This window comes from Rhamphochromis sp. 'chilingali' (assembly GCF_963969265.1).
Source record: "Rhamphochromis sp. 'chilingali' genome assembly, chromosome: 7".
Classification (NCBI taxonomy): Eukaryota; Metazoa; Chordata; class Actinopteri; order Cichliformes; family Cichlidae; genus Rhamphochromis; species Rhamphochromis sp. 'chilingali'.
The window spans coordinates 5,812,465-5,884,105 of record NC_137934.1 but is presented as its reverse complement, the minus strand read 5'-3'; the positions used below and the strand labels follow the sequence as shown (position 1 = coordinate 5,884,105).

Here is a 71,641-nt window from a genome sequence, read left to right as displayed (position 1 = left end):
CTTCAGTTAGGCCACATCAGACTCCTTACGTGTGCCTCTTTAAACGAGCACAAACTCAAGGCTTATCCAACTCAAGATCATTACCCCAAGGGCATGTTCTAACACAAGAGAACATAACAGGAAGTCATGGTGTTCTTGGTGTCCTTTACCAGCGTGTTGTAAACTAAAAAATTCAGGTCCTCAGGCAAAGAAGCTCGTGCAGGCAGCAACACAGAGCAGTAAAGCTGGATGATTTCTGTCTACAGCTGTGTCCAGCCTTTGAATTGCACGTGTGTCCAGATGTTCCCAGCTATTAACTCTGGGCCACAGTGGGACAGCGGACAGTCTGCGTCTTCCAAAAAGGTTGCCCCCTAGTGGTCAGCTCTACAAAGACAGGGGTATTCGGAAAGCACCCTGAGGAAAATCTGCCATTCTCCATTAAAGCAGCGCTCCCCTGATTTTGCACATAAAATTAATTTCGCTCAGTGTACACTCAAATCATGTGTTTTGTGATTCTGATCTATAAGATCATTACACTTGGAACATTTAAAGCTGCTGTGGCTTAGGTGGAAGAGCAGCTTTCCCAGAAATCATCAGGGGTTTGGTCCAAATGTACAATATCAGCAATCAAGAGATAAAAATGAGGCAGTTAACATACCTACCATGGGAATTGGACACACTTTGTTAGATTTTATAAGTAATTGCATAATTTCAATATTTTTTCTGTAATCTTTTTTTAAAAGAAATAACAAAAAAGAAACAAATAATTCATTTAAGTGAAGTAGGTGCTTCAGCTGATTTAAAGTTAAGGTGTCTTATCTTCTTCTCCAGTCAGTACCCAATTAGCATCATTATGTCCAATAAGTAACATTGCCCTCCATAATAAAGAAAAACTGTAGAGATAGCAGAGTTATCATCAGAGCGATGCGGGAAGTAAGAGGCTTTAGCAGAGCAGGCCTAAGTGGGGAATGAGTGGCATGTCGCTGGACCTGCGGCTCTATGTGGCAGATATACGTCTAAAAGTGCTGAGCTGACAGAGAGGTGACAGCCAGCGCTTAGCTGACCCAGCAGTGCTGCCCTGTCTCCGCCTCACTCTGTCTAACTGCAGACTCATCAAGCATAGCCCTCAATACAAAATGCACAAAAGTTAGGTTTCCTGCAAACTGTCTGAGCCACACTTCATAATAAAAAAAAAAGACTGAGTGTGATTGGTATTAATAAACCATCAAACCTTCAGCCTAAAGCAGGCACCGTTTCCTTCACAAGAGCTGTAGTCACAAAGCGAGGATTTTTGCTTTTACCCTGAGGTTGTTGACCTGAACGTGAATCACCCATTGCGCTGACCGAAAGTAGCCCTGCCGGTTGCATAACTGCCATCAGTGGGGTGGTCAGCGTGGCTAAGCTGCCTAGCCCTCCTGTGATCGCTGCTCTCTCTTTTCTAGGGTTCCCATCCAGAAAAAACAAAACCATATGAACCGATAACAGCCAGGAAATGAGTTTCATACAGAACGACACAGAAGCCGGGCCTGTTTCATATCCAGGCGATTATAATAAGGGGAAAATGGAATTGATGGCTGTTGCTTGCTTTCATGTGGCCACGTGGCTTTGAAGATTCATAAGAGACTCTTGTCCTCTCTTATTATGTCGCAATGAGACAAATCCACTAAACTGACCAATAAAACATGGATCAACTTGAGTCACGTTTAGGAAGCTGGATGAAGATGTGACAGTGATTTGGGGACCGACCAGAAGCAGAAGGCCATATTTTGACTCTGCAGCTGTCTGGGGAATTGAGTCCATTTCTGACATTTAAAAAAACTCCACTAATTAGACTTATAAGTGAAGTTATATATACATATGGTCATTCAGCAACCTATTCATCAGCCAAAAAGCCTGCCTCCAGATCAACATGCAAGTCCATCACAGTTTGCAACAAGGAGCCAAGGGTGTTTTCTCACCCTTATATGATTTCTTTAAATCAGCGGTCTCCAACCTTTTTTGCGCCACGCACCGGTTTATGCCCGACAATATTTTCACGGACCGGCCTTTAAGGTGTCGCGGATAAATACAACAAAATAAAACTAGTACCGGTACCGAAAAAAAGAAGATTTATTCATAACACACATGAAAAGACCCAGGGAAACCGAGTTAACGATAAAAACGATAACAAAATGATGCTGAAAACCGATAAAAACCCTGAAAACCATACATTTCACACCTCAACTCTCGCGGCCCGGTACCAAACGACTCACGGACCGGTACCGGTCCGAGGCCCGGGGGTTGGGGACCGCTGCTTTAAATGACACAAATGTCAAAGCTGCATGAATCTAAATATTTTTGAGTAAATCGATCAAACAGCTGCATATGCTATGAGAAGGGTTGCTCATTGGTGGAGGTTCTGGGTCAGTCGCACTGGTCCCATCCTCCTTGTTCCCAGCTTCCTGCCAACTGTCTCTTCACTTCCCTTGTTCTTCCTCCTTGAGTCGTGCTGGCCTGGCAGTGCGTGCCTAAGGTCCTACTGCCTGGCCCCTGTAGGTTGAGTGTGTCCTTTCTGCTTCATCGGGGGCTGGGTGGATGCCCTGTGGTGCCACCAGGGCTGTGCCAGCTGGTGTCCTTCCTGGGTTCTGGTGCTGTGGGATCTGTTTCCTGGTTGTCTGTGCTGCCAGTATGGGTCCAGGATGAGCTGTCTCGCCTCTGCTAGATCTTGGTAGGTGTGTGTTTGGCTCTTGGGGAGGCTTTTCTGCATGATATCTGGTTCTAGATGATGATCTCCATTGCAACTAGATCTTGATCTTCACTGTACGTTAAAGCTGCTTGGGATCTTTGGGTTCATGTGATGTTTGTTTGTTTTCATTTTTTAGATGTCATTGTGGTATATTTTTCCTTTGTAGATAATAGATGGTTGCAGATGTATTTGGTGATGTTGGGATTGGAATAATGGTGAAGCACACTCTTCCACGTCCAAATGAGACATGTTAATGTCACCTTTTCAGTCACGTGTTTCCAAAACCTCAACAACTATCTCCTTAGTATTGTAGTATAATGGGGCGTGCCCACTGGATTTATGACCTTAGTTATGGTCTCAAACTCATTTAGCAAAACATGATGTTCAAGCAAAAAATAGTTGATAAAGCTGTTAGTTGTTATCATATGTTATCTATAGTCAGACTCACAACTTGATTGTGATACACAGTCAATACACACAAGTGAATGGTTCAAAAAGTAAAGCATTTAGCTTAAAATGCAACATAACTCTCTATGGAAATGGTGGAGATAACAACATGATCAAAAGCACAGTGTATGTTAGTTGTTTTATCGAGCCACGTTTTTACCCAAAAGTACCAAGAAATCTTTGTAAAAGGGACTTTTTGCAAGGATCTAAAAGACCCACGAAACTGTCATCATGCAACTATACAACAGATTGCTCCAGTTTAATAAGTCCACATGGCGGAGATTCAAGCCATGCTGTTGCTGATCCTGATTTAATGATCCACAAATGTGGACATTTAAGTCAATGCTGGAAAAGGAACCAGCAGAAATGGCCCAGTTGAGTAATTTTATGAGCTGAATATTGTGTTTAATGCTTGGTGTACTAAATAAAAGCTGGAACTGGTGACTCAGATGATTCGTCTATGAACTCATCAGCAAAATGTTTACAGAGGTCATAACTCATTTTTGAAACCAGAGGTGTTGCTCTCTGTTGGTCATCAGAAAGAAAATAAGGTATTTCAATGATGGCCATCTTTTGTATACATGCTCACCGATTATCAAAGTACAGAAGTATTCACTGTGTATGCTGTTAGAGTTTAACCATAAATCAGTTACATAAGAAAAAATATGCTTGAAGCTAAACACAGAATCAAACCTGTGACCTTCCAGCCTCGCCCCTCCACCTTAGCGCCCAGACTGTATCGTCTTTTTGACGCCTCCTTACACACCACCACCTTGTTCCTTCTCCTCCCTGTTTACACCCTCCAGTGTCAACACCGGCTCAGCACCATGGCAACACACACCAGTGTGAGGAGAAAGGAACACCAGCCTCCGCCGGTTAAAAAAAAAAAGAAACAACTTTGAAGTCGGGTCCAACAGCAAGAGAGAAAAATGCCTTTGATGTGGCTTGCTAGCTCATGTTTTATGTTACTGCAGGTGTTAAAATGGTTAACAGTGCAAAATTCTGCCTACTCATAGCAAAAAGTTTTACAGCCTCAGTGTGAAGCAGGTCGTGCTATCACAGGTGAGTGACATGCCTATTGTCAGGCTTAGGTTTTACCTTTAAACTGATCATTTTGATCAACTAACGGGGAAAGAGCATTCAAATGGTATGCAGCTCCCAGCAATAAGCACATGCCTCACTGTGGAGTCCTGCGTTTATCTAACCAACCAGGTGCTGAACATCTGCTTGGAACTGTCAGCTGGGTTTACTTATGCGAGCTTCTTGTTAGGCTCTGGAGATATCCAAGCACGAGTCATCTTTTCAGCATCAAAATCTGTTCGATTAGTTATGAAGTGATATGGTGGACTTCAACAGAGGGGCCATATGGCTCAGCAAATGCACGATGTCGTTACATTTTAATTTGCTATATTTGCATGCTATGTATTTCATTTTTAAAATAATAGATCTAAACACAGCATTATAACATTAGATTCTTCACCGCGGTCTCCTGGATGATAAACTACAATCCTGATAGGAAATCTAAAATGGATGCAGCGAGACCCGTGGTTATCACTGTGATAACCAATGAATGCTTCAAACAGGACATGTTTATCTTTTAGCCATTCGTCTTTAATGAAGTGAAAGTACATATTTGAACCAAAACTGTGAGTTCCCTCTTAAACCTAGCCATCACATAACCTAATCCCATGCACATCTTTGAAGTGTGGAAGACAACAATGGTCACACCTGAATTTGAACCCAGACTATTCTGGGCATGAGGTTATCGTGCTAACTACTGCACCACTGTGTTTCTATTGTTATAGCCTACATGCATAATTGAATGTCCCTAGTGCCCATACCTAACCAAACGGGGGGGGGAGAGAATGAGTGACAAGTGGAAGTGCAAAGAAAACATTGGTACATGATAGGAATTGAGTGTTTTAAGGCTAATATTAAGTGACACTTTAAAATGAAACAAAGCAGCCGTTTCAGACCAAGCATCAGAATATGGCAAGGTGGGAGCGAGAATGTGTCGCACGTGCACATCTGGCCAGCCACTAATCTGAATGTTTGATTTGAGTCAGTGTGAAAAACGAGACAACACACTGCAGGGAGGAGATTCATTCAAGTGCTCGTTCTCTCTTGACTTCTCCGTCTCAGCGATCTCTTTAAAACGAGATCAAAGTCGCCCTTCTGTCTCCTCTCATTCCTGACGGGCGCGAGAGATCAGAGGCCAGACGACCGAGTCGCACGGTGGTGCTGCGCACATACGCACGCAAGCCAAATCTCATCATACTGCTATATGCAGGCGCAGAATACACACAGATACCTGCATGCGCACAAAGACACAAACAGACATGGGCGCTGGCTTCAAGATCAAACAAAGGTGGGTAGTGTCAGTCTGTTCAACCTGTCTGTGAAATCTCTGCATGGCACAGAGTGTTCCTGCTACTGCAGCTCCACTCCCTGTCTTCTCCCACCCTCCCCTCCTCCTCATCCTCCTCCTGCTCGGCTGATAAACGCAGCTCTGAGATGTAGTGAGAAAATGATGAGTCCTAAACTCGTGCTATCATTGTGCTTTTAATAAAAGAAAACAGCAAAACACCTAGTGTCACTTTTACTACTCATACTCTATATCAGCAGGTAAAAAAGAAGCTGGGGTTACATTTTAAAAAAGAAAAATACAAAAGTGACCATTTTCTCATTGACTTCCTGTTCCCAGCCCGATGAACCAACACAGCCAAATAACATGTTGAATAATTAAAAATGTTTGGATTTCTCTTATTGAACCAAGCAGTCCCAGGTAGAGTATCGTTTTTACACATGAAAGGAAAAGTGCAGTGTTATTGAATGCTTGGCTAATGCATCAGATACCGGCACATGTTGTGGGGGAAAGGGGAAAAAAAGTCATCAACCTAAATAATTCAGATTTACATCTTGTTTCCCTGTTTGTTTTCATCAGAAGTGAACTGAATCTGCTAAAGAAAAACATGTTTATCAGTCCAAAAACACAGAAGTCAGCAGACTGTGCAGCTGTGCTTGATTCCAGATGTCTTACATATTAACTTTTAGCATCAGCAGCTGAATATTCTAAGCAAAACTAACCTTTGATCACTTAGATTTTCATTTGATTCATATAAAAAACTGAAATACTAACAGTATTTCTAACGGTCCTCATTTTAGTTTTGACAGGATTATAGTCAGGGGTGCACATAAGTGGTCTGCAGGTGCGCATTCGCTGTCAAAATAAAAGACATAAAAGGCACTGTTTTTGTCAGCTAGAGTGGGATTTTCACAGCACATTCTGCACCACATCTGTGCGTTCATCATTTGTTTGAAGCCAGCTCACTGCAACCACTTTTCTGAGAATACGCGCTTCTTTTGCGGTTCGGACTCCTGACATTTCTGTGGAGGTGGAGGAACACCAAAGTAATTGCTTAAAGGAGCTTCTTCGACATCTTTAAGAGTTCTAAACAAATGTCTGTCCTCCTCCAGAAAATCTTATGTACGCAAACGCGCGTCTTTTATTTTGACAGCGCACCTGCGGACCACTTATGTGCAGCCCTGATTATAGTAGATAAAGGTGAATGGCTTGGACATGAATTGAGCTGTGGTTTGGGGAAGGCCTCGAAGGGGACTGGCGCCAGCGCTTGGGCCTGGCAGATCCCCACGTACTAAACAGAAGAATTGAAAAGGGGAGGGACGGTGGGGCACGTAAATGAAAGCGAACAGCTTGTAGAACTGGGGGAACATATATAGATGAGAACCGGAAGGAGCTTGTTTGGAGGCGTGGTCCCACTCCTGAAATTCAGATACATCTCCAATTACTTTGTCATTCTTTGTTTGCTTAGGTTTAAGAAATAAAACTACATGGCTTGGGTTAGAAAAAGACAGCGTTTTAGATTAAAAATGAGAGTTGCCACTTATTTCGTGTTTTCTTGGTTGCCAGGACAGCAAGGCCCCAGTAATGCTGAAGTCCCATTGGTTGACCGCTCACCGTCAGTTACTGTCTTCAGACCAACTTTTGTTTGTCTTTTTGGCATTTTATTGCAAAAAACAGAAAGAATGGAATCAGTCTCGTGTGCATGGGGTCAAAATGACAGTTATATGTAATCTGTGATAATAATGTCACGGCTGGCGGAGGGAGCCGTGTGGTGTGGAGGAAAAGGAGGACCCAAGATGCAGCAAACTGATGACAGAGTGATGTTTATTTACAAGGTGGTGGTGGCAAAAACAGGCAACTCAACATGAGCAATTACAAACCTAAACTGGGAGAAACTAAAGACAAACCTGAGACCATACAAAAGGGGTGCGGGGCAGAGAGACGCAGAGACAGGAACGAAACACCATAGAATGCAGAGCTACATAAATAAATATAAATACACACACCAGGTAATGAGGAAATGGCACACAGGAGGGGACACAGCTGGAACTTAATGGGCATAACGAGACACAGACCTACAAAGTAAAACAGGAAATCTAGAACCCGAACCGGACACAAGGGGGGAGGACACAGAATAACTAGAACAGAGGGAAATGGTCACAAAACGCTGGGTCAACGACCCAGGACCATGACAGTACCCCCCCCTCCAAGGGCTGGCTCCAGACAGCCCAAAACAAAAACAGATGACCAACCCAGGGCGGGCGGCGGGGGCCCAGGACGGAGGGACCAACACCGAACAAAACAAGCTCCAGCGGACCGAGGGAATTGTCCAAAACAAAAACACACATGCTGGAGTACCAGGACAAAACACAGTTCAGGAGGCCGGCCCAGAGGCTCACAGCTCAGAAGTCCAGGACAGTTTATCTTCTGAGGCCGGCCACGTCGGCGACACAGCTCCGAAAGCCGACCGAGTGGAAGGCAGCGGTGGCGGAGCGGAGGCAGTTCAGGGGGCCGACCGTGCACACGGCAGCGGCGGCGACGAGGAACCCGTTCAGGTGGCCGACCGTGCGGACAGCAACGGCGGCGTCTAGGAGGTCGTCCATAGTGACGATGACGCTCCACCAGCGGCCTGGCAGATGACCGCCGATGTCGAGGCGGCAGTTTGGGACCCGAAGGTGGCGTGGCCGTCGCAGCACCAGACGAGACCGAAGCAGAGGCTGGACCAGACGAGGCAGCTGATGAGGATGCTGAAGCAGAGGCCGGACCAGGCGATGCTGACGAGGATGCTGGAGCCGGGCCAGGCGATGCTGAAGACACGAAGGCTGGAGCCGGACCAGGCGAGGATGAAGCAGAAGCAGAGGCTGGACCAGACGAGACTGAAGCAGAAGCGGGACCAGACGAGACTGAAGCAGAAGCAGAGGCTGAAGCCGGGCCAGGCGTGGGTGAAGCAGTGGCTGGACCAGGCGACGGCGTGGGTGAAGACACAGAGGCCGCAGCTGGCGAGGATGGAGACACAGAGGCTGCAGCTGGTGGAGATGATGGGTCTTGGGGCTGGACGGGCTCCTCGGGCCCCCCAGCTGACGAGACAGGAGGCTGGCCGGGCTCCTCGTGCCCCCCAGCAGGCGAAGCAGGAGGCTGGCCGGGCTCCTCGTGCCCCCCAGCGAAAACAGTCTCTGGACCAGTGGGCACCGGGGCCCCTGGAACACACAGGTCAGAACCAGCAGGCACACGGGCCTCTGGCAGGCACGGGTCAGAACCAGCAGGCACACGGGCCTCTGGCAAACACAAGGCAGACTGCAGCTGCACAGAGCATTGACCCAGCTCGGGCAGCGACAGCTGGATACAGTCCTCAGCTGGCTTCTTAATCTCCAGGGGTCCAGAGTCGGCCGGGGGCTGGGACCCAGCCTCTGGGGAGGCCCTGGAGTGCGTCACAGTCTCTGGGCTGGCCAGCTGTTGCGGACTGACAACTGCGTTATGTGGTGTGTCTCTCTGCTTGACATGAACAGGTGAAATACAGTGCTTTTCCGGTTGGATGGACTCGACTTGTAATACAGGCGGAGCTGGTGAAGATGGTGGCTGAATAGGTGGCTGAGCTGATAATAAAGCTGATGAGTCTCTTGCCAACAGAGCTATTGACTGAGCTATGGATTGTAACCAAGTGTCTAATAGGTCTGGCTGTGACTGTAATGGAGGTGGCGATTGAGTGGCTAACAGAGCTAGTGGCTGCTGGGCGGCTAACTGGGCAGCTGGCTCAACAAACACAGCCCCGGAATAAACAGTCATTCGAGCTGGCGAAACAGACGGAGTGTCTTTTCCACTCACCACAGCCGGCAGTTCCGAAGTCCTACTCTCCGGCTGTGGGGCGACGCGCCGACGGCGCGATCGTCGCTTCCTCCCGGGCAAAATCTTCTCCGGCGGGCCGGGCAAAATCTTCACCGCCGGGCCGGGCAAAATCTTCACCGCCGGGCCGGGCAAAATCTTCACCGCCGGGCCGGGCAAAATCTTCACCGCCGGGCCGGGCAAAATCTTCACCGCCGGGCCGGGCAAAATCTTCACCGCCGGGCCGGGCAAAATCTTCACCGCCGGGCCGGGCAAAATCTTCACCGCCGGGCCGGGCAAAATCTTCACCGCCGGGCTGGGTTGGGAAGCGGTAGCGGCTGGAGGGCGAAGGTGCAGCTCATGAAGGAGGAAGTCCCGTGCCAGCGGGTGAAGCGAGTCTAGCAGCCAGGAGTGTGCAGAGAGTAGCTGCTGTAGCCTGGCTTCTACAGCGCGGTGGAACTCTTCTTCCTCCTGCTCGAGCCACAGGTTTACCAACCTTGCGACCGTGTCGGTTACCTCCTCCCGAAACTCCTGGGTAGGTGCGAATGCTGCTGGGTCCATGTTGGTCGGCTCGTACTGTCACGGCTGGCGGAGGGAGCCGTGTGGTGTGGAGGAAAAGGAGGACCCAAGATGCAGCGAACTGATGACAGAGTGATGTTTATTTACAAGGTGGTGGTGGCAAAAACAGGCAACTCAACATGAGCAATTACAAACCTAAACTGGGAGAAACTAAAGACAAACCTGAGACCATACAAAAGGGGTGCGGGGCAGAGAGACGCAGAGACAGGAACGAAACACCATAGAATGCAGAGCTACACGGAGGAACGCAGTGATACATGGATGAACGCAGACGAGCCGACGAGGAGCACAGGCAGACACCAACTATAAATACACACACCAGGTAATGAGGAAATGGCACACAGGAGGGGACACAGCTGGAACTTAATGGGCATAACGAGACACAGACCTACAAAGTAAAACAGGAAATCCAGAACCCGAACCGGACACAAGGGGGGAGGACACAGAATAACTAGAACAGAGGGAAATAGTCACAAAACACAAAACGCTGGGTCAACGACCCAGGACCATGACAAATAAAGCAATTAACTGTGATAAATCAGTGAAAATCGCAAATCTGTTGCCATCTGCTGCAAATCTGCTGTCAGCTACATTCGAAAAAATTCATTTTAACTACTTACAATTGGAGACCAGACAGAACCTGATAGATTTGAAAGAGAAATTCTGAAATTCCTTCACAAATATTGACTTGGTTGATATTCAACTGCAGAAAGATTCACACGCTCTTCAACCTTGGTTTTATACTATTTTAACTAGAAGAAACCTGGGTGGCAATCAACTGAGTTGCAAGGAGGTACGCACTCATCGGTCCAGACTGACTCATATTGATTGTAACATGTTGGAAATCTGTCTGCGTTTATAAATTAGGTTTCTAAATATGAAAAATTGCAATGCATTCAAAGTCAAACACTAATTTTTCCTCATTACAGGGCATTTTCATACTAGTGTGACAGCGCTATAAGGAGTCTCAAGAACATCCATCACCACACGAACATGAAACATCCTGCCAACTGAAACATTCACTTCAAAGCTGAGCTGTCTGTTAAAATAAAAACAAAAAACAAAAACTGATGATTCGTGATGGTAGGGATGATTCATTCATGGCCGTGCCCTGCAGCAGATTGGCGATCTGTCCAGAGGGTACCAAGCCTCTCGCTGTACGACAGCTGGGATAGACTCCAGCCCCAGAATTGGATAAGTGGGAAAAAAATGGATGTACAGATGGATGGATGGGATGATTCATGTCCATGCACATGTATAAACCCTACAAGAAACAGATAACCTGTCCAGGGTTGACCCCTTTTTCCCTATGGCAGCTGGGACACGCCCCAGCAACCCCGAAATCCTGAATTGGAAAAGCAGGAAATGAAAGGATGGCTTTTTGGTACACAAACAAAAGTATTTTGGGGGTGACATTTCAACATTCATCTTTAGACTGGGCTGCAAACGTACCACTAAAATAAATTTAGTGGTAATTTCCCACTTTTTCTCCCTGATATAAACAGATTTTACATTTTTATCATCAGCATTTTAGCGTCTTCCAGTTTAGTGTTTTTGTGTAACGATACAACTTTACACTTCCACACAGGCTCCTCTTAACAGGCAGTTGTAGTAGATGCTATGGATGGCATAGGATGTGCAGTTACAAAGCCCACTGAGCATTTGCACTGGTGCATCTAAGATGAATCTCATTGGAACTCATCCATTCTCAAAATGGTGGGTGTTTTAATTGCATTTTGAGGATTAAGACAAGGTTGTTTCTTACCTGATGCACCACATTCATGTTTGGATGCTTTGAATTCTTTACCAAAATTGCTCCCATGAGCAGTGCGATTAGTGTGACACAGAAGCTGAGGCTAGAGTCTAACTGATTTATCGGCACACTCATGTTATGGACAGACGTCAACTATTTACTGATGTACTGATATCAGCATTTCTAACAGTTGATAAATGAAAATTTTAAAGAGTAAAGAAGAAACACGCTTCAGCCATGTTACAAGTGTTGATGTTGTCTAGTTCGTCCCTGATGACAACACATATTTGGAACAACACAAACACACCAAGCAGCTGATCAGAGCACAGTCACGCAGTGTACATGAGTCAAAAAACAAAGGTTAGGTAAATATTTTTACAGTTCATATGTCTAGAAATAAAAATTGGCCAATGTATTGGAACATTGGAAAGGAACAAATATCGGGTGTTGGTCTTACAAACCATATATTCATCAGGCTCTAGTTTAGGCACACAGTGAAAATCCAATGGTAAATGGTAAATGGTCTGTATTTGTATAGCGCTTTACTAGTCCCTAAGGACCCCAAAGCGCTTTACATATCCAGTCATCCACCCATTCACACACACATTCACACACTGGTGATGGCAAGCTACACACTGGTGATGGCAATCATCAAGGTGAACAAAAAAGGCAAACTTGAAGGGGAGATTAACCAAAGTATATGAAACAAATAAACATATTCAAATGGGAGCTGTTTAAACTGACTGCTAAATATCACTGTGTGCTGGATTGGTATTGTTGTGTAATATGATAGTCTGCTCCCTACAAATAAGTACATACGAGTGAAAACTAAGTTAATTTCAGATTTATATATTTCATATCAGATGAGCTATCCCAGGAGTCTTTCATGTTGCAGTCTAGATCACCAATATACTTTAAACCATTAAACCTTCTCATCTAAAGCCTTTATTTGGTTACAAAAGTGCACACACTTCCCTGTTTGGAGCCTCGGATACAGACTTTATAATAAACTGCCAAACTGGATTTTTGGTCATTTGTGTTTCAAGGGTCATACAGACTGCAAGTCAGTGCGTTATTTCTCTGTTTCACACAGACCAAATTTCTAATTTCCCCCTCCTTCACCTGAAGCAAACAGCTATAGCTAGGCCCCAGCTGCTTCTCTGTAATCTATCCCATGCTTTCACTTCTCTCCAAAGCCTACATTTTATGAAGCATACTAAAGCAGGAGTGCTGGTTTCTTTCACTCAGGCTCATTGCACATCTTTTGAAGGGTCCTCAAAGTGACCAACCAAGCGGCACCTTGAGGAGTCCTGCATCCAGTTTGGGTCAGCCCTGCAGAGTTTCCACTTTGTCAGGCTTAATTGTTGGCGGCTGAGCATCCAGCTGGGTAAAAGGAAGGCAAACCCAACCGCATCAGAGAGGGAACCAAGTTTAAGGAGTGCCTCACATCAGAGGCGGCGCAGACCACTAACAGACAACAAAAACACATGGTGCCACATCTGGCTTCTAGTTAAGCATGCAGTTTCCCTCAGTGTACCTCAGGACTGTGATTATCGCTGTCCCACTGCCTTACAATGGAACAATGAAGATTGTTGTCTAAGGATAGCTTTTAGAAACAGCAGCCCTGCGATCTAACCGCTGATGAATGAGCAGGAGGAGGAGAATCAGAGATGCCAGGAAATAGAGGGCACAGTGTCCTGGCAGGCTAAAACAAAAAAAGAAAAAGAAAAGGCATTTCTGAGTGTAGAAGATCCTGGTGCCATCAGCTTACTGTCAGTGTATTTTCCTGCTCTGCTTGATGCTAGGCTTTCTCGGTAACCCCGTCAGCGTCCTCGCAGTCACCCCGCTACAGCCGGACCATGTGTTTCACAGCTGAGTTTACTGGCAGGAGAAAAAACCACCACAAAGTCGAGAGAAAATTGAGCAGGGTGCCCCTCCAACCACAGAGGATTGGTCCACATGCATGAGTAGACACATAAACACATCTTGATGCACGTTTTAGTTCTTTTTTTTTCTTGCGTGTGTGTGTGGAGACTGACCAGGGATTCACTACACTGCACGAAAATGAAGGCCAGCATCAGGAATAAACAATACCCTCATTTAAACAGCAGACAAGTGGGCGAGTCCTGTGATCAGAAGGCCTGTATCTGAAAGATCACAAGTGCAAAACACTGAAATGTTGCTCCAATCAAAAAAGTGTTTGGAACAGGTGCTCCTGCCACCAGGTACCAGGTAAAAGTTGAGTGTGAGATTCTGCACACTCCTTAATGTCCGGCTTAGTCAGCTGAGACCGAAGAAGTCACTTGGATGAGTGACGAAACGTTTCTCCCACTGAAAAAGATATGGATTTACTTACCTGGATGATTGAGCATGCATCAAGACCTGAAGTGTTATGTATTATCAGAGGCAGGATCACCTTTATTCTTCAACACAGTCTGAACTCTCTTTTTGCATTTCTTTAAGTAGTTGTGAGCAGGCTTCTTGAAGGACATTCTGAGTTCTTTTTGATGTTGTCTGACTTTTGTTCTGTTCTCCATCAAGATGATCACACACTGATTCAATAATGTTGACTTCAGGGCTCTGGGGAGGCCAATCCATGACTGATAGTGGTTCATTTTATGGTTTTCTATGGTTTTACCACATTGGCAGTGTGTTTGACAGCATTGTCACTCTGAAAAATGAAGCCACTGCCAATCAGGTGTTTTCCAGGTATTATTTTTCTGTGTTTAGAATTCTATCAATTTTGACAAATCCCAACACCACAGGCTGAACTGCAGTACCAAACCATCACAAGCCTTCACTGTGCTTTACAGATGGCCATAGACACTGTTCTACATCACTCTGGACCTCCTACATACATACTGGTGACAATTTGGCAGTGACAACAGGTCTTCACTGAGGCAGTGTTCCTCAGTGTTTTCTTCCCTTTCACCGAAACTATTTCTGATGAGGCTTCGGTGAACAGTAGATTTATCAACCGAACTAATGTTCTATTACTGTACTAGTGTACAAACCTTTTCATAGATTCAACTAAAGAAGTGACAAGAAAACAATGATTTTTTGTAACAGGTTGCTAGTAATAAAGTGCCTAGAGACACTTCTTTTAGCTGCTCCCTTTAGGGGTCACCATAGCGATATATCTGCCTCACCTTATCCCCAATATCTTCCTGTATCATGCCAATCCCGCCTCACTACATCGCACGACCTGATATCGTCGTGTTGGTGTTGTTCCCAGATCATCATACTAAATGGTGTTCCAGGATCAACATTGCAAGTGACCAATCAGAATGTTGTGACGTCAGACTTTTGCAACTTCGAGAAAAACCACCGTAAAACAAAAAAAATGTTCCTAAAATTGCGAGAAACCGCCTCTGTTCGCCGATCAACGGACCCTGACCCTAACCCTTTAATAAACGGTAAGCAGAATTGATATTGTCCTTGCAACATTGGAATTTCATAAATGCACGAATAGCTTGGTGCGCAAAAGAATAACGTCACAACAATGTGATTGGTCACTTGCAATGTTGAACCTGGAACAACATTTTCATGATGATCTGGGAACAACACCAACACGATGATATCAGATCATCCCACTACATCCATTAACCTTCTCTGTGGTCTTCCCTTTGCTTGGCATCTCCACCTTCAGCATCCTTTGTCCAACATATCCACTATCTCTCCTCTCATTCCAAACCATCTCATCCTTGTCTATGCAACTTTGTCTCCAAATTGCTCGACCTGAGCTGACCCTCTGATGTACTCATTTCTCATCCTGTCTGTCATGCCCACTCCTAACTAAAACCATAACATCTTCAATTGTGCCACCTCAGTCTTTCAATCTGACCAACATCTCAAAACCATGCATCATAGCAGCTCTCACTACCGTCTTTGTAAATCTGCTATCCTTCAAGCAGTCACCACCCTCCTGGCACTCTCTTACAAAGCCAATCCCTGATATAGTCCCACCCCCAACTCGAATCCATCCATCACTCCTACTGCACACCTTACCACTGTCCTCAAAAATGCCCTGCACTACAGTACTACAGATCCAGAAAGACACAGTGCAACTCGTCACCTCTTCTTAACCTGGAAAACTCTTTCCCATGTCTTCATGGTACAGCTCATCAAAACCTTCTGTAGTCACTACAGCTTTTCAAATCACTCTTGTTCCTGAGACAAGAATGATGCTCACACACCAGTACACTTCTTCTCCATTCCTCAGGTGTCCTCAGACCCTCAACCTAACGTCACTCACTTTGATTTCCAAAGCCCTAAAAACGCAAAGTTCCTGACCATAAGTGAAAAACTAACCAATGGACAAAGAAAACTTTGAAAGACCTTCAGACACCTTTGGAGAGCTATTGCTCAAAGCCACTTTTAAAGTGAGAAGAAGGTCTGGCTCTTTGGAAACAAAATATTTTAAGAAATGATAGGCGGGTTGAGACTTTTGCACAGTATTTAACATGACGTGTAAAACCTACTACAGGAAAGGGTACTAAGAATCTGAAATGAGTCTACAGATGTAATACAAGATAGCCTCAGACCTGTGAAACTTGCTTCTCTGACTTTGTTGAGACACTGATGATTAACTTCCAGGGGAAGTAAAGTGAGCATGAACCACAGAACATTCACAAACTGTGACAACAAGAACCACATTGATAATCGCAGAAAATTATCTCACATTTTGGCATTCAGCTTCAAGAAATACCCCCGACTCCAGAAAGTCAGCAGTCCAAACAGAGTGACTGTGCATCTTAGATAAGTGAAATGAATCCCACTTTGTGCCACAGCCTGATAAGACGGGCGCTGTGAGTGAATCACAAAATCTCTGCTGCGCCACTGCCTCGGAGTGCAATAAATAAGAAAAGCCCTGTGCGTCAGAGAAAAAAAAAAAAAACAGGTGAATTTACAGTGATTACTCATGGTGCCTGGTCACTCTGCATCAGCTCGCCGCGACATGATGATCCCCGCTTGAGCTGGTCTGCGGCTGAGGCGGCGGTGGAAGCATCATAACAAATACAGTGTACATCTCATAACAGCTAAACTCACCTAGATGGGTGTTGTAGCATCAATAATAGGTACACTGACTCATGTATTAGTCAGTACGCTGACTCATACTGGTGCTCTCCTAAAGAAAAAACAGTCTTGCTAGAGCTATAAGTCATGAATTTTAAAGAAGGACAAGTTTGCTCATTTTTTTCCTTCTACTAATTTTCTGCTTTGGCAATTATCTATCTATCTATCTATCTATCTATCTATCTATCTATCTATATATATATATATATATATATATATATATATATATATATGTTTGGTGAACCCCATATTCCTATGCCTCCAGAAAACCCTTATGGTGGAGTTAACAGTAGGCAGAGAGGTGGGCTCTCTGCTGCCTCACTGCTAGATTAGACAGGCCTTTACTTGCCCTTTCTTATGTCTTAGAGGGCCTTGCAGTCAAAACAGCTGACATCATCACAGAGGAAGCTGGGAAGATTTACCGCAAGGTGAGACTTAGGTTAGAAAAATGTGTTTTGATCCCCACAGGGCCAGAGGAAGGGCCTTTCCAAAAAGCATGCCAATCAAGGGTAGGTGATGGTTCGGGTTTGCAAGACCAAGCAGACGTCATGTAGAACCGGGCCGTGTGGTATAAGTGAGGGTTAATGTTGGTGGAAATAAGAATGATGTTGATATTGAATATAATGGACAATACACAGCTGTGATCTGGCCTAGCTTCAAAATATTTATGCGATATCAGGGCAAGAGAAGCACCGTCTAGTCCTGTCCAGATGGTTTAAAGCTGGAGCGTCTTTATTTCATAAGACTATACTGCCATCCTGTGGTAATGCATGATTGCTGCAACATACACAAAAACTCCCAAAGCTGAAAGCGTCCACATTCCGATGACGTCGGTCAGTTTTTGATAAACTTCACATAATGAATCTTTATTGAAACATCGTTGCTTTTTAAAACCATATAAGACAAAGACAACGAGTCTGAGCACACTGGAGAAAAGCAACACCCAGCATGGTGAGAGCGTAAAAGGTGTGTGTTTTTTTTTCTCTGTTAATCATCCTCTGCTGGAAATCGACGTCCTCTCGGCTCTCGTTGTTTCGTTAAGTGCATGTGGTTGACAGTTTTATGACGGAGGGGCTTCGAATGTGCAGCAATGTCAACAGTTTGTTCTTCCTGGTCCCCGTTTGTGACATCAAAGCTCTCCGTGTGGACTCGCGGTTGCCTCAGATGCTTCCGACTCCTCGGCTGTATCTAACATAGGAAAACTTATAGAATTAATCACACTGCAGTCAGTGAAGCACACAAAGTAAACATGTTGCTTAAATAACATCCTCACATCCTACATTACTACTGAAAACTTGTTAGAATGGGTATTGTGCTACCTCATGCCAACACTCATCCTCACCTGGCTGTTGTGTTTGCACACACTCCCCATCTTGCTCCTCGTAGCCTTCAAAGCAGATGCACGTGTAGCTGCCTTGATTGTTGACACACTCCTGGTGCTCTTTTGTGCACACTGGCTCTGACTGCGAACACTCATCCACATCTGGCAAAGATTTAAATAAATACATTAAAAAAAAATAAATAAAAATCGAATATATAGATAAAATGTATAGAGAAGTTTTTCATGGGTGCAACCCAAAAATGCATTATCCTTACAAATGTGACATCAGTTAAGGGGAACTAAAACAGACTTTCCAAGGGTAGAATTAAGAGGTTCTGTCCATCCACAGCAGTCTGGAGCTCACAATATCTTTTTTTATTACAACAATTAAAGACACATAAAGGGAAGATGTAAATATGCAAATATAAAGTGATCTAAAGTTAAGCCTGCATCCTACTGTGATGAGAGACTCATGCTTACAGTATGCACATCAATGACATGTCATAGGGCGAGAGGCAGGGTCCACCCTGGACAGGTCGCCAGCATGGAAGCACTAAGAATTTACTTCTAAGGACTGCTTCTTTTGGCTTCATTTGTATTAAACTCAAAGTGGAGACTGATACTTTAACGTAGTGTCAGAAATCTTTCAAATAGTGAATAATACCTGTGCAGGTTCCCTCTGTGTCTTGGTACCCGCTGGCACAAGCCTGGCAGTTATCGGGACCGGCTCCAGTGCAGCCGGAGCAAACTTTATCACAGGCTTTGAGGAACAAACATACCGAATAAAGTTAGATAGGTCTCACAAAACTGTCAGTAAATGGATAACAATCAGACATTGTAATATGAAACACCTAACAGCGATAAGTTCACTGGAAGCAAATTTCCACACTGCTCCAAAAGCTACTGTTTGGCATATGACCTCTTACCCTTGCAAGAGTAGGAACCTTCTGTGTTGAGGCAGTACTGATCTTCTTTGCATGGAACAGGGTCTTTGGAACACTCATTTACATCTGCAACACATCAGACAGAGAGCCATCAAACAGGCTGGCAACCACACAGCGCTATCTGCTGATCATTCTTTGTGTGCTTTACCACAGAGTGAAAACACAAAAAATGTGAGTGTCTGCAGATTAGATCTCAGGGGCAAAACTGGATGTTAATGGTGGAGGTCAGAGGGGAATGGTTTGACAAAATTAAAACCTTGGCTGGACATAATAAGTATTACCTCTGTGGTTATCAACTTTCCCTGTTAAGCCAGGCGTTTTGATTCAGGCTCTGTGTGTACATATGCTATACTGTATTCCCAAAAAGATAGGAAATTAATTTTGATTGAGTGAATGCAAAATGAATCATACTATATAACTATTTAAAAATGGCAGTTTATAAAACTGTCACGTAGGTTTTCATTTTGACCGACCTGAGTTTTGTTTATAGGAAATGCTTCCTATATAACACTTAGAGGGACTGAACTAGCATTAAATCCACCTATTAATAATGATGAACTGATGATCATCACAGTCAATAGGTAATGCTAAGTCTTCACATGGGTGTGTTTGGGGCAGCCCATCAGTGCCAATATGAAATTGCGATCATATTCAGTATCAGTATTTTCCAAGGTTTTCTGAACATTGTGGATACTGAGGACTTATCATTTTACGACACCAAGTTATGACCCCAACATCTGAATGTTGCCGCAGAAATTGAGACTCGTCAGACCAGGAAACATCTTTCCAAACTCCTAGTTTCCAACTTCTGGTGAGCCGGTGAGAACTCAGATTCCTGTTCTTAGGTCACAGGGGTACACACACGGTGTGGTTTTCTGCTGCTGTAGCCCACCTGCTTCAAACTTCAATGTGTTGTGCGTTCAGAAATGCTCTTATGCATATCTTGGTTATAACAAGCGGGTATTTGAGTTACTGTTGCCTTTCCACTCGCTCAAAGCAGTCTGGCCATTCTCTTCTGAACTTTGGCATTTTCATCAAGAGAACTGCAGCTCACTGGACATTTTCTATGTTTCAGACCGTTCTCTGTAAACCTCAAAGAGTTCTTATATGCATCATATATATGATATAGATCATTATATTTTAATTGTGTTCAAAAACATTTTTCTTCTGGCTTTATCTATTGTGGGTGCAGAATGAGGGTGAAAGCAAAAATGTTTGACTATTACACTGCCTCAAGATTCACCTGTGACCATTCAAAGAGCAGTTGGTGCCCGTCTCCAGGGGAACCTGATCAAATGGACATCAGTCACTCTCCTGACAGTGTCAAGGTCCCGTTTTGGTGGAGGCTTTGCTTACAGAAGGCAACTTTGTTTTGTAACCAAATGCCACAACACAATGTGTGACTATCAAATACAGCAAGAATCACCATGAAACTTTTGTAAACAGGTAAAATGTGACATTTCCATCCTGGAGAAGTTGAAACGCTTGGATCCAGACACTTCCAATGTTGTAAAGTGAGACGGCTTTTTCCTTTGACATTGAGCAATGTATATTCTTAAATTATGAACTCCGGGAATAAAACCCGTTTGACCTATCCCACTTGAGTTCTATGAGAATCATACGTGCTGCCTGCAAACCTGATAACATAATGGTTGTGGACCACTATCAGTGTCCCATCAAAGTCAAAGTTATGGACTTTGGCCTATCATGTCATGTGTCCGCAGTAGTTCCTCGTGTCTGTGCACAGGCTCTTTGGTACAGGCCACCAGAGGATATGCTTCAGATTCCATTTAATTATTGAAACGTGGTCTCTGGGCTAAATAGCTTTGGAGCGTGCTACGAGGCTGCTGCTTTACCCGGGTAATCCGGTTCATCATACACACTCAGGGCCAGCCACCAGGCTATCCTTGAGACTGTCCTTGAGAAAAAGAAGAAAGCTGCAGTGTTCACTGCTGAATATATTTAAAACAAAAGAATAATTTGAATATCAGACAGGACTCACCCACAAGAAACCCGACACTTAAAGCTTAAGTGTCTTGTTGACCTGATTGAAAATGAGAACAGGATGCCACAGTGATCAGCATTTGTTGGTAAGCCTGATTAAACTAATGCTGGACTTGGATGCTAACCGGCGGATCGAACCCTTGGATGTTCTTGGGCATGCCTTCTTTGACCCCAGCCAAAAGGTCAACATTCATTTTCACACCACACATAGCAGCGGTAAATTTCACACCCTGACCTCTTGCAACCCACTACAGGTCCCCAACAGGTGGGTTGGGGACCGCTGACGTATAGGATCTGGTTAAGGCAACTTAACACACACCTCATTTGATTGTAATTACACTAGTGTAGCATTTTAACGAAGTATTGATTATGAAATTGTTCAAATATGATTTTGGTGTTTTTTTCCCCTTTCATTCCATTTCTGTGGTATTTATTCACTTCTGTCATCCTGTATTTAATGTATATAAGATTTAGATGATTCTGATCATAATTAAACCAATCAATCAAGGCTTTATTCGACACGTGCAGGTTGCCCTGCAGTGAAATGGGACACCCCCCCCCGACCTTACACACACACAACACAGACATCACATGGGGATACAGGTCGGAGATCGGTAGCGTTACAGAAAAAACAAACAAAAAAAAAACACTGAAATATACACTACAATGGGAAAGTACAAGAGGGAAAAAAAAAAAAAAAAAAAAGAGAGACCTCTACTCATGCTGGGCTCCTGGGAGGACAGCATAAGAACAGGAAACTAAAAAACTCCTCTGCACAAAAAGCACATACATGTCCGCAGCACAACATTATGGAACACGTGACAAGCCACAGGGTCGGGTGGGGGGTGAGGAGTAATCCGAAGCAAACACAGCAGCCATCCTGCCCAGCGCTACCATTCCAGCGCGGGCTCAGACCCGCCGTGTTCCCAGGAGGGAACAAGCATCGAAGGCGTTTGCAAAGGGAGGGGCGATGAGTGTGTGCATATCAGTGTATATGTATGTGTGTGCGAGACAGTGTCCTTCGCCCTGCTAGGCTAAGCAAACAGTCTTCCAGCCAACCCAGATGGCCTTGCATGGAATGGGAAGGAACAGTCTAAACACAGTCGTTATCAGGGTGTTTTTGTTCGGCTCCAGCCTTGCGACCGCAGCTGGCGCTGAAAGGGTATCCACATGAAGTGATGGTGCTTTTTACTTTAGTGCGAACAGCTCATATGAATTTCAAAGCAATTCTAACAGTCCAACACTGGTCTCTAAATCTCCCGTTGGAGAGCCGTTAGCTTCTCCATGATGTTATCAAACTTGCGCCCTGTAATGTTGTCATTCTTGTGCTCAACCAAACCTACTTATTATGGCGTACGCCCCCATAATTTGTGTACACAGCCAAAAGAGTGTGTGTGAGACACTGGAAAATGTACATAAAGGAACGAATCAAGCAGGGGTTGGCAGAGGTACGGGTGAAGGCGCGTCACCCTGCTTTAAAGTAGACATGAAACACCACGTTTTAGTTTTAGTCTCATTTTTCCACTGAGTTATGATTTTAAACTCTTAATTCTTAAATCCAGGCTAATAGACAATGTTAAACCTATGACAGTTCTTTAAAGTAAGACTCCATGGTGTATAAATTGGCCTTTATACATGTAGCCTTTTAGTCCACTTTTAGCTTGACATGGCCATTAATCTCACTTCATAATATACCCCTCAGACTGCTTCAAGCCTTCAAGAAGGCAAGATTAACTCAAACAAACAACCAAGGTATGCAGAAGAGCATCTCTAAAACAGCAGATCAAACCTCGGAGAAGCAGAAGACCACACCGGGTATTAGCCAAGAACAGAAAACTGAGGCTAAATTGGACGAACCTGTGCTAGCATTCTGACTTGTGCTACTAGCATCAAGTTTTAAAATGAACATAAATGTACTTAAAAATAACATTTTCAAGAATTTACGAGGTCTGGTACTGTTCTGAGTTTAAAATATAACTAACCCGTCCATTATTGGTTGATTTCGCAACAATTTGTGTAGTCAATAAATTGTTATGAAACAGCAAAAAGATCGGAGATTTGCAGGTTTATCCAACCAGTGGTATAATAATCAAAGTTGGAACAATGATGGAACCCAAACAGCAAGAACAATAGCTCAGATGACCTCTTTATCTGAGTACTTTTGTTAAGAGAATGTCATGTAGCATGGAGAGCCAGTACACGTTGTCTTACCTACACAAGTTTCCTGGTCGTCTTCCTCCCAGCCTTCCTTGCACTCATCACAGTCCTGATTGTTTGCTCCAGTGCAGGTCTTGCAAGAGAAGTGACATTCTGCAGAAGTGAAGACCAAATTTCCATCAGTACGTTCATGTTGGTGATGAGTTTCTGGTGCAACAGCAGGTAACTTATTTAGTAGGGGTGGGGGAAAAAAATCGATACTGTGTAGTATCGTGATATTTTGTTTGCTAATAATGTATCGTTACAGGGACAGCAGAAATCGATATTTTGTTACAAAAAAAGTTTTTGTGGACTGATCAGCTCCTTTTTCTGAGCAAGAATCCTGACATTCCTTCACTGTCCAAATGTGTTTAACTTTTTTTTGGCACCAACATGACAGTTTACTTATTTTAATTTAAGACATGTTTTATTTTAATTAAGTTTAAAACTTTTTTATTTAACGTAAAATTATATTTTGTTTTAATTTACTTTCAAATTCTTCAGTTGCTGAATGGGCTACATAGTTTTCATAAATTGCATAGTTCAGAATAGCTATAATTGTACCAGATGGTTGCATTCAGTTAAGTTGGACTAGACTGTAATACAAACCGTTCAGTTTGTCAACAATAAAACTGACTGAAATGAGAGAAAGACTGAGTGTGAGACTTTGATATTAGATAAAATGAATATTGATAAAGTTTACCTTTATGTACAGAATCTGAATATCACAAAATATTAAAAAAAAAATTTTTTTTATATCGTATCGTGCGTTAAGTATTGTGATAATATCGTATCGTGGGATGTATGGTGATCCCCACCTCTATTATTTAGGTAAACTGAGTTTTTTATTATTTATTTTTTTTACCTGTGCACAGAGAAAAGCTGTCGTTCCTCACTTCGTTGAAGTAGCCGTCGATGCAGTCTAGGCAGAACTCGCCCGTATAACCGTGGTGGCAGCTGCACTTCCCGTTTCCCCCACGGGTCCCGTCTCCATCGCACGCACCATTCCCGTGACAGGGTCGCTCAGAACCCCCCACACAGGCTTAAAAATGAAGACAGACAAATTATTTTTGTGCTTTTAAACCAAATTTTACAACTCGCTCTTGGGATCTCTCTTTTTCTGTGCACGGTAGCTTCTGCAGCTTTTTTGGTAGATTTTTTTCTTTTTAAAAAAACAAAAAAAACCAAAAACACTCAATGCCACTGTTTTTCTATACATAGTAATACAGAGACCACTGATGTTTGAACACTATAGTTCAGTAATGGTAATGTTTATGTCAAAAACTCTCACTAAATATAAAAGCATCTTTCTTTAAAGGTCCTGTGGCACAACAAATAGAAGATCGGTAATGTGTGAAATCATAAATTTGTATTACATCCTTTTTCCTCATGTGTTGCACTTCTGTAGGTGGTTGCCAAGTAGTCGTTGTCCATGTTAATTTGGTTTGAAAGGAGGCTCAAATACGGCTGATAAGTTGCAAATATGGCCCCCCACTCTATACTGTCCCTGACTCCTCATCTCACATCTTAGTGAGCCTCATTTTAAAGTGATGTCAGTATAATAAGATGTGTGCCACAGATGCATCGTAAACTGTTTTGTTAAACTGCCTTTAAGATGTCAGGTGTAACATTGCTGATGACACGGGGGGGGGGGGGGGGGATAACTGGAGCACTGGGGGGTGTATCTGTAAATTCTCACCATTGCAGTCGGGTCCAAATGTTCCCTTTGGACAGCACACTTTGATGGTCTCTATGCAGAACCACTTGTGCAGATCGGGATGTTTCGTTTTCCTGTGTTGCAACAGGAAAACAAGGCAGGAAGAGACGAGGTTTAACAGCAGGTTAACAACGCAAACAACCCTGATCAGCATCTGCCAGCCTGCCTGACCATGTGTCCATCACTCATTAGGTCCCCTTTAAAATCCAACCACGTCATTTGCATCAACCCACCTCTTGAACCACCAAGTCTCGAAATGCTCCTCGTGCTCCTCAACCATGTGGTTGCACTCAAAGCTGCTGCTGTCGCACAGCCCCTCCACGATCTCCATCAGCCGAATCTCGCTGGGGTGGAAGGAAAGCAGCAGACGAGACAAGTGCACAAGTTAGTTTGAGATTGTAAACATACATCTCAAAATGTACAAGAAGATTTATATTTGCATGAAAAGAAAAGAAAACAACTTCATTTGATGGAAAGCAGGTCTGGTGAAAAGTAAACAAGTAAACAGCTCAGATCACAGGACCTGTGGCAGGGTGACCTGTAGGCTGGGCTCTTGGCTGTCTCACCTCGTCTCATATTTAGACAATTTCCTCTCCTCCCAGGCTGTGTTTCCTCCTCCAAAGTTCTGGTTTGCTGTTCTCTCGAAGCCCTGACATACAACGCAGACATTTTAATTTTTGAGCCCAGAAATAAGAAGGACCCTGCACTGAGTAAAGGACACCCAGGCATCTTACATTAGACTGACGTATGTTCATGTCAACACAATGAAAAACAACACAAAGGAAGAAGGTCTGCAAACGCTCACTGACCTTGTTGAAGTTCTCGGTGATTTGCCGGCAGGTGTTGCAGGCGCTTTTTAAATCCTTCTTGGCGTCAGTAACTTGACAAAGTAAGACAAGAGTTAAGCAAGACAAAAGGCGCAGCAGCCGCAGCTCTGGACCGGTGGACAGCATCTCAGCAGATCAATTCACACAATTTCATATCAGGAGACGAGCGCTCCAGCCACTAGCACGCAAGCTTTTCACTGATGTTAAAGTGCTGCAGCGGTCGGACACATCTATGCGAGGTGTTCCTAACATTAGATGAAAAATAGCGTTATCTATGCAAAGCGTGACAAAATGGTATTTACATGCCGGTTACATGGGAAAAAAAACAACAACCCTGAAGCGGTTCTAGTTTTCCGCGTCAGCGTCTTAATCGAATTGTGGCTTGTGGTGATTGGCTGTAACCGCCTGTCAATAAAATGGATAACCAATCGTGAGTCGCCACGCGCGGGACAATAGAAAAAAAAAACCCATCCCCACGTGGGAAATTCAGGAAGCTCGCAGGTAAATTCAAAATAATTTTTTTTCATTTTTTTAAAATTAGGTTTCAATAATATTTCTCAAAAGCCCTACTAATAAAAACCCCTCAACGTCTTAGCCAAAGTAAAAGTTGCATCGTTCACTTCCTGTGGCTGCCGGAAGTGAAAAATAGCCTTTTCTCTTTTTTTTCAGCTGTCATGGCTGAAAAGAGGACTGTTTTGGGGCTACCACTGTTGTTTTTATTAGCTTCCGTGGCTCTCTTGCATTTATTTATTTGCCCGTTCACTAAGGTTGAGGAGAGCTTCAACTTACAGGCGGCACACGACCTTCTGTATCACAGACTTGACTTTGACAAGGTAAGCATGCAGCCATTTGATGTGTTAATAAGCTAAGTGGACACAGAAAGCACCCGTGGATGTAAATAAAACATTCGTAATATTCAATTTCCCTTTTTGTCATTTTAAAAAATAGAATACCATTCTTACGGCCCTAAAGATGTTAAATATAAGGTACATTATGAAAAAAAAAAATGTGACAGCTGCGGGTACAGTTTAAATCCTACTTTTGATGTAATGCTACGTCCCAAACATTCTGCTTGCTATTGATGCTTGCTATAAAAATCATACACACCAGTAGTTTGACAGCTATACTGCGGTGTGGACTGTTCCATCGTAAACCTATAGCTACAAGAAAAAAATAAATGTGGTCTTATCCTCACCCATTCACGTCACAATATTAGAAAAATACATTCATTCACAATAAAACAAGAGAACATAACAGGAGCTCTGTTGAAACATGGGGAAAAATATGACCAAAACTGAGGGACAGGGTGGCTGAACATAGGTATACTGTTCCTATTTAACCTGATTTATTGTAAGGCAAAACGCACTACACATAAGCACATCATGGGAGTAACTCGACCCTACTGGGAACTACGAGCTTTGATGCCAGGGTTGGGGATAAAATCAAAGCCTCAAACAAAGAGAGACCTATTGGATTTATGCCATGGAGGCCACCAATAACTGTGGTCCTAATGAGGACTAATATTAGGGTCACTAAATTTTGTAACTGACTAGACTTGACCTACAGTGTTGGCTTTCAGCATTAACATTGCTTTGCAGTTCTTTTCTGCCTTCATTGTAGTGCTCTGATATATCACTATCAAGATTTATAAGAAATTTAAAATTTAAAAAATCCAAAGAAGAGACTGGAGAATCACCTTTCGGAGTATTGATGTTGCATTGCATGTACACCAGAGGGCACTCTGAAGCTAGCCTGGCAAAACCTGTTTGAAATGCCACAAACTCAACAACCAGCTGATCTTGTTATGACAATAAAACATTTTTAAACAGAAATGTCTTATAACCTTCGTAAAGACTCATAAACAACTACACATAAACAGATTTCCCTGACATTTATTATGTTTTGTGTGCCTGAAAGAAAAACAATAAGTTGATATATCGGAATTTTTAAATTACTCAATATCAGTATCTATTGGGCTTTATTCTGTTCTGTTGTGGCATCAATGCTTTTGTTCTATTTTATTGTTTATTACAATGTTGCTTATCACAATATATTACAACTTGATAACATGCAGGACTGTTGTGTTCCCTGTGATGAGGGTGTCCTGAAAAATAATAAGTCAAGAGCACAGTAAGCAGTCCTGAAACTTAGGACTGGACTAGGGCTTAGGAAACTTGGACCCCCCAAAAAGGAAAAACAAAAACGAACCCAATAGACAGCAAAAATATTTGCAGCAGTCTTTACAGCTTGTGATATTTTTAATTAGGTGTTCACTACAAGATGAACTACACTACATGGTACAGAGCTGTCAGTAGTATCCTTCCACAGATGACAGAGTAACTGTGAGAATGACTTAAAAATACATTGCAACACATCTCAAATTTGCATGAGAATGCCTGAATGTTGCTCAATTTTACTAGATAAATCTTCTCTGGGAAGATTAGACAAAGGTTTACCTTTATAAGAAGCATGCACTGTACAGTGTAGGGGGTGAAACAATGCTGTGAAGACATTGTAAAGCACGGTGGAGGGAGGATCATGGTTTGGCTTTTTATTTTTGTTTTTTTATGGTCTGGATATCTGGACATGCAGAGTAATAAATTCAAAATTCAGTCAAAAACATACATACAGTAAAATACTGGGGCATCACTCCATGATTTGAAGCTTAGAAGAGTCAAGACAATGAAAAACCAACTATAGGATGATTAGAAAGAAGAAATCCATGTTTTAGAACAGCCAAGAGAGTCCTGACTTTAACATAACAGAGATGCTTTAGACAGTTTACTTGTTTGTTCTGATAAAAAGGGAGAAAAAAATCCATGACATCTGGGTAAATTCCAGGTCTTGCTTAGGGTCATGTGATTTGATTGAAAGCGAGAGATTAGATTGTTTTATCTACTCTTGTTTTTGAGCTCCTTTAAATCACTTATACGGTGATTTAAAGGATTTTAAATCACTTATAAATCACATTTATAAATTTTAAATCACTTTAAATCACAGTGATTTGTGGCTGTATAAGTCTTAGAAAGTACCTTTTTTTTTTTTTTCTTTTCAGTATGACCATCATGAGTTCCCCGGTGTGGTGCCGCGGACTTTCCTTGGCCCCCTCTTCCTCTCCACGCTCTCCTCCCCTGTTGTTTTTCTTTCTTCCCTGCTGGATGCACCAAAATTCTACACACAGCTTATAGGTAGCGTACCATCTCACTTTTTGTTGTTTAGTATCCAAACCACTGAGATGTAAAGGTAATTAAAAGCTCTAAAGAGATGTTTAATGTGCTGTTCTTTCTGCACAGTCCGAGCTTCCCTGGGAGTGTGCGTCATCGGTGCACTGTGGCACATGCAGAGAGAAGCAAGGAGGCAGTTTGGCTCCACAGTTGCAGACCTTTTCTGCCTTATATGTGCATCTCAGTTTCATTTAATGTTCTACAGCACAAGGACACTGCCCAATGTATTCGCCCTGCCATTAGGTAACCCATCAGCTCTCATTTGAGTTCTAGTTTCTTTCTTTGTTATTTTTGGAACTTAAATAATCGAGCATTATAATGATGAGTAAAATTCTCGGCCCAGTTCTTATAGCATTCACATCATGGATGGCTCAGAGATATGGCCGGTTCATCTCCCTGTCTGCTTTGGTCATCATTGTGTTCCGGTCAGAGTTGTGCATCTTTATGGGCCTCATGTTACTGATGTCGCTCCTGAGCAGGAAGCTGGGGCTGCTGCAGCTGCTGAAATATACTGTTCCTGCTGGGATATTGTCATTAGGTTAGTGGTTCATCTATAATAAATACAGTGTATGTCTAACAATATTAAAAACGTGCTGATCACTGTTTGTGTTTGCTTTCCTTTGTCTCCTGCAGCTCTGACAGTGGCTGTTGATACCTTCTTCTGGAGGAAGCTCCTGTGGCCTGAAGGCCAGGTTTTGTGGTACAACACCATTCTCAACAAAAGTTCCAACTGGGGAATATCCTTTGATTTATTCCAGCACATCCTGTTTGCTTAGCTGTTTGATAGTTGGGAAACTATGGGGGGGAAATGACAACCACAAGAAAAACACAATGTATTAGAAAATGTGACATTTCACTTTATGGAAATAGTAGGAGAGGATAACTGTTAGAGTTAGGACTTTGTTGACTGTGGAAAAATTACTTTCCTTGTTGGACTGAATATTTCAGTCATTTTATTTGTATTGCACAATTTCACAGCAACAGATTTCTTAGTTTATAACTGTTAATTTAATAAATGTTTTAGTTTCATGGTATCTTAAAAGCGTGTTGATGAACAGCATGTTGATGCCCTTTGTTAAAATATTCCTGTATGAGTCCAGTCTCCTTTAGCATTCTAGCTCAGTTAAAATTCAGGTAATTTTATGACATTGTTGTTGGTTTATTGTTGGTTGGTTATAGCAGTCCTTGACTATTCTCCCCAGTAAACCTCTCCATTTCTCTGGTACTTCTACTCTGCTGTACCTCGCGCCCTGGGCTGCACGCTGTTCTTTGTCCCCCTTGGCCTCCTTGACAGGCGAATGAGAGCACTGCTGCTGCCCACAGTGGGCTTCATTCTGCTCTACTCACTGTTGCCCCACAAAGAGCTGCGTTTCATCATATACACTTTTCCCGTGCTCAGTTTGGTGGCTGCGCGTGGTTGCTCTTTCATGTAAGCTGAAACGTACGGCACCTGTCCTTATATTGAAAGAAGAGTGAATGATCCTAAAAAGTTTCCTTTCTCTTAAAATTGACATTGAAATTTGGAGAGCTGAAGCTGTTTGTCATGCTTTTTACTGTTTTGTTTGTTTTTTCCTCCTTCTATGTGATTTAGTTTGTGCAACTACCAGAAATCCTGGATATACAAACTGGGTTCTGCATTTGTGGTTGGCCAGCTGTTGGCAAACACAGCATACTCTGGTATTTGCCTCTATGTTTCTCACCACAACTACCCTGGAGGCAGAGGAATGCAGGAACTACACCGGCTGTTGCCAGCCTCAGCAGGTTGGAATCACATCAAGCTTTTTTTTTTCTTTCTGAAGGGAGCGCTCACACAGTTACATATTTAAAAGTCTGTCAGAAATGCAGGAGATAAAGAATCGTGGTTTTCTAGTGAACTCTCATTGTTGCTGTCTTTCCTCAGATGTATTTGTTCACATTGACACCTACACTGCTGAGACTGGAGTTTCACGCTTCCTACAACTAAACAAAAACTGGAGGTTGGTGTTTTATTTTGATCTGAAATCTGTCCACCAGTCTTCTTTTTTTTTTTTTTTTTTTTTATATACAGTTTTAAATTTTCTATTTTTTTGTGTGTGTTTTGAGTTAAGCTTAGAATTCAGAAAAAAATTTGGCCTCACTTCAGTTTTCAGTATCTGTATTGTCAGTTTTAGCTTTTTTCAAATATTATAACATGGGTAACATTTGGAAATGGGGAAATTGTTACAATCTCAGAATAGGTACTGCAGTACAAATACTTTGGAAAGGCAGGTCAGACATGCTGGACCTCAATAAACATGTCTGTGAAAGCCTTATGAAGCAGGTTACATCATCAAAGTGACAAAAATAAATACAGCTTTATTTTTTTATCTTAGCTTTTTAAGTAAACTTAAAATATTATTTTAAACATTTTTAACACTTTACTTCCCGTTTTCAACAGATATGACAAACGTGAGGACTTGAGCCCCACGAGCCCAGCTATGCAGATGTACTCGCACCTATTGATGGAGGCTAATGCGACCAAGATAGAATTACTCCAGGACACCCATCAGCCTCTGACCTTCATAGAAGGTTACCGCAACATTGCCTTCAGTGTGTTTCACTTCCCTCCTGTCAGAGTGCACTTGGAGAGAAAAACTGTGCTGATGGAGAGAAAGGCCATCAAAACAGTGACTTAAACAAGTGTTGGATTTTTTTCTTTAAATTTGCTGACCACTACTGTGAAACCAGTGCTTTTACAGAATAATAAAAAGTATCTCTCCAGGTATCACATTTCCACTACAAAAGATTATCAGTGTTGCATTAACATAGTCATGAATCTAAATCTTATCTGCTCTCATGCAAGGAAACGAGCTACCACACGTTCTCCGTGAAATTATTTTGTCTTCTGAATAAATCTTTGTATTATTATTTTTTAGCTCAGAGGATAACAAAAAAAATAAAGTTCACTGAACACTGGAGATGCTTAAAATGAAGTGAAAACATTGAATTCTTGTACTCGTGTGCCTTAAGGCTCCACACTAAACACCAGCTTTTCGGTCTCATTGATAAGAACAAGACTACGATATTGTGTAAGGAAAACCTTTATTTACAAATGACTAAAATTTGCATGTTTCCAGTCTCAATGCTAAAACATTTATGAAATTAGGTTCAGAAGTCATTTAATATAAAAATGTACAGTACATTGTTTTACTCAATAATAAACCCATAATTTAAACCCCTGGACATAAACTTAAATTGTGCTTGAGAGACAAATTGTATATTCCAAACAAACCCCATTATTCAGAAAATACAGCAATATTATACATGATCTCAAAAACATATCAGCAAGTTAAAAAAAAAAAAAAAAAAAACTAATTCTAAATGACAGTACCGTGAGCCACAAATTCACAATGGAAATTAAATAATATAAACTTAAAATATCTTTCAGTCACAGCATTTATTTATTTTTTGGGGGCCATGTTTTCATTCAGAAAACAACTCTTATCTTTAATCATAATATTTAAAAAAAAGCATCCTGACGTGATCTGCGCAATTTCAACAATATTTACAGCGTTTTTGACCTGAAGTAGTTTTGGATAAGGCACAAGGAGAGAGTAGACAAAGGAAAAACATTGATTTAGAAGCAAACACATTATCACCAACCCCTACAGCTAGAAAAACCCTCCCTCCCTGATACACTTCTGAGACTTTTCATCACAACAGCTCCAAAGTGTTTTAACAGTAGTACAGAGAATACAATAAAGCCTCGATCTGGCCTTTGCATTGAAAATCAGTGTATTCAATGATATTTTACATTTTGCCCGACAGAACCCCACCCCCCATTTCACAGCTATGCAACTTGGTCCTTAAATAAAGGGTTTTCAAGTTAATGCTCAACAAAATAATTATGATCAGTACTGAAAATAAATCAAGGGGAGGTTGACCTTGAGGAACAGCAGACCCTCCATGTTTTCTAGCAAAGGCCTGGGCTGATTCAGGGCACAGTTGACACTAGCTGTGCTGAACAGTGTCTCTGCTGGGACAATGCTCGGAGGGCAACCCACGTAGCGGGCGGCTACTTTGGCAAGATCAGGCCATAGGAACTTTTTCAGGTTCCAGTAGTCAAGGGGGTCACAGCTTTGATCAAGTATGTCTTCCTCAAGATACTCCAGCACTGCCAGCTCTGAGGACTTTGGCTTCTCCTCGTTTTTTATCTTTTGCCTGATGTCAGCCATCAAGGACCAGAGGTTGTCCTTGTTTGAATTTGCAGTGCTGGATGAAACGTTGGCCTCATTGCAGCCGTTGTGCAGCAGAGGCTTGACTGCAACTGAGGTAGAACAGGACATGTCCAGCTCCCGGATCAGGTCTTGTTTACATCTTTCAGCTTCTTCCTCTGTGAACAATGACGTTTTGTATCGTGGGTCCAGCATGGTTGCCCATATGTACTGAGGGTCGTGAAGAGTTGCAGACATCCTGCTCACCATCGCTTCCTTTAGAGACTTGAGCATGTTGTCTATTCCCACGGTCTCGTCAAACAGCAAGTCTATTTTTCTGTTGAGAATATGAATGAGTGGTATCACTTGTCCCAGAGTGGCAGTGCGGTTGCTCATCTCCCTGCAGGCAACTTCAAAAGGTTTCAGTGCATTGCAGACTGACAACATTACTTCCCACTGATCGCAGCTGATCATTTCCCTGAAATTGCACTCGATCGACATCTCGTCGATGGCTTTCTTTTGCTCAACCAGTCGCTCCAGCATGAAAAAGGAGGTCATCCATTTGGAAGGGACGTCCTGAATGAGCTGGTTCTCTGGCAGCTGATGGACCCTCTGGAGCTCAGCCAGCTTCTCCTTGGCCTTTGCTGAGCGGTGCACACGCTCACAGATCTTTCGTGCAATACTCAGAAGGTTCTGAACCATTCGCTGGCTCTTTATGGCTTCACTAACAATGAGGTCGATGGTGTGTCCAAAACACTGCATGGTGAAGTGACCGTGGTCCTCCAAAGTGTTTTTGATGGTGGTGTTGTCTGTTACAGTGAACCCCTTTTTCAGCCCTGATGAGTTGATCCAAGAATCCCACAGATACTCGAGCTGCTTTGGGATGTCATGCATATCGTGATCAGAGTCTATTTGTGAGACACTTAGGAGAGCAGAACAGTGAAAGTCTTGACCTTGGGGTCTGACACTTGACTCGTACGTCGCCCAGTGGGCGGTAAGGGTTAGGTATTCCCTTGTCTGGCTACTGACCCAAATACTAGTTGTGAAGTGGACAACACCACCTTCAGCTTCTTTCAGGTGGGTCAACACAACCTCCTTCACCCTTTCATACATATCTGGTATGGCAGTGCTGGTAAAGTAAGAAGAGGGTGGTAGAGAATACTGAGGCTGGAGGTACTCTAGCAGTCGATTCAGTCCAGCATTCTCCACCATAGCTGATGGCTGAAGATCCAGTGCGAGCATTTCTGCAATAAGTTTGGTGATTTTTTTGGCAACCGGGTGGTGTTCATCAAATCTCTCACGATTCTGTTCCGTTTCATAAACAGAAGTGTCCATGAGCTCTTGTTTAACATGAATTTCAGCAGACGGCACATCACCTGAGATAGTATTGTTACTTTCAAGAACATGTCCGTGAAACCTCTGCATGTGCCTGAAAAGGCAGCTTGTGCCGAGGTTTGTAGTCTTTTTGCCTCTGCTAATTGTGCGGCTACAGTGCAAACAAACCACCTTTGTAGGGTCAGCAGGCGAAATGGAAAAATGATTCCACAGTTTTGACGTCTTTTTACTGAAAACAGGCATGGTTTGTGTTTTTTTCTCACTAAGGGGATTCTCAGTTTCTTTGGCTGAAACTGGATCTGTTGCAGTGAGATTGGTGTAGGGATGAGGGGAAGATTCCTTATCATCTGTGCTTTTTTGGTTTTTGAGGACATCTGGGTGACGTCTCATTAGATGTCTCATTAAGCAGCTTGTACCAAAATCGCCCCGTTTCCCCCGACTGATGACACACGGACAGTAACGGCACAGTGCTTTTAACTGGTCAACAGGTGACACTATGAAATGGTGCCACACTTCTGATTTAACCCGTTTCATGATCTTTTTGTTTTGCTGAAAAACTGAATGATCCTGATTGAGGCTGGGGCCTTCAGAGAGGTCACATGGTGATGAAGTCAGGGGTGTGTCCTCCCCATGAGTTTTGAAGGAGAGGTTGAGTGTGGTCTCCTGCCCTGAGAGATGCATCACCTCATCAGATTCTTCCTTTATATCCATGCTTTCCTCCATGCTTTGGGGTAGTTCATCTGATATGGTTTCTGGTGATGATGGAAGAAGGGGTGATTCTTTTTTGAGTTCCAGTGGATCCTGTAGTTGAGTGCGGGACAGCAGCGAGGGCGGGTTAGCATAGGGTGGCGGAATGTGATTTCCCTGTCCATTCTCCTCAATTACAACCTCTTTGTGGGCTCTCCACATATGCCGGATAAGACAGCTTGTCCCCAGATCCTTTCCATTTTTACCCCTACTGAATTCATTCATGCAATGAATGCATACTGCTTTGGAATTATCAGCAGGCGACAGGTAGAAATGTTTCCATACAGCTGACCTGCGACGGGAGCTAGAGCTTTTTGGGGTCCCTGGAAGGCGCTCAGGCCCTCCGTCTGACATGTCTTCGGCATTGTTTTCATTGGAATGTGAGGATGGGAGGGTGCTGCAAACAGCGTCGGCATTGGCATACGGTTCTAGTTTTGGTTCGACTTTGGGTAACACTTCTTTGGATGACAGGTCTGAATTTTCAGCTGAGGAGGTGGACGGTGAAGTGTTTTTTGAGGCAGAGCTAACAATGCTATTTGTCAAGTCTCCGTTTTTTGGTGAGTTTGGGGAGGGAGGTATCAAAGATGAGGCAAGAGGGCTAGTCAGATTATTTGAGGATGCGTCGGCTCCGTCTTGCAAAAGCACAGTGGGGTGAGCCCTTCGTACGTGCCTCATTAAACAACTCGTGCTGAGGTCTTTTTCGTTCTTACCCCGACTGAACTCTTTCATGCAGTATAAACAGATTGCTTTGGTACTGTCTCGTGGTGATATGCAGAAATGATTCCATGCTGGAGATTTTTTCCGTGGGTTGGTCTGACTCCTCATAGATGACAAAAGACTCTGAGTGACAGCGTCCATGGCGACATCATAAAGGGTGCTTGTGTATCCACTTAGTAAATTGCTATAGTCATCGCCATCTTTAGTTACAAAAGGGCCAACTGAGCTGCCAAAGGGTAGTCTGTCATCATCCTGGGTTTCTTCCTCCATTCCATTAGCATCCTGGATCTCCCCTTTGCCATGTTCACTCAATTCGCTGCCATTTTCATACTTTTCACTCTCTCCATTTCCCTCGGTGTCAATGTTTAGGCATTTGTCTGAAAGAGTGGGAGAAGCTGCAGCACTCTTATTTGCCATGTCTGTCTCAAACAGTCCGTCACCCTGAGAAGAAAAGTTGAAACAAGGAAGAGAGTCTTTATCCAGTGTTATTGAGGAGCAAGCAGGTGACTTTGCATCAGCAGTTTCACGGGGGCTAATGCTGTAGGATTTGAACACATAGCCATCCTGCCCTTCAATTTTCAGGCAGGTCCCCTTTGCCTCTCTTTTTCTGCGTTCTATGGAGCCATTAGGTTCACTGACCATTTCCTCGCCCATATGTGAGACCTCTTCCTCCCCATCCATGGCAGCAGCCCAAGTGTTTCTGTAGAATAGTCAGGTCTGCGGTGTCAAATGCAATCGCTTTTTTCAACTGTGGTCATCGATACAGCAGCTCTCAAGCAGGTGTTGGGATGTGGGTGTTGCCGTCCAGGACACAGAGCGTGTGCTCGTCCCTCTCCATTTATGACTGGAGTAGCTCCACTCCTCCCTACAAGACCTAGAGAAAGATAGGAAGCGAGAGAAAAATAGATCAGATAAGGGTATTCTAAAAATAAACACGACTCCAAAAACCAGTAACACAACATGTTGTGCCATAAACAGCAGATTGTACTTTCATTTAGCCACACACAGCCACAAGAAAGTACAGAGATTGAAAAACAAAAGCACTTAAGTAAAATCAGGTTTCATTAAACGTACAATTTACAAGAAGGACTGCTAATTGATTTGACTCTGCAAGCACAGTTTTAGTAAACATAGAAATTTTGATTTTGTAAGGGGTAAACCATTCTGTCGGAATAGACAGACGGGTTGAGGCTTAGTCTTGCAGTATTCAGGTGCAGCTTGCACTTTTAAGGATCATTGTGATGCTCAAGTATTGCGTCATAGCTTTTAAATGCACTTGGCTACCTAGGAAATTCATGAGCAGAGCACTGCTCAAAGTGTATTCCGTTGAATTGCTGCTTCACGCGATCATTGTTCCAAGTTGCAAAATCCCGTACTTCCAAAGCGCAAGACTTGATAAAAAAATCTTTTGACACATGTAATGATTTGAACAGTTTCCTCATCGTCGCCCCGTATCTGGCTTATACGGGGCGGTCGTGGCTCAAGAGTTGGCAGTTCGTCTTGTAATCGGAAGGTTGCCGGTTTGAGCCCCAGCTCGGACGGTCTCAGTCGATGTGTCCTTGAACAAGACACTTCACCCGTTGCCTACTGGTGGTGGTCAGAGGGCCCGGTGGCGCCAGTGTCTGGCAGCCTCACCTCTGTCAGTGGCTACAATGTAGCTTGCCATCACCAGTGTGTAAATGTGTGTGTGAATGGGTGAATGAATGTAGTGTAAAGCGCTTTGGGGTCCTTAGGGACTAAGTAAAGCGCTATACAAATATAGGCCATTTACCATTTGTCTGATTGTATTAAGTAACACATCACATTTATGTACCACTAAAAATATGCTGCACAACAGCCAAGCTGTTTAAAACTTTACTCAAGTACATTCTTGAGTATGTAGATTGAATTGTATTGAAATCCTTGAGCAGTTTATGAGCAAAAACAAACCTGTACAACTGCAAGCAAAACACTTTTGAGAGTACTAACCAACAATGTAATAACCTTTTTTGGTATAAAAGTATGATAATCTGATATAATACAATTTTATATACCCAGGTGCAACAAGCAAGTGAAAAATTAAAGGAAAAACACAGAAAAATTCTTATTATTGTCTTGTCCAATATGTGCTGCCATTTGGTGTTTTCATAACAGTAGCTTTCTATCACATCAGCACAAAATCTCCCTCGAGTGTTATATTCTGTTACTAGGAAAGCCATAGCATAGGATTCATTCATACTTTCAATATTCAAATCATTCCTGTGAGCCTCTTGAGCCTTATTGGTGGAGGCATTTTCATTCTGAAAGGTGTTAAAAAAAATATAATTCAACCTAACTGCAGACACATAATAGGCCATGGGGTCAGGTCTAATGTGGTCCATTAAGAATGACAAATTAATGTTATGCCTCTGTTCCATAATTTGGCAGTAATATTTACTGCCAAATTTACAATAACATATAATAACATAGTGCCTCTATGTGCCAGCTAACTGAGAGAATGCTGTGTAAACCAAATAAAAGAAACTAGGGTCAGTGTTGAAGCAATTTTTCCTTAACTACAAAACTCACTCAGTGTTAACACCCAAATGTGTGCAACTAAAAAAAATACATCAGCTCTGAGAACATTAGCTTAAGTACTCGCTCAAATGTAAATCTGGTTATTTTAAATATGAGCTTTCTAATACAAAGTAAAACAAACAAAAAAAAGAGAAAAATATATCTAAAATTCAAATTTAGATTAGACATAAATCACACATTAAAATGTGTCCAAAAACAACCAACTTTAAAACGAAATACTAGTACGAGATGGGGCTTTTAAATGTAACCAAGTAATTTTCTACGTGAGCAGTGGCAAACCAGTTTTCCGGGTTTGGCTAAAGCGCTAGTCAGGAAGATGCGAGAGGACAGCAGAAATAGCCAACGCTAACTAGCCTGCATCTTCTCTTAGCAGAGAACTTATGAATAGGTATTTACACACCGGCGTTCGACTCGACCCCTAACGAACAAAAAGTCACACTTACCATTAAACTTGCACCACCAATATATGCCAATACGTTCTATAATAAACATTACTGGCAGTTACGCTACATCATCAGCAAACACCACGGTGGCTATCCTGGTGCTAACTGTCTTAGCCGCAAGGCTAATAACAGACAAAAAACCACGCAGACACAACACTTGTGTGGCGTGGATTTGTATCACAAAAAATAACAGCATTTACAACTATCTTATTAGCCTTGCATTACCCCGAGGAACACGTTCAGCACATTTCGGACCACACCATGACTGCTAGCTGGTTAGCTGCCAGCTAGGCCACACACAGGACACACTAGCTAACCTGGCGAGGCAGAACCCAGCCGTGGCGACACACGAACCACACGGGATCCGAATCAGACCTAGACTCACCGCGACGTCCTCACCACATTCAGCCCCTTTCACACACACATACGAGTTCAGTATACTTACTGTTGAGTACGACGACTTGTTCACTGGGTTTCGGTTCCTAAACGGTTAAATATGACACATTTGATTGATCCGGAGGGGGGTTCACTTTTGTTGCTTTTGTCTCCTGGTTTGCTAGCAGTTCGCGTTCGGCCGAAGCAGCTCCACACAGCGACGGACGGAAGGAACAGGTTTTAATGATGTCACCGGGCACTGGGTCTCCAGTATGGCGAAGGGGGTAATAAATTTTAGTATTAAGTTGCATAAAACGGTGTTTTACTTTGACGTTTCACTAATTATAAACAGAAATGTTTAACTAGTCCGTTCTAATGATAGATTCAATTACTTCATTTGCATATTCAGTTAACTTGTCGACCCGTTTACACGACCTAATAACCTATTTTCACAGAAATTAAAATAATTAGATTTTTTTTTAGAAATTTACGCATGCTGCCGGTGTAACAGGACCAAAAACTAACACATCCATTTGTTATTGCGAAATAATACATCAGTTAATAAATAACTTTTCGCGTGTGTTGCGTTCACGGTCTGGAGTGCCACGTTGGGGTCCAAAAAAAGTAAATGCAAAATATTTTAATCAATGCAAATTATAACTGCGCTAAACCGAGGGGGGTTCTTGCCCTTAAAAAAGACGTCTGGGCCCAGCGGACCGGTCACTGGGGTGTGGCATGTTCTGCTTGTGTCCTCCAACCTGTCCTCTATTACTACAAGAGCAAATAATAACGCCAGAGCATGACACTCTGAAAGTCGTCTTATCCGCTGCTCTTATGACTTGATAGCCACGGCCCCCAGAGTCAAAACAGACATGTCTCAGCGTTCCTTACATAGCGCTACTGTCCGTATTCGCGCTTTGTTAGGTTTGCAGCTTTGTCTTTGCAATGCTAGTATGGTTATTACAAAAGGCAACGCACTGATTGTGTGACAGATGGGCTTTTGTGTGAAATCTACGACTCACCACAGACATGACCTCCAGCGTCACACGTAGACCGGTGCGTACGGGTGGGAGTTGTCTGCTGAAACGCATTGTTGTGTTGGGGGATGATCCGTTCGTGCGGCTGCTGCTCTTACTGCTATTTGCCTCTGCTCGACTGTGGCTAACGAGTGACTCTAGCCAGTAAATGGCCCACACAGCAAATACTTGTGTGCTTTGTGTAGAGTTTAATATCGAAACTTCAAGGTACAAAGCGGCCTCTTCCTCTTTTATTAGCAACTGAAAAGAGCCCCGTATCGCCCGTTGGATGAGAACATTGTGCCCGGAATTAGCGCCACTTAGTAGGCCGTATTGCCATTGCTTTGTAGGACTGCTGGCTAGCAAAACTGCTCGTGAATTTGAGGTATGTGCTGGGTTTTATTTGCTATGCTGTGGTCGGTGCGTTGGCGAAAAGGGTACATGCTGTGCAAATGCAAAAAGAAAAAAATATGTATAGGCTTAACTAGCTATAGTGCGGCCTTTTAAGGGCTACTGTTTTTTATTGTTTTTGTTTTTTACGCGATTCGCTCCGTTTTAGCAGACGGTTAGCTCCGTCTGCTAGTTAGCTGGCTAGCTAATGTTATTGTTAGCACCTTGGTCACTTTGGCTGCGAGTCCTTGCTGAAAAGGCGTTATACCTCTGCAGCAAATGGGCAAGTGCTAACTCCTGCGCTCCCATATTGCCCCGTGTAACCGCCTCCCTCCCCCATTTAAATGCATGGGCTCATTGACAAAATTGTAACGTAAAAACTGGCTGCTATGTTCTAATTTACAACAGCTAATCTGTGTTTTTTTTTGTTTTTTTTTTTTGGGGGGGGGGGGGGGCATCGGTGAAAACTGTAAGTTTCTTTTGCCCTCTTAGTCACCAAAACTCTGTTACTTTCTAATACATTTAACCCGCAGAGTGTTTAACTCCCCCCTCCCGTTCTCATTTAAAAGACATCAGTTGGAATAAGAAGATGTTGCTTGTCAGTTAAACAGGTACACTGATTTTTACCAGACGTCTTATTTGCGTATTAACAGTTTATTTTCGTCGCAATGTTGAGCATAAAAGAAGCTGTATCAGAGAATTAAGTCTGTCTTTAAGTTTGCAGTGAAATTATTGTATTTTACTGTGATTAGGTAAATAACCTAATTTTCTAATGTAACTGTTATTACCTTTATTTGAAAATTCAACTGGGATGCTTCCAGGCATCCCATACACATGTCTAACCGCTATCCCTGTCGTGTATCTCCACAGCAACACGGAGCGTCAAGATGAAGAAGAAGGCTCGGCAGCACCGGGTTGCGGTGCAGAGGCCGCCATCTCCTATCAAGCCCTCGCCCAACAAGCAGATCTTGACCTATGCCCAGGCGCAGCGCATGGTAGAGTTCGAACTCGATGGCCGCATCCACCGGCTCAGCATATATGACAAGCTGGACGTGATCTCGGATGATGACCCCATGGTGCAAGAGATAATGGAATGCACCAGCAATAAGGAGAATGCGGAAAAATCGAAACAGCAGGTCCTCCTGAGGTCAGTGAGACTGAAAAACAAGGAGAAGAAGAATGCCGCACTTGCCATCGCAGGCCATGTAGAGGGAGGAGGACACCACGCTGGTAGCCACGCTAGCCCAAAACTTCCAGAGCCTAAATTCCGAACTGTAGAATATAATCTTCCAGCTGTTCCTAAACGCCCATCTGCCTTTTATAAATATATAGATAAGACGGAGGAAGAACTAGATGAGGAAACAGAGTATGACATGGATGAAGAAGATTACGCCTGGCTGGATTTGGTCAATGAAAAACGACGAAGCGAAGGGGTTAGTCAGGTGTCTCACAATGTTTTTGAGTTCCTTATTGATCGCTTTGAGAAAGAATTGTACCTGGAGAGTCTGGACAAAGGGAGCGAAAGGCAAGCTCCTATCGATGATGATGCTGTTTGCTGCATCTGCATGGACGGAGAGTGTCACAACAGCAACGCGATCCTGTTTTGTGACATGTGCAACGTGGCCGTACACCAAGAGTGTTACGGAGTGCCCTACATTCCCGAGGGTCAGTGGCACTGCAGACACTGCCTTCAGTTGCCGACTCAGCCAGCAGAGTGCATCCTTTGCCCTAATAAGGGCGGAGCAGTAAAAAAGACTGATGATGACCGCTGGGGCCATGTAGTCTGTGCCCTCTGGGTCCCAGAGGTGGGCTTCTCCAATACCACCTTCATTGAGCCCATCGACGGCATCAGCCACATTCCTCCAGCACGCTGGAAGCTCACGTGCTACCTCTGCAAGGAGAAAGGGGTCGGCGCTTGCATCCAGTGCCACAAAGCCAACTGTTACACTGCCTTCCATGTCAGCTGTGCCCAAAAGGCTGGTCTATTCATGAGGATGGAGCCAATCAAAGAGGTGACAGAAACAGGAGAGCCCACCTTCTCTGTGAAAAAGACGGCCTATTGTGGCGCCCACACACCTAACGGGTGTGTGAGGAGACCTCTTGCCATGTATGATGAAGCCAAACTCAGAAATGGACTTTGTAAGAAAGGGGACAAGGGCAAAGGACAGTCCAAAGGAAAACAGAAACGGAAGAGTAAGAGCAAGAAGCCCGAGCCTGATGTGGAAAGTGAAGCTGTACCGCCTGCTACTGTGCCTACTTTTCCTGCTCACAGGTATATTTTTCTACAACCTTCTACTTAAGTGGGAAATGGCTTTGGTTTTCTAAAATCCCTCATTTTCATCCCTCTAGGTTACAAACCATTCTGAATCAAGTATCAATACAGAAGAAGAAAGTCTTTGTAGAGCTGGTCCTCAGTTACTGGAGACTGAAACGGCAGTCCAGGAATGGGTTGCCCCTCATCAGACGCCTTCAGACAAGACTGCAGTCACAGAAGAATGTGCAACCGGTTTGTTCCTCTGTCAGTTAAGCGCACAAGACTTGTAGCCTTCATTTATCTTTTTCCCAAGGTTTTCAAATATGTTGTCTCATTATTTGCACAGTCATAAATTATGCTTTTGTTACAATTTAATGTTTTCGTTCAACACTTTATTGCTTGTGTTAATGAGATTTTTGACCATGCTGTGTGAATCAATAGCAGTTTGCTGTGAAATGGGCATCTTATGTGCCAAATGAAAGAAGTTGCTGTTGCATTTGTTTGTTGAGAATTTGTGCAAGTTGATAATTTTCTGGTGTTCAGTTCTTTTATGTGCCTTTTATATTTTTTTTATTTCCATGCGTTCCCCAGAGGCAGAGTGAAGAGGAAAGCAGGGCACTTAAGGAACAGCTGAAGGAATGGCACCGCCTCCGACATGACCTAGAGAGAGCCAGACTGCTGCTGGAACTAATTCGCAAGAGGGAGAAGCTCAAGCGGGAAGAGGTAAGGACAGGGGAGTGATGCATGGTTGGACAGAGTTGTGCTTGTCTTAATATCTTAAGAAAAAGTTCAAACAAAACAAAAATTTGATGATGCTCACTGTTATCTTTTGTTTGTTTGTTTGTAGATTAAACTGCAGGAGACTCTTCTAGAGATGCAGTTAACACCCTTTAGCATTTTGCTCAGAGCCCTCTTGGACCAGCTCCAGGCAAAAGATCAGGCCAGGATCTTCACCCAGCCTGTCGATGTCACTGAGGTGATGCAGCAAATATTCAAACACTTTCCATCTATTCTATCCATGATTGTACTTTGATTCACTCTGTAGTACTGTCAATTATTCTGTGCAGAAGTTTAAAACTGTAAGCTTCTTTCTGGCTCTGCCTTGTTTCTGCCAAGTCCCTTGCTGTGTTTTCACTAATGACACATACAATTCAAACACTGATTAACACATGGGATGTGCCATGTATCATTATGCCAGCTCCTCGAAGAAGAATAGTGGATAAGAAAAAGTGCTGACATGCTTGTAGGAACAACTGTAATATCTGGCAACAGATAGATAGTTAAGGTGTGTGCTGGTTGGGATTTATATAGCACGAAATCACAAAAACTGCTGCCTCAAGGCATTTTGTATTGTAGGATGAAGATCCTACAATGTCAGAGGGAAACCACAACAATCTGACAACTCCTTATGAGCAAGCACTTGGTGACAGTGGGAAGGAAAAACTCCTTTTTAAAAGGAAGAAACCTCTGACAGAACCAGGCTCAGGGAGGGGCAGCCATCTGCTGCAACTTGTTGAAGCTGAAGGGGAAAAAAAGAGAACAGAGGGAGTTAAGATGCCAGAAGACTATTGGTCAAAAGAACTGTAAAATTTGGCTATAAAGAGGGCTTATTGGTTCAGATTTCTACACTTTCCCTTGTGTTTTGCCTTTAGTTCTTTTTCCTGACTGTCAGATGAGTGTACCAGAAATGGTACATTGACATAAATTATTTGTGGAAGTCAATTTGATCACTTTTGTACTCTGGGAAAGTACATTTTATGTCTGTGAACATCTTGACTATAAATCGTCGGCACACAAAATAAGACTTTTTAAAATTACTAAAGAATTTTCTATTCTGCATTTTCTCAAACATTTGTTAGAAGCTTCACGCAAGCAACCAGCGCTCAACTGCTTGCTCCAGTCACATGTTCTGATCTCTGTGACTCATGTTAGACATTACTCCACCCCACCCCCCATTCTGCAAAAGTGTTAAGCAATGTGACTTCCTGTTAGGGTGAATGTGTAACAAGAGCTCATGGTCTGCTGCATGGTCGGGAGGCCTTAGAGGTGAAGGGTGCTCTTCCTCATAAGCCCGGCTAGCTCAGTCGGTAGAGCATGAGACTCTTAATCTCAGGGTCGTGGGTTCGAGCCCCACGTTGGGCGCAGCTTTTGATCTTGAATCTGTTTGAGTAGGTTCCTGATTCTTGGAATAGACTCTGTTATTGGGTGGGTGGAATTTCTATATGGTTGAATTGCTGTCAAGAATCTTTAATTTAAAAAGCCAAGTTCAAACATTGCTTACTTTTTTTTTTAAACATTATTAAAAGTAATTTACAAAATATTCATATTTCTGATGCTTTCTCGTAGGTGCCTGATTATCTCGACCACATCAAACACCCGATGGACTTTTCCACCATGCGGAAACGCATCGATGCCCAAGGCTACAACAACTTTGATCAATTTGAGGATGACTTTAACCTCATTATTGAAAATTGTATGAAATATAACTCAAAGGACACCTACTTCTATCGGGCTGCTGTGCGACTCCGAGACCAGGGTGGGGCCTTGCTCAGAAAGGCCCGTCGAGATGCAGAGAAAATTGGCTTTGACACGGAGAGCGGCATGCATTTTGCAGATGCTCCGGAAGTCAAAGCACCACCATCGTTTTCTTGGGAGGATGGTAAGGGAAGAGCACGCCTCTCTGAATAACTAGTTATAAAGTAGTTATGGTCAATCTATCTTCTAATGATTCCTTGTTTGTTTTTTGTTTTAATTATCTTCTTAGTGGACCGTTTACTAGTACCAGCTAATCGGGAGCAGCTGCCTCTGGACAAGCAGCTGCAGCAGCTACTTGAGAAGTTTGATCTCACCTGTGCCATGAAGTCCAGCCCCTCCCGCAGCAAGCGGCTCAAGTTGCTGAAAAAGACCATCAATGATGTGCGCAACGAAATGAGCCTGAAGAGAGTTCTACCCTCTCACCACCACTGTTCTTCCTCGTCATCTCCAACAACTTCAGCATCGTCTTCAACAGCTCTCTCCCTCCCAGAGCTGGTTACAGCTAAGGAAGAAAGACTGAAGCCCAATGGGCATTTCTCCGAGGATGACGGTATGTGTGAATGCTTTATTTTGAAGTTGGTTTTCTGCTTGACCCACTGGTCGTCACAGTATCTGCGATTGTAAAGAGAATCACGAGTATAGGTCAAAGGTCAGACCTAAGTCTTAACCTAGCCTAACCACAACCAGAAAGTCCCATGATGTTCTCTCTATAAAGCATGTCGGGAGGACGGGAAAATCACAATATCACAGTTTAGTTTTAAGAATGATTATGAAACCTGCTCTGTTTATACGGAAGTGAGCATTACTTTCAGATATGGTGATGTTTGTAAATTGTATACTATGTTGATGAGGTGAAAACTCTTAGAGCATTTTGATTATTATATTATTTTCTAACAAGTAGCTACTTTATATTAATGTTTAACACAAGTTTAGAGTAAAATTTGGTAATTTTTCCACCCAGGAAGCTTTTTCAAATTCATAAATGGACAGATAAATAGATATACTTCTAGTAGAGAGGTTACAATACAGGTGTAGTAATCAGTATCAAAATAAGTAGTAATTACTTGTGTTAAATCACTGACATTTTGGTGACAGACTATTTAATTAATATTGGATGTGATGCAACCACAAAGGTAAAACGTGCATTCCCTGACTGGTTGGTGGGTTCCTGGAGGATGCTGTCTGCTGCTGGGTAGAATTGGAGAATGTTTACACATCCCCAAACATACAATCATCCTCCATGTGGTTGCTTTGTTCCAGTCACCTGTAGGAAGATGAGCCTTTGTCTGCAAACATTCTCTAACTACTAGCTGAGAGATACTAAAAAATGTCACACAAACCAGAAAGGAAGAAAACTCAGTTACAAAGTAAAAGTTGCACGTGTTGGCTGCAGCCCCGAGACACAGCTTTTACTTTGAAGTCAAACTTTTTTTTTTTTTTTTTTTTTACAGCTTCACTATCACTCAGAGTGTGTGACAAGCGTTCTCAGACAAGTCTGCATATTTCCTGCTAGTGGCAGGTAAATGCAGATATCTGTAAGTGAGCAAAACAATCCCAGGGAGGCTTTCTCCCATTTGGTCAGAGAGTACATGTTTTTCCTAGCGACCAGTAGCTGCCAGATGGTCATGCACCAGACTACTCTGTGTAACAGACACTTTATTCTCTGTCACTACACTGTCACACTCATCGAAATGGCAGACAATTGAACATCACATGGCTCACGGTCACTTGGCTGCAAAGAACCCAACAAAAACTATTGTTAGGCATTGCAAACATTCTAGCCTATGGAACAAAGCAGATTTCACAATAACAAACAAAATGGACAACAAGAAAAATATTTTCATACTGTCTTTGTTATCAGCAAATTGGAGTGGAGCTATTGTGGTATCTACACTATTTGTGGTGTCCCCCTCCCTCTTAATTTTGTGAGGCTAGATTAGACTCCTTAAAGGTGTAGGTGGCCCCTGTCATTTCCTAGGAGAACTGCAGGCTCAATACATACGCTGCTACCTATAATACTAAAACACGTGTTGTTGCATTTATCTGAATTTTGATCCCAAAAACAGTCTGTCATCCAGCAAGATGATGGCTAACTATGTATGTTTACAGCCACAGGAGACCAATATTCCCTACTCATTTAATAATAACATTTGTATGTGCTTTGTATAATCATAGGTATCCATAATAAAACATTCAAATTAGAGCTGGGCGATATGAGATTTTTTCATATCACGATATGTTTTTTTCATTTCAGGCGATAACGATATCTATCACGATATAAGCCAAATAACTATATTTGTAAGATTTAAATGTGCCGTTGCTCACAAGTAAAATGTGAAATAATCAGCAGCTTGTTTTTATTTAAATATTTATTTCCCATAATAAGTTCAACAGGGTAGATGTACTTAAGGAACATGAGACTTTTTCAGATAAATAAAGGCAAATATTGCAAACTACACAAAAGGCAGCCGCTAAAGCGTTTAAGTTTCAAAATAGAACAAATGAAACAGACTAAATTGTCAATTCCACTTAGAAACAAAATATTAATTCTAAAAATAAATCTTAGTTTGTTTTACAGAAGAACAGACAAAACTGACTAACTTTTGTCAGTATCAAATAAACTGAGAACTAAAAGGAAATTCTCAATCTCTCCTTATTGTATAGCTTAGCTTTTCAAACAGTTACTTTAGTCTGACAAAAGCCGAATGACGAATTAGCGCTTCCAGTCAGAGACTGAGGCTACGTCCACACGTACACGGGTATTTTTGAAAACTGAGATTTTCCGTTTTCGTTTTAAAAAATAATCCCGTCCACACATAAAGGCAGAAATGAAGGAAAACGGTGCTATGAACATGCCAAAGCAGCAGGTGGCGCTAGATTCCTAACCGTGCAGAAATGTTGGCCAATCAGAAGTCTAGAAGCCTCGGTGGGAAAAAGTAAACAAAGCTGCGGCATAGAAGCAGAACCGAGTCGTATGTGTGGACGGACAGTAACTGTGTGTATATGTAAGCATTTAAACACTGCAGAGAGTAGAAGTAACAGTAACAGTATTGTAGAAATTCATTTCACCGAAACAATAACGTGGCGCACAGTGTGACGCATGCACCAGTTTACTGTATTTCCAGACTTGCTTTCGGCACAATTTACAGTGCGCGCTACTCTGTTTTTTGTCAGACTTGAAATAGCCGAAATACCTTCACACTACGGAACTTCTATGGCTCTTCCGTTCGACAATCTCTCCGGCATTGGAACCATCATCTGTTTTCTCTTCGGTCACGCTCATTTCCTCCATTATGCGCTGGCTCCATTACCCGCTGGCTGCTTCCCAAACAAACACACGTGCGGCTTGGCACTTGCGCTGTACGTAACAAGTCACGCGACGTGACGCTGCGGCTGTGATTGGTTCGGCTCTGCGGTACTGAATTTGGATCGGCTGACCCTTTTTTTTTATTTTTTTTTTTTATAAGAGGACAAGAGCGGCGAGGTCTATCGCGATAGCTTAATTTCTCTATCGAGTAAAAGTTATATCGCGATACATATCGTTATCGTTCTATCGCCCAGCTCTAATTCAAATACAACAAAGCTATCTATTAGGTGATATTTTTCAAACTTGGATTGGTTCCTTCCTTATTTGCTCATTAATTGTAAAATAATAGTTTGACTAACATATCTGAAACATGTGATTAGGATTTTGTTACTATGCTAAACGTCTTTGAACATGAGCAGCAATCTCGAAGAAACCAATACAAGCTATTAAAGTCCAGGGTTTTGGAACATGTGACCAAAAAGACTGCAGCAGAAAAGCCACAAATTGGTGCATAAAAATTGACCTGAATGTAAGGGGAGAAAAAAGATGCTCAGACCTTTGCACCCTCTCCCCTCTAATTTCAGTCACAGAAATGTTCCTTGCTTTAAGGACACCATGAGTGTATATTTTGATAAATAAATAATATGAAATAAAACACTAAATAGTTACTGCAGACTCCCACGAGTCTGACTGTAGAAACAAAATGTATAAAAATACAGTATTGTTTCATTTTTATTCAGGAAGAGTTTCACAGGTGGTTAAAAAAAACTGTAGATGTGTGAAAAACAAAACTCACTAGCTTTGATCTATACTCTGTAAAGGATGGCTAAACTTTAAAACTAGAATTGTTCAAAGTGCTTTCTGATACACAAAGCGATTTGCGAAGTCTTTATTCCGACTCGCTGAACCAAATCGGAACAACTCGAGGTTTACTTGTCAGTGGTGGTTGTGCTTTAGCATCAGATAAATGGTGTTATTGCTAAATCCCGAAAACAAGCGTGTTCCCTCTTGGAACTCAAACCCCTAATGGGTCTGAGGAAGTGGCATTGTCCACATCTATGGAAAAATAACCTTCCAGCATTTTGACATGATCACTCTCTCTCTCTCACACACACACACACACACACACACACACACACACACACACACACACACACACACACACACACACACACACACACACACAGAGTGTGACTGCAGTGGCTTTCTCAAGCTTAAAGCCACTTATTGAAATTAAGAGTTTGCAATTCAAAGATGGCATTACATCCTTTGCTAGTGCAAAGGAAAAATTCATTGTTCATTTTTTTTATAAAGATCACCCTGTTTATGCTAAACACTGCTTGTTTTACTTGTATGATAAACAAAAGGTCATATAATAATGTGCAACATCAGCATTTGTGCAAACACAAGGAGAAAGTGTGGGCACTGCAGCAAATTATTGTTAGTGAAAGGTCTCCGTCATGGACACTTTAGGATGTAAGTTGAACTCATTGTGTCAGTGGTTAGTAATTTAACATTCCTTTACATTAAATACAATGTATAAAACTTAGATGTTTAAAATCATTTTTCCACAAGGAATACTGTTAGACCCGTCTGCTGCTGCAGCACTGGGAAGCGCTAGTGGTTCATATATAGTTTAATTTTGTATTTGACTCATGTGCAGCCCTCCATCACTGTAATGCTAATTGGTAATTGTGCAGTGCCTCAACCAGAACAGTCCTGCACCCAGGAGGAGAGACACAGAGAGACCTATACAATAGCTAACTAAATAGTAGTTGCTTTGGTCTTTAAAAAATATCCACTGTGCTTAGTGGTTCACTTAAGCCTGGCAGGCGACTGAGCTACCACTACACTGTTAGAACCCTGTGTGATGATAAAGCTCACCACTGTTTATTGTTTCATTGTTCTCTGCCCCACAGGAGATAAGTCTCTTCCTCCAAAACTGGAGCCATCGGATACCATTCCTCCCCTCATCCACTCAGACACAGATCCCGAACCCCCAACCCTAAAACCAATAGATGCCGCCCCTGACTGTGAAGACAAGGTTCATGGCAAGCGAGCCAAGCTGGATGGGGAAATACCAGACCTGCTCTCCTCTCCCGCATGTCTCAATGGCCACGCACACAACAGCCTCCAGGACCCTTTGTTAGAAGGTGATGTGAGCGTGGTGGCAACGTCGACCCTCGCAGAGCCCACAGGCGCAGTTAACCGCAGAACCGCCGTTCTCTTCCGCAAGTCGAAGGCAGCCAGCCCGCAGAAGCTACCCAGGAGCGGAGACGAAGAGTCCGACAGGACTGACGGAAAAGAGGGCGAGGAGGAGCAAGATGAAGATGACGCACAGCTAGGTTCCAAGTCCTTCCTGTCAGTGGTCATACCCAGGCTGGAGACTCTGCTTCATGGCAAGAAGAGGAAGCACAGCGGCAGCAGGGATGCAGAGGAGGAGGGTGGAGAGGAAGAGCGTGAAGAGTCAGGCGAGTCTCCAGTTAAACGACTCGACACTGGTGAGAAGTTTACTGAGGAAGTCCTCTGAAAACACAAGATTTTAAATAAACATTGATTGATTCTGCATATGGTCTCTTGTTTTAACGTTCTTACATGGGGTAAATTCTGCTTTTGTGTTCTGGTATTTAACAAATAGAAAGGTTCTGATTAAATTACTACATTAATATTGAGCTATACCTCCAACCTCTTAATCTATCATCACAAACAATGCAGAGAGTTGTCATAAAAGTCATCTCAGTCAGTCCTAATTAACTTCCCTTGTTTACTCCTTTTTATCTGTTGGCTTTAATCAGAGAATGGCTTAACAATCTGTAGCTTGATCATCGTCATTTGATTGTGGCCTTTAGATCTCAGTCTAATATTTTTGGAATTCGCTGCTCTGCTTCTTTTAGGCCTGCCAAGTGGTGCTCTTCAGGTTGAGGAGCAGAAAAAAGTAGAAGAAACCAGCAGAACTAGTAGACCTGCGGAGCCTCGAAGACGCTGCGCCTCTGAGTCATCCATATCCTCATGTAGCAGTCTGCAAGGAAACACCAGGTAAAAATTTTTGTTCCCCTCCCCATTGATAATCTGCAGCTGAATACAAATGAAGAAGGAGCAGATAATGTAACACAGGCCTGCTGCAGGCAGTTTGCCTGTTTAGGCAGCTGTGTATCTGATCTATATTATCAAAGCATGCGTGCCACCAGATATTTTTGAAAGTTGACTTTGTGTTGTGTTTTTCTTGTGTTTTTCCTTTAGCACCATTCTCAGTCTTCCAAAATGTGGGAAGGGAAAACCCGCCTTAGTCCGGAGAAACACTGTGGATGACAAGAGCGAATTAATCGCCTGCATCGAAACTGGGAATTTTGCAAAAGCTGCACGAATCGCTGCTGGTAACGTGACCAGATTGTCAAAATAATTTTTATGCATGTGTGGGGAGTGGGTAGACATCTTTCACAGAAATACAAATATTAACTATTTTAAATTGTAATATACTTTATTAACTTACTCAGTCCTGCAAACAAAATCTATTAAAACCATAGTGAAACTGGGTTTTTGAGGTAAATGCAAGGTTAACAACAGAGAGGAAACTTTTTTTTTTTTTTTTAAACAACTTTAGGGTGTAAACAGATTTTACGAGTAGTCTTTAAACTTGGTTATTATCAGTCTTTTCAGTTCTGTTCACTTTTATTTATATATCCAAAATCATAGCAATAGTCACCTCAAGGTGATTTATTGTAAGATAAATATCCTCTAAGTCAGGGGTCATCAGGGGCCAGTGTAGATAGCACCCTGGGTCAACACACCTGAATCAAATGATTAGGTCATTACCAGGCCTCTGGAGAACTTCAAGACATGTTGAGGAGGTAATGTAGGCATTTAAATCGGCTGTGTTGGATCAAGGACACATCTTAAACCTGCAGGACACCGGCCCTTGAAGCCTGGATTTCCCCAACCTCTGCTCTAAGTTATACAAAGAAAACTCCAAGAATCAGACTGCCCCCTGTGAGCAAAGCACTTGGTGACAGTGGGAAGAAAAAAAACTTTAACAGGAAGAAGCCTCTGGCAGGTCCAGGCTGCTGTGAACGGTTGGTGGTGAGGGGAGGGAGACGGGGAAAAAGACGCACTGTAGAATAGAGCCAAAGATTAATATTGCTGAAAACAATGCCGAGCAGGTCATTTACCTTAAAAGCAGAAAATAAGATCCCTTTAGAGAAGTTTATTTTTGACGAAGCTGGTGTTTGGGGATCCTAGTATTCATTTCAAATATTAAAGACAGCTTTTATTGTTAAACTGCAACCAGATGGGATTAAAGCAAACAAACTAATCGGATGAGAATCAACATGGTTTTGAAAAAGTGGCGATAAAATTCCTGTTTTTATTGGATTAAAACATTACCCTTAACTAAACAGGCGACCGTGGCTCAGGGGGTTGGGAAGCGTATCTGTACCCGGAAGGTCGCCGGTTCGATCTGTCCTGGTCGTTGTGTCCTTGGGCAAGACACTTTACCCTACCGCCTACTGGTGTTGGCCAGAGGGGCCGATGGCACGATATGGCAGCCTCGCTTCTGTCAGTCTGCCCCAGGGCAGCTGTGGCTACAACCGTAGCTTGCCTCCACCAGTGTGTGAATGAATAGTGGAATTGTAAAGCGCTTTGGGTGCCTTGAAAAGCGCTATATAAATCCAATCCATTATTATTATTATTATTATTATAATAAACATATGACAGACAATGGCAGGTTAACTGTCCACGTTATTTTGACAGCCTACATTTAGGGAATTTCTTATATTTGCTCTTGTCGGCCATGCCTCCTGGCTATTAACCGTTTCTTAATAAGGCAGGTGCAAAAAAAATACTGAATAACAATGGATTTTTTTTCTTTTTCAAAAGGCATTCAAAATGAGTCGTTGACATGGTTGATTATATGTGAACGTGTGAATTTGCAGCCTTCTCAGGAAAAATAATTACCCTGATGATATAGATGTCCCAAAGTTTCACAAAAAAACTGCATAAAATATGATTAACTTAGTATTAAAGGGTTAAAAGGCTCCAATTTCTTCTTGACCAAAATATACAGTGTGTATCGTGACAATCCAGTGTAAATATGTGAAAATGGGATTATATTAACAACATTAACAAAATATGTATTGTAGTCTGTTTGAATTGGTACGACTAATAAGTAACATCGTTATGTATACTCCCAGTTGTCTGCTGGTCCCGTACGTTTCAAAACGTCTCTGAAATTAAATAATGTGGCTGAAGTGTGTTTTTGTGCAACTGTGTGTCAAAGCACTCTCAGAGGTTTAACTTGATTTAACCAGCAGACACCTGGTATTCATACATACATATAAAATCAGGGTTGGAAATTAACTGCAGCTACCAGCCAAGTTCTTGTGAATTTTGGCACTGACTGGCTAGTCTTTATACGCTGCTGCCACCGTGGCATCTAACCAGTCAGCATCTGGAGACTCGGCCCTCATCTGAAATTCCCTTTTGGTTAATTAACAGCTGAGGGTGGCTGGTAAATTTTAATATCTGTCTCTCACCGTGGCTCCAAAAGTTAATTTCCCACCCTGATTTGGTGCCCCTGCACTTGCAGCATGGCTTTATTTTTTTGAAATGTGTTTCTGTGTGCATTTAAACTCTCACACATAACTTGTCTGGTGTTGTTCCCACTTCCATAGAGGTTGGCAACAGCAATATTTGGATGCCTGCTAGTGCTGCAACTGTTGCATTGGAACCCCTAAAGCTAGTTTGGGCCAAATGTAGTGGATACCCTTCCTACCCTGCCTTGGTGAGTGCTTGTGGGAGAGAAAGCATGACAGTCGCTGACTGTAATCTTTTTATTCTGACGTTTTCTTGCCTCCTTCCCAGTCTGAGGACACACTGTTAGCAAATTTATGACACTTTTATCCACAGGACGAAGCAATCCTTTCACTACAGCTGTTGTTTTCAGCAGCAACGTGGCTAGATTGCTGCTTGTAAAAATATTCAGTTTTTGCTCTAGGTGGCAGCATTTCTCTGTAAACCAGCAATTTGAGCTTTGCATGAAGGGACAAATGAGGAAGCAAAATTTTAGTGGCACAAGCTGGTAGTGGAGGTGCATGTGTGTGTAAATTGCAAACGTCTCTCTGCTATATCTTTGCATGTTTTATAAGTGTGTGTGTTTGTAACGTCCCTTTTTACCTCCCCTACTGCAAATAGATCATCGACCCCCACATGCCACGTGTGGGCTGCCAGCACAATGGGGTCTCCATCCCCATGCCTCCCCTGGACGTGCTGCGCATTGGAGAACAGATGCAGTACAAAGCAGAAGAGAAACTCTACCTCGTCCTCTTCTTCGACAACAAGCGCAGTTGGTGAGTGCCAGTGTCTGTATTTATCAGTCAGTAAAGTGGGTAGTTGGATCATTTAAATAGTGTACAAAAAACCCTCCAAAACCTCACACCTTCCTAAACACACACATTTATTTTGGCATGACTCCCGTCACCGTGCAGAAAACCTTTTAGCTTTCCTGTATGTACACTTGGGATGCACTGATTGCAAAATGTATTTTTTTGTGCTTTCTTACAAGAACATTTTCTATATTAGACAGAACTGACCTGTGTTAGTCTTTCAGCTGTTCATCACATCTTTTTCTTTCTTTTTCTCTTTTTTTTTTTTTTTTTTAAACCAAGCACAAAGTTGACACAACAGCTTAGTCTCCACTGATGCTGGTAAATACCAAGATATTTGCTGATACGTCGCAGGGCCAGTGTAGACATTAACATTTCTAATAATGATAAAACGGTCATAATTAAAGCTGTTTGTGAAGGGAAAAATAATTATAGATGCTTATTGTATTCCATAAATATTAAACTTTTTTTTTTTAAAGTGTTTTTTGTGGTCAGTTACTTTAAAATAAATAAACAAAACCCAGAATATATATGGTTGTTGTCATGTTAAGGTTGTGTTTTTAGCTTTTCTTCTGCTTTTTCCTGTGAGCAGGGTGCTATTTTCCTGTCAAGAATCATAGGAAATATTGACCTCTAGCTGCTTTTCCAATGATGTGACACTAGTGTTGCTTTCCCCTTCAGGCAATGGCTTCCTAGATCCAAGATGGTTCCTCTGGGGATAGACAAGACCATAGACAAGATTAAAATGATGGAAGGACGCACATCCAGCATCCGTAAGGCTGTCCAGATCGCCTTCAGCCGTGCCATGAACCACCTGAGCATAGTGCAGGACGAGCCAGTCAGCGACCTCAGCGACGTAGACTGACTCTGACTCTCTGCCACACACACAGATTTGTACCTCTCCTGTACCAAATAGCTTGTGACTACCCTCACACCCATCCCGGACCCCCTCTGTCTCTGCAGGAGACTGAAATGTTTACTGGGCACCTGCTGTAACAGGTGGTGTCTCTTCCTTATCCATTCCTGTCTGTACACGCTCCTACCACGTCCCGACGGGATACGGCTGCTGCTGAAATGAATGTGTCGATCTCTCCTCACCACCTCCATGCTTAGAGACTGCTATTTTTGTCATCCCACCTTGCCACCCTCACTCTAGTCACCCATGACTGTCGTTTTATCATTTCAAGGCAAAAAAAAAAAGTGTCAGTGATTAATTTCATACGTTTTTGGTAGCCTTTTACCAAATCAGTCTGTGGTGTCAAGACTCGGAGTAAAACGAAAACTGTCACACTGACTTAAACTTTAAACCGTTAATTTGGCATCCAGCCACAGTCGTCCTCATGCTAAAAGTGGGCCGCAAAACTTCTCAAGCGGTCGAGATCGTACATTTCATGCTTTCACAGAGGCTTTTTACTGGCATCAAATTTGTGGCCAAAGCCTGTGTTGATGTTATGCTTATCTTTACATTCTCAAGTCAGCTCCATTTGTATTGTAAATGTAAATACTGTGTACAGTTGGCTGACATTAACTTATTTTGTAGGTTTGACAGGAATCAGTACTGTACAGGTGTTTTCTTAGTATTTATACTTGACGCATTCTTGGCACTAGGGGGAGTGCTGTTTTGCCAGTGCTGTGTGAACAAGAATTTAAAAAGTAAAACAAACGCAAAAGCCTTTGTAATAAGGAGATTAGGGCTAAATTGTCATGTTTCTGAAAAGTATCAACCTATTCATTTTTTTTTAAGTTATTGAAGTTTCTATCGTAAGCTTCCATTTGGCATTAAATCATTTTGTATTACAAATAGTTTTAGTATATTTTTGTTCATATATATATATATACACACACATATATATATATATATCTATATATATATATTATATTATATATTTATATGATTTGAATACATAGTATACAGTTTGTAAGCCTCTGAAACTCATACAGGCAGTGTGTGATGTTGTGGACACAACATATGTTCTCAAGAAACCAAAAGAAGAAAAGAAAAACAAGAAAATAACATAAAACAAAAACATTGCTACCCAGAAGTCTTAGATTGATTTCTCTGTGTGATGTGTTGAAACTGTTGCCAAAAACAAAACAAAAAAGGAGAAAAAAAAGTGTATTTCCATGTGATACATTAGACTGTTTTGCTGTAGTCATAGGGAGATGCGCCTGCGTTAACTTATTGTAAAGTATTTGCATTACTTTATATTCGAGGAAAGATGTGCAAGCTGATTGTGGTAAAGTGGCACATTTTGTGGTGGATACTTGCCTTCTTTTTAAGTAATGTTTTTCTAACTTTTTTTTGTAGTTGTAGACTTCCAGATATTTTATTTTATACTCTTGCCTGTTTTTGTTTCTTTCTTTCTGGGTAGCATTGGGTAGTTTTGGTATATTTCATTTTGTATTTAACTGTAGTAGTTTTTTGTTTGTTTTGTTTTTTTTAATCAGATGATGCAAAAAATATTGCTGGGACTGTTTTTTGTTTTTGTTTTTTGTAGTAAAGCAAAAAATAAAACATACAAATAAGAACTCATTTAGCCTTTTTTTTCTTTTTTTAGGTATACTGTCAAGCTAGTGCACATTTATTTTATTTTTTTAAAGCCTCATTCAGTTTTTTCTAATTGATCTGCAACTGAAAAAAAATCCGTTGCTGTACAAAATTGCATTCAAGAAGTTTTATCAATTTAATTTTTATGCAGCTTCTGGATGTATATTAGTACATACTGTACAGTCATATAGGTAATAAACCTGTTTAATAATCTAAAGCTACTTGAACAAGCCTTTTATTATGCTCTCTCTAGTAAAATTAATTATTTGTTACACTTAAAGTGCTTGTGAAAAATGTTGCCCATCGTGGATATGGTTATTAGATTGTTGCTAATACATCAGTGTGTAAGTGGTGTTTTACTGCTGGTCCACATGAAGCTCTCAGCTCTCTTGGAGTGCATTTATACTGTTAGATCCATAATTTGCTGAATAAAGACACAATCTTTGTAGTTTTGCCTCTGTGAATCACCGTAGTAGATTTTAAATCAAAGATTGATGTGCAGACTTTAAAGACTTGAATTCAAGGGATTAAGAATAATTTGTATTGACTGTCAACTAATTACAACCTTTTAATACATCAGAGGCTTAGACTAGCATAATTTCATAATGGCTGTTTTCAATTGTTGAATGAAATCCTTTTGCATTTTCTGATCTTGAACCTCACCAAATGTTGCGTTTCTTCCTTTGAATTCTTTAAGGCCTTTACTGCGTCAGGTGGATTGAAATTGTGGCTTAACTTGGGCATTGAAAAATATCCCATTTCTTTGCCATGAGAAACTGGGACTACTTCTGCTTCCACCAGCAGTCAAATCATTAATAAACACTAGTGACCCGATTTCACTGGCAGACATACATGCCCATGGCATAATAATGCCCCGCACAATGTTAGCTGTTGTGTTTTTCTTAACCATAGAAATAATTTCCACATCAATAATTGCCGTGTGTAAGTGGGGTGGACTGGAAGCTGCCTCTTCTGCCAGTGCAAAGAATTTTAACTAATGTATTATCCCTGAGATGTCTTAATATAAGAAACAGAAGATTGTGCAGACTGTCCTGTATTTATAAAGCAAAAGATTTTCATTAATCCACAACAAAGGTCCTTTTTTGGAAGCTTTCTGTCATTTAATTGTTTACTTTGGTGTACTACAAACGGCCACAAATGAAACCTACAAAAATACAGATGAAATTTCAAAATCCATTTTCCACATGCCGTCAGATTTGGCAAACCTGTCCAGTAGGCCAGCTTGGAATCGATTCGGGGGCCAGGGGCCAATTGGGCCTTATGTTTGATATACCTGTCCTAAGCAGTTAATTTAAATATACAAATTAAAGCTTAAAGTCTGCACTTCACTCACGCCTTAACTGATTTAAAATACATTGTGGTGATATACAAAGGAAAAAACGACAAAAACTGCTTCGCCTTCTAACAAATTATGGCCCCAACAGTTAAAAATCAAGCGCACTTATGTACTCGTCCTTAATGTGTCACAATTCTCTATCCTAAGCTACCTGTTTTAGCTTCTGTCTCTTTTAAAGTCCCACACTGTATCTCCTCTCCTTGGTGGAGTTAAACATGGGACTTAAAAATAACATAAAAGTAACGCTCAAGATAAATAAATGTAATAAAAGTTATATAATTACCTATGAAACGTACTAAAGTACTATTTACAAAAAGTTAAATTACAGTCGGAGTCCCTAGCAGTTAAGCTAACTAGTGGATACAAGTTTTGCATCTGTTCTGATTAAGGCAGCCACTTTCCACAGGGAGGCGCTGTTGCTCCACACACACACACATCCGAACACCCTCCGCCGTGACAACACCCGGCGTAGCCGAGTGTCCACCTGCTTTGCTCAGCTCCGGTCGTTTCTCCTCTCGGGTAGGCATCTGTATTCAGCATACAAACAGTTTTTTATTACTGTGTTCAAATGGTGAATGCGGCCGATTAGAAGACTGTCAATTAACGCTAAATCACTTCGAAGACATGGGTTTGGCGCTTCTCTCCAACAGCTCAGATAAAAAGTCTGCTAATGCCAATCCTTGTCCATCTCTACCATTAACTCCATTCTCCTTTTTTTTCCACAGCGAGTGGGCAGACAATTTCTATCTTAAGTGTTTTATTTGTTCATATGCTAATAGTGCGATGAAGTTAGCTCACAGAGAGGGGGGCATGTAAACTGCTTTGTGTGGGCTGGAGTTGAACCTGCACCGTCACGCTTGTGGAGTTTTGCTCTGTGGGTTCTTTTTTCCTAAGTGCATCTTAAAAGGCCAAAGCGAGGCACGTCTTCGATGCAAATTTAGCAGAAAAACTGTTGAAATATGCATTTTACTTAAGCCAATACAGTTTCTGATATTTCAGGCTCCTGACATTCAGAGAGGTAAAGCAGTTTTATGGGGATTAAATGAGCTAGTAATGGCCCTGTGATATAGAAGGCCACCTTCAAGCCGCTGTTGAAAGACATCTCCCATCTTCATAAACAATTGGAGCTAATGCAGTCGCACAGCAGAGTCTGACTCCATCCCTCGCTCCTCTCTTTTGTCTGTCTGTCTTCACCAGATACTAATTGCGCGGGGAGGTAAACACGGCAGTCAAGTGGAGAGGACGGCGAGTCAAGCGTGAATATCAATCTCCCCACATCAGTGTCATCAGATGACTTTGACTGAGTTGAAGGCAGGCCTCATTAGAGATGTGGTTCAGGCAGGGGTGCTGCGGGTGGCAATAACATCCAGGCGTAGGGCTCTGATGTTCTGGAAGTCTGCAGAGCTCACCAGGTAACAGGCCTGCGGATGTATAATCCAAGCTCCACTCCCCAAACCCAGCCCTCACAGAAGTGTCAACAGGGTTCAGGGAGGAAATGTCACATTCCCCACATAGGCGTGCTCCTCTGCATGAAGGCGTGAGGAACAGCACAAGTTCGTAGGTGTAAATGTGCATCCCGTAGTCATGCAGCCGATTGTTATGAGCTTGTGCCACCAGCTTTATTTTTTTTTTTCTTTTGCCCTTTTTTCCTGGCTCCATGTCAGCAAGTGACAGCAAGAATTGCCTGCCTTGCACACAGGTGTCAGACCTGGCAACTAACTTTTCCCACCCTGCCGCCAAGATTTTCTTGGGGAGGGGGGGTAGAATATGGCGCCTGGCATTTTTGACTTCTTTCACCAGATCAAGAAGGAAGAATGTCAAGCAGATGCATCTTGTATCTGAGCTGGTGTCGCACGTTCTCTGTCAGCAAACCCACAGCAGAGATGTTGTTATTTGGCATTTGCCTTTTTATGGCTTTGAAGATATTTTTATTGTTTTTTGTTCATGAAGTTAAGGTAAAGCAAGCAGAGGAAAAAGAAAAAAACAACGGCTAATTGATAATTGGCTAATCATATCAGATTTTACCCCTTGGCTGTAAAGCTTTAAGTCTGCACTTCACTCACACTTTAATTGTTTTAAAAAAAGCCGATGAGGCATTGTGATCACCCAGGTGTGCGGCGCGGATACAAAGAGCAGTGAACACGGTAACTGGAGAAAGAGGCAACGTAGGATTTTCAAATTCATACCGTAGGCCCATCTGCAAAAATTTTTGGATGACTTAAAATCCCGGTGACCATGATCTCAAGGTTAAGGTCAAAGGTCAAGCTTTCTGAAAATCTTGTGAACATGATAACTTGGGAAAGATGTTACCTGGGATTTTCAGATTGGCATCTACTAAAAACTAGGGGTGGGGGAAAAAATCGATACTGCGTAGTATCGTGATATTTTATTTGCTAATAATGTATCGATACAGGGACAGCAGAAATTGATATTTTGTTACAAAAAAAGTTTTTGTGGACTGGAACATGCTCTGACTTCAGAGGATGTTGATCCTTTTTCTGAGCAAGAATCCTGACATTCCTTCACTGTCCAAATGTGTTTAACTTTTTTTTGGCACCAACATGACAGTTTACTTATTTTAATTTAAGACATGTTTTATTTTAATTAACTTTAAAACTTTTTTATTTAATGTAAAATTATATTTTGTTTTAATTTACTTTCAAATTCTTCAGTTGCTGAATGGGCTACATAGTTTTCATAAATTGCATAGTTCAGAATAGCTATAATTGTACCAGATGGTTGCATTCAGTTAAGTTGGACTAGACTGTAATACAAACCGTTCAGTTTGTCAACAATAAAACTGACTGAAATGAGAGAAAGACTGAGTGTGAGACTTTGATATTAGATAAAATGAATACTGATAAAGTTTACCTTTATGTACAGAATCTGAATATTGCAAAATATTTTAAAAAATTGCAATAATATCGTATCGTGGGATGTATGGTGATTCCCACCTCTACTAAAAACCTCTGACAAGTTCAAACCTCAGTGACCTTGACCTCAAAGTCCTAGGTGATTTTCAGAAAACTTGACCTGTGACCTTGATTGTGACCTCAAGAAGGAAGTCAACGAGGACTTACAAATTAGCTGCATCTGCTAGAATGCTGAGGGGTATCACTGGCAGCCATGAGTATTTTTATAACAGTAAAGAACATAACACAGAGGCCCCTGATCAACTTGATCTGTGAGGAGTTGTTGTTTGTTTGTTGTTTATATTTTATATTCTAAACGATGGGAGAAATGGTGAATGTTTGCCTATAAAGTAAAAGCTGCTGAAACCAACATAGTTCATTTGGCACCACTGGCACAAGCACAATGGAATGATCTAGTTTAGCAAAGGTGAGGCACGGCAGACACATAGAAGCTACAGCTGCTAATGTTAGGACACCGGTCAATCAGTGCAGCCATGCCTTCCATGCCAGAATCCAGGTGTTGAGGTATTAAAAAAGAATTCAACTTACTCAGAGTTGTTATGAAAACGTAAACTATCTATAGATGCCCATACTGTTTTTGCCCCAGGATGCTAACATACTTTTCAGTTCTGTGAATTCAAGACATGGGGGTACATAACATGGGAGTCTATGGAGATTGAGTCTGTACTTTATCATTAATTCTTCTCCAAAGAAAGTTCACTATAATGAAAACAAAAACAATCCTGCATTATCATGAGCTCTGTGGGGAATTTGAACCACGGGGACAGTGCGGCAGTACTCACTGCTAACTACCAGATGTGGCGTGTTAAAGCATGTGTGATGAGGTTAGATGCTACTTAGTAAAAGGAGAAGCACAGCCATGACTACTGTGACTCCTCTAAAAACTAAGCAAAGATGAAGTCCAGTGTAAATTCTACTAGTTAAGCTTTTTTGAAATTGATATTTGGTGACTTAAAAATCCTTTTTCCTTTCATACAAATGAAACAAAAAACCTCTAATATTTGTTATGTGTAGCTAACATTTGTTATGTGTATGTACAGTCAGCTGGTTGTTGTTTGGGACGTTTCAAACGTGTTGCAGTCGCAGATGTTCCCCCTAGTGAATAAAGTGCAATGTCAACACTCTTAACATTGTGTAGGGTGTTTTGCCCATTTCTTATTTGCTTTTCAGGTTTTCATTTAACAGCAGTTATGAATGCTGATAAAAATGGCTAATATCAGGCAATACCATCAGTCTGCCAAGAAATTGGTTAGGTTCCAGCCAGCATGCCACATGTCACACAGTTCTTTGAGTGCAGTTTTTGAAGAGTAGCTGATTAATTTTCAGCAAAAGTAGTAATAATTGTATTTTTGCATGAAATTTTAATTTCGAGTTTAATAGCTTTTGTTCATTTTCATCACATTTGTGTAGCTGTGAAACTAAGCAGGAGTGACTTTCTTTTGAGATGTTTTCATGTCACTCTGACCGCTTCCTAAAATGTTATAGCGTTTATGCACTGCCCAACATAGTGCTCCCATCACAAGCTGATTTCCAATCCTCTGCTGGGATTTTAGTTTCCAAATCTTCATTCCATGCGTATTTACCCTTTAAAGGAATCTTTGATAATATTCCTTTTCTTAAACGGCGCTTTGTGATTGTTCTTTAAACAGAAGATGTTTAATAAGTGCTCTGGTCTGCTCTTAAATACCTGGCAAAATGGATATGTCAGCACGGGCATGCTTCAGTGTTGGCTCAAAATGACATTCGATTCAAAAGTCACGCTTTAAAGTTCTTTTGAATCACATTGCCAGACATGCCGGAGAGGTTAAAAATCTTGGGTTTTACTGTGAATTTGTGGCAAAAATATTTCTCCAACCAGCACAAAAGCCTCAAAAATGCAGATGAGAATCATCTTGTTTGTGACTGAAAGTTCAGAGGTGTGTGAGGTGACTCGTAAAGGAAACACTATGAACTGTGCCCCGATCCTCCTGCATTAAACATTGCGCAAACTATCCACTTTCCATTTTGGAACACACACAAATATTATCCTCCACCGCTCCCTCCCTGCTTCTTTCCTTCTCTCTCTCTCGGTCTCTCTCAGCAGGTCCCTGATAGGCCCAGTCTCCAGTGGCTATGTTCAAAACACTGGGCCAGAATAGCACGGGCCCTAGGTAGATAAATATTTATGGGGTGCGTTTACTTCTTACCACAGAGGAGAAGTAGAAATAGTGTTTCCAAGGTGAGCAAAACAAACAACTTCAAAGGAATTTAAATGCAGTTCATGTAAATTTTCTCCCACAGTCACATGTTTCTGCAAAGATTATCGTTATATTGTTAATGAAGGATTTTGCGCCTGATGCCAGATGACCTGATTATTGTCTGTTTGCTGGAGCTGGAGCCCAGAGGCACTGGCGAAGATGAAGCTAATGAAAGCATGCACACACAAACATGTGCCGTACATTCCTAGCCATAAGGTTATGTCATTAAGTCATGGCTTCTGGGCAGCAGTCAAACCAGCAGCTGCATTATTCATTGATCAGAGTGGACTGTGATCAGAAACAGCAGTGCTAATGGATGAGATGAAAGAGATGCTCAGCACGGAATAAACCAAAGAGAGTAAAAAAAAAGAAAAGAAGAAAAAAATCAACGATCCTCTGGGATGTCATTTATTTACTGATAATCTGTAAAATGCTATGCAGGCTTTTCACTGAGGCTGCAGCTTAACACCTGAGATCTAATAGCTACGGTTAAATCTGGGGGATAATATCTCTCTGGAATCCCGTTCAATAATTCAGCTCGCAGACGGCTGCTCGTCACATGTGCCCCCATCAAACGCAGTCAGGCGATCGTCTAATTATCTGCTAATGTCATGATTCAGCTGGCTCCGGAAACGTGCCGATGATGGCGCGCGTCTGGGGCGGGCTGGCTGGTTGGTGAGTTGCGGGGGAGGGAAGGTGGGAGGTGGGGGATCAGCAGGCCTCGGAGCACAGCCCTTTGATGTGAAAGATAATTACTTGTGTAGTTAAGATAATTAGCACAAGTCCAGAATAAAAGTAAATAGGCTAACTGTCGCTTCCACTCTAGCCTGAATGAACTCAAGCTGCGAGGCAAACAGCGTGTGATTTTCCTCACAGCTGAAAGTGAAATAAGATTCGGAACGAGCACTCGGACTTTGTGCGGTGTGTATTGTGTGCATTTGCATTTTGGATGCGTGCTTTGAAACTGCATAAAAGTTGTAGAAGGTGATGTTATTTAGAGTCACCTCAGCTGGGGCAGAATCTGTAAATTCAACAAATTGATTGTTGGCCATTATTGGCACATCTGATGGTTATATGGGGAATAGGGTTGCAGGGTGGGTCATGCATTATCCGTGTTTTAACATTTGAGGGATAAACAACAAAAAAAGAAGACGCCATGTCAGGATTAGGATCGAGAACAGTTTTCAGATCATCCAATCCATTGAAATTCTATGCCCTCCAGGCTCCTGAGCTACTTTATCAATGCTGTTACTCCTTTATGACACTTGCTCATCGCAAAGCAGCTTTTCCCTAATCTATCAGTGGAGCCTTTGCACCCAGGATTTATGTGCATATGTTTTTTCAACCGTATTCCTACCCTGTGTGCGAACTTTGAGATGATTAAAAAAAAAGTTGCCTTTTTTTCTCCTCTGCTCCCAAACAGAAAAATTGATTGGGAATCAACAAAGGAATCGACTATGAATCTGACCTTTAAGTCGACTCGATAATCTCACTGGTATCAATACACGAGCTGCATCACAGGCTCTGCTCTTTTTGGGTGTTGTTCCTTAGCTTTCCATCCTATGCAAAGTATGGACAGCAACGCTGAGTTTTTGTCTGTGAAATTTTCATCCATTTTTAGGGAGTAAAACAAAAGCGGTATTGATTTATGGGCCAATATTCACACGACCTTCTCGGCTGCGATTTTGTGCCTGCTGCATATGAAGCAGTACGTGCTGAAGGTATTGTAAAATTCAGAGTCGAAGCCCGCTGCTGGACGAGCTACGTGCTGTAGCCATTTGTAAATTACCAGCAGGCAGGATTACAGTGTTAGTGTCACTGCTCGTGCTGTGGATGAGGTAAAGCCTGTTATACTTTCCTGCTGTCAAAACATTACTTTCTGCTAAAATTAGGCTGCTACCTACTCAGCTCTATTGATGCTTTTAAAGGAGCCAGTTGACTATTGTCGCCACTGTATTAAGAGTCTAAATAGAGCATTTGGTTTTCTTTATCCATCAGAAGAAATGTTAAGGTCACAAACTTTGTTTCACAGAGTGTTACAAACCCTTTAGAAACAAGAACCCTTACAAGGTGATGCAGGATCTTGGATGTGCCTGCACACATTTAAGCAGGTTCATCCTGGCTCTTATGGAAAACAGAGCCCCCCACTGCTGGGATCACCATCCTGCCACATTCCAAGGACACTGTTGTGATAGACAGGGCTTAATGTGTATCTTGCCAGAATTGGATTTGATCCTGGGGACTCTGCCACGAGGCCCCCCTATGTTAGATTTACTCCCCACTCTCACCCCCAACACACTTCTATCTCCCCCCTCTCTTTTTCCGTGTCAAACAAACAGAAGCAGAATTGCCTCTTCTGGAGCTCCCGCCTGTTCGATTGCTGCATTGTGACAAGATCATGTACGGATCTGTGTCGCCGAGTGCTTTGTGTGTTTTTCCCAACAATGGAGGAGAAGGGGAGGATTTGTGTGTGGAAACAGGCAAGCAAGAAAACAAAGAGCAGGTGTGACTCTGTGAGCTTGTTTTGACGCCTGCGTATATATTTTATGTACAGGTGTGTGTTGTAGAATATGTGCCTCCCTGTACTCGTTTGCATGCCTGTTTACACTTGGGGACAAGAGTGGGGGGAATCGTAGATGCACCTGCTGCCACAAAGCTGTAATTTCCCTCGCAGAATTTAGCCGAATAATCGTGCTTTCCCTGCTGGCGCATCGTGCTTCAAAGCACCGATGAAATGGAAAAAAGCGTCGATTTGGGGCGTGATTGTCGGAAACGCCACACCTTCCCACTCTGTCTAGGGTGAGTTGGCATGGCAACTGGTTGCATAACCAGCCAAAAACTTTTCCCTACTCTTTATACCTAAAGGCCTAATCATATCCATAAAAGGCAGCACGTATGTGAAATAAAGCCATGCTTGAGTCTGAGGCATCTGAACTGTCTCCACATTCACATTAGCTGTCAGCATATGTGTAAATAATCTACATTTTATACCAAGCTATCATTAATCCAGAAGACGGCGAGAATAAAGATACCTCGGGCTTGTTGTCACTGTGATACCGCTTAGATACACAATAGTAGCATCAGTTCATGAGTCTCCATGTTGTGAAGCTGTGAGCAAACCAGCGGGGCCCCATTCTCCCCGGCTTTTAGATAGCTGACTCTTGTCTCCCGCAGATCTGTGGTGGTAACATCCTTATCTGCAGCAAAAAGGCTGCCATCCAGGTTTATCCATTTGGCTGAAGACTGACATTACTGCAATAGTGTCCCTTCTTATCTGTTTCTGAGGCTGAGGAAGAAAATGCAGAACAAGACAGACTACTATTTCATCTGGGGGAAAAAAAGAAAAGAAACAATGGTTTCATGTGTAGGCACTGCTGAAGCGCCATCTTTTATCCATTCTCATGTATGAAGGCACAGTGTGATGAGCTGTTTTTAATCTGTGTTTGCGTCCTAGCATAGCAAACACACACACACATACATACATACATTGATTGGTCTTTTGGAATTTCCATGTAAACAATGTAACTAGAAAGTTCTAGGAGCCTGGATGTTTTTTAAATACCTGCAATTTGGCACAAAAAAAGGTCAAACTAGGTATAGCCCCACATTTCTCTGCATTAGCCTAAAGCTCATATTAAGGGAGGCAAAATCCAATCACCACCTCCTCGCGGTGCCTCCTGGATAACCAACCAATGGTGATGGTCTTCGATGTCAGGCGGTGTGACAAGTTGATCAAAGCTTCAAATTGTCGCATCAAATGGCAATGGAATGTCAAAATTCGGGAAATGCTAGGGCGTCCCCCACAGGCGTCGCCCAAACGACATGGGAAATCAGCGAGGGCTACCCACTCATTGACGGAGTGGGCTAAAGAGACGAGTCCATCTTTTGGAACAATCAATATCGGAACCATGACTGGAAGAAGTCGTGAATTGACTGCTGCCCTGAAGACCCGCTGCATCGACATTGCCTGTGTCCAAGAGACAAAATGGAGCAGAGCAAAAGCCAAGGAAACTGGTGAAGGGTACAAGCTTTATTACAATGGAGAAACAAAAATCCAAAATGGTGTGGGTATCGCGATTGCTGCAAAACTCAAAGGCAGCGTCGTGACCGTCAACCGATTGTGTGATCGTCTCATGTCTCATTGAAATAGACTCTGGAAAGACAACTCTGCGAGTGGTCTGCTGCTACGCCCCACAAGTGCGGTGCTCAGATGAGTCCAAAGATGAATTTTGGGTACAACTTAAAGATCATCTTTGCTCAGTCCGGCCAGAAGAATGCTTGGTCATAGGCGGTGACCTGAATGGTCATGTGGGACCAGAAGAGATGGTTATGAACAACACCATGGTGGACAAGGACACGGTATGCGAAACGAAGAAGGCTGCAGAATCCTGGATTTTGCCAAAGCCCACAACCTCATCGTAGCGAACACCTACTTCAAAAAGTGGCTATCTCACCTGATGACTTACGCCAGTGGAGGACGGTTCACACAGATTGATTATTGAAAATCTACAAAACGGTGGTCTACCCAGTAGCCCTATATGGCTCCGCATGTTTTCCCGCATTGACCTCACATGAACAGGCCCTAAACACCATGGAGATGCACATGCTCAGATGGAGCCTGGGAATTACAAGACGGGACCGTGTTACAATCAAAGACATACAGAAGCGACTAGGTGTAGCTCCAATTAAGGAAAATGTACTCGAGTCCCGTCTGAGGTGGTATGGACACGTAATTCGAAGCTATGAGAACTCTGTAGCAAAAACGGCTATGGTGATCGACCCAGAAGGATGCCAGCCTCGAGGCAGACCACAGAAACGGTGGATGGACAAAATTAAGGAAGACATTAAGACTGTCAACGCATCACCTGAGGACGCCTTGGACAGAACCAAATGGAGAAACCTTTGCGGAAGAGCGGACCCTGTATCAGCGAGAACAACGGCAGGATGAAGAAGAAGCCTAAAGCTCATATTAAAACTGAACCTGGCATTCTTTGAAGAATTTGGTTGGACTTTGTTTTTTATTACTCACCAAGATCTTGTTTTCTTTTTTCTATGTTATTACATTAAATCTGCTGCTACTGTGTATATTAGCTTTTAAGATATTATTATTTTGAATTATTTAACTAAGAAAATAATTGGATTGTTCATAACACTACACAGTGTGGTCTAAGGACCAAGGTTGACTTAGACCACAGCCACGCAGGCCTAGAGCCTGGTCAACAACTATCTAGCAACTAGCTGTGAGAGAAAAAATGTCTGATTGGTGAGTCTTACTGGCATTTGCTACATGCAAACAGCAATTTGCTAACAACCAAAGCAATCAAAAGGAGGTTCTTGGTGCAGCATCCCCCTTGTGACTGATTTCACCAAACAACCTCCAGCAACCACTTACCAACTAGTTTGAGAATACAAACCTTTCCCTAGAAACCAACGGTTGTTAGCGGTTGCTGAGTGTTCTCTAGGTTTGTGTGATGCAAATACACCTGTTGGAACATGCTAATAGTAAGTTGTGTTTCTTCCTTTAGCTGGAACAGTTTTTTTGCACTTTTTACTGAATCATCATCAGAGACTTGTTTGTACAATTATGGAAACGCAATGATATAAAATTTTTGAACAATATTATCACTTTTCGTATTATGATTTGTAATGCAACGGGCCTAGTTAATGGCTACTAAGAACTTTGACCCAAAAGTATTATTGAGACAATCTAACAGTAGACAAAAAAAAATTGGTTTTCTTTTTTAATAAAAGCTACTGCAGGACTTGGGCCATGAAAATCAGAAAACAACTCTGCATTCTACATGGAAGGCATTTAGAGAGGGCTACGCTGTGAGGTTTTATACTTTGGATAGGCTATAAGTTGAATGTCCACTGGTTTTCAATCCTCAGGGTGCCGCTTCAGGGGAATGCAGTGCTCAGGTCAGAGATTGTTAAAAAATAAAGGATGGTCTGTCGGACACGTTAGAGAAGGACCAGCGATGTGCTTTCTTTCATGCTCTGCTTGTTGTTTTTTTATCACTGGATCTGGCACCGTTCTCCTGTCAAATAAGCGCACTAAGTTATCTTGCTAGATGGTAACAATAAAGCCACTGCGGTTTCTTTTCCCACAGATTGCTGGATTAAGTCAAAGTGATTCATTCTCTTTTTGTAGCCCTCTTCAGCTCTTTTATTGTACCCCTCCTCCAGCCAATCCTTTTGCAGAGTGTACTACCTGTTTTTCCTGTAGGGACCTGTTAACGCCACTAGATATTTCCCCGTTGCACCTGACTCCTTAAGTGTTTGTGGACTACTGTGTTTTAACACTCCCAGCAGCCCACACTCATACTGTTAAATGATTAATACTTAATATAAGGACCTACCAACTTTCTCACTCAACACGTTCCCCACCTCTTCCTCCCTGTCCACGTTCCTTGCTTGCCACCCTCCTTCGTGGCTATTGATTGTAGAACAAAGGGGAGGGACTTGGGCTGACCCCCGCATTACAAGTGTGCAGAGTATAATTACCTGCAGTGCTTTGTCCTCACTCTTTACTCACGTCCTTTCACCAGCCCTCTCTCCACAAGCCAAACAGATGATGCGGGGGGGCTGGGTTAAATGAAACATGCCAGGTTTTTAATGGAGTTTATTTACTTTGTTGTGTTTACATATTAATGTCAGTTATGATTCCATCTGCATACTGGGCTGCTGTGTCTATACATCTGTGGTGGAGGCTTAATCCTACTCTATATAATGCATTAGGAGCTGAAAGTGAAGCCCTTGTCACTAGAACCCACATGTGAAACAGGTTGTACTCTCCAGCAAGGAAGTTGTTTGGGCGTAAGATTTTGTCTTTAAAAAACCCCAAAAATAATAAAGGCTCATTAAACTGTTGCAAGTAATTTACACAGAAAGGAATAAAAGAACTTTTGGCTTAGAGGTATCTTTGCCTGAGCATTTAAAGCATTTTGTGTTGTATGAATTGGCTTGGAAGGTTTTTAAGGTAGCGTGGAGGAGGATGCTATTGGGCTTAACATCAATGTCCAGTTGCTTAGCTGAAGGAAGGCCATCTCACTGAGGTAATAAGAATATATGATCACAGCCTGCAATTTCAGATTGATTTACCAAAGTGTCAAAATGGATTTTGTGTACTTTCAGACATTTGTGAGGTATTTGCACTACACTATTTTTCTTTTTCATGGAGCACATAATTGCAATTTGTCCGCTCTGATGTCTGATTCAGATTCTCCGAAGGGAAACTTTTGATTTGATATTACAGTCATTCGCAGCAACTCGCTCTACAGGGGGTGGCTCTTTAGTTGTTAGAGGGTGCTTGGAAACATTGCAGAACTGCCCTGCAATAGAGGATTTAGAATTTCATTCAGCAAAT

At 42.3% G+C, this 71,641-nt stretch overlaps 3 protein-coding genes across 5 annotated transcripts; 1 reads left to right on the top strand and 2 right to left on the bottom strand.

Annotated features, from left to right (window-relative positions):
- Positions 1-17,593: 17,593 nt before the first annotated feature.
- Positions 17,594-26,111, bottom strand: creld2 (cysteine-rich with EGF-like domains 2). The gene is made up of 10 exons (XM_080887745.1): positions 25,735-26,111; positions 25,492-25,574; positions 25,159-25,269; positions 24,908-24,999; positions 24,074-24,250; positions 23,224-23,322; positions 18,991-19,074; positions 18,729-18,824; positions 18,086-18,226; positions 17,594-17,931 (listed from the first exon to the last, which is right to left on the bottom strand). Exons 1-10 carry the CDS (start codon positions 25,876-25,878, stop codon positions 17,873-17,875), a joined length of 1,086 nt encoding a protein of 361 aa, XP_080743871.1. The 5' UTR covers positions 25,879-26,111; the 3' UTR covers positions 17,594-17,872.
- Positions 26,112-26,396: 285 nt separating this feature from the next.
- Positions 26,397-58,077, top strand: LOC308399669 (bromodomain-containing protein 1-like). 2 transcript variants are annotated; one of them, XM_080887030.1, is made up of 21 exons: positions 26,397-26,585; positions 28,808-28,940; positions 29,046-29,219; positions 29,320-29,514; positions 29,610-29,714; positions 30,183-30,405; positions 30,568-30,737; positions 30,877-30,952; positions 31,393-31,523; positions 41,598-42,999; positions 43,077-43,245; positions 43,573-43,704; positions 43,829-43,957; positions 45,328-45,640; positions 45,746-46,066; positions 50,743-51,324; positions 51,718-51,859; positions 52,064-52,197; positions 54,490-54,599; positions 55,010-55,164; positions 55,882-58,077. In XM_080887030.1, the coding sequence occupies exons 1-21, from the start codon at positions 26,427-26,429 to the stop codon at positions 56,063-56,065; spliced, it is 5,139 nt and encodes a 1,712-aa protein (XP_080743156.1). In that variant the 5' UTR covers positions 26,397-26,426; the 3' UTR covers positions 56,066-58,077. The 2 variants fall into 2 exon arrangements, with proteins under 2 accessions (XP_080743156.1, XP_080743157.1); XM_080887031.1 differs by lacking the exons at positions 26,397-26,585; positions 28,808-28,940; positions 29,046-29,219; positions 29,320-29,514 and having other exon boundaries at positions 29,617-29,713; positions 30,184-30,405; positions 55,882-58,074.
- zbed4 (zinc finger, BED-type containing 4) lies at positions 31,631-39,567 on the bottom strand. 2 transcript variants are annotated; one of them, XM_080887033.1, is made up of 3 exons: positions 39,392-39,567; positions 36,587-36,821; positions 31,631-36,388 (listed from the first exon to the last, which is right to left on the bottom strand). In XM_080887033.1, the coding sequence occupies exons 2-3, from the start codon at positions 36,626-36,628 to the stop codon at positions 32,846-32,848; spliced, it is 3,585 nt and encodes a 1,194-aa protein (XP_080743159.1). In that variant the 5' UTR covers positions 36,629-36,821; positions 39,392-39,567; the 3' UTR covers positions 31,631-32,845. The 2 variants fall into 2 exon arrangements, with proteins under 2 accessions (XP_080743159.1, XP_080743158.1); XM_080887032.1 differs by having other exon boundaries at positions 31,631-36,821; positions 39,392-39,566.
- Positions 58,078-71,641: the final 13,564 nt, after the last annotated feature.

Bases quoted from the DNA above. Each gene is read 5' to 3' on its own strand.
- creld2 (XM_080887745.1), bottom strand. From the start codon at position 25,878: ATGCTGTCCACCGGTCCAGAGCTGCGGCTGCTGCGCCTTTTGTCTTGC. The intron at 24,251-24,907 runs GTGAGAATTTAC...TTCATTTTTAAG, and splicing joins ATTTGGACCCGACTGCAATG to CCTGTGTGGGGGGTTCTGAG. The intron at 18,825-18,990 runs GTAAGAGGTCAT...TGTTCCTCAAAG, and splicing joins AGGTTCCTACTCTTGCAAGG to CCTGTGATAAAGTTTGCTCC.
- LOC308399669 (XM_080887030.1), top strand. From the start codon at position 26,427: ATGGCTGAAAAGAGGACTGTTTTGGGGCTACCACTGTTGTTTTTATTA. The intron at 30,953-31,392 runs GTTGGTGTTTTA...CGTTTTCAACAG, and splicing joins CAACTAAACAAAAACTGGAG to ATATGACAAACGTGAGGACT. The intron at 43,958-45,327 runs GTGATGCAGCAA...GCTTTCTCGTAG, and splicing joins AGCCTGTCGATGTCACTGAG to GTGCCTGATTATCTCGACCA.
- zbed4 (XM_080887032.1), bottom strand. From the start codon at position 36,628: ATGGATGGGGAGGAAGAGGTCTCACATATGGGCGAGGAAATGGTCAGT.